The 52817-nt window shown below is 36.8% G+C and overlaps 3 protein-coding genes and 1 long non-coding RNA gene across 8 annotated transcripts; 1 reads left to right on the forward strand and 3 right to left on the reverse strand.

Moving 5' to 3' along the window:
* Positions 1–3163: 3163 nt before the first annotated feature.
* On the reverse strand, positions 3164–10341 carry LOC145327182 (15-hydroxyprostaglandin dehydrogenase [NAD(+)]-like). Its single transcript, XM_080170753.1, has 11 exons — positions 10245–10341; positions 9669–9747; positions 9155–9257; positions 8333–8402; positions 7191–7269; positions 6241–6299; positions 5873–5941; positions 5384–5491; positions 4669–4739; positions 4302–4369; positions 3164–3347 (listed from the first exon to the last, which is right to left on the reverse strand). The coding sequence occupies exons 1-11, from the start codon at positions 10288–10290 to the stop codon at positions 3206–3208; spliced, it is 894 nt and encodes a 297-aa protein (XP_080026879.1). The 5' UTR covers positions 10291–10341; the 3' UTR covers positions 3164–3205.
* Positions 10342–12066: 1725 nt separating this feature from the next.
* On the reverse strand, positions 12067–21220 carry LOC145327184 (15-hydroxyprostaglandin dehydrogenase [NAD(+)]-like). Of its 3 annotated transcripts, none has more exons than XM_080170754.1 (12): positions 21179–21220; positions 20831–20864; positions 20084–20163; positions 18505–18606; positions 18339–18408; positions 18101–18179; positions 17626–17684; positions 16692–16760; positions 15046–15153; positions 14492–14561; positions 14047–14115; positions 12067–13329 (listed from the first exon to the last, which is right to left on the reverse strand). In XM_080170754.1, the coding sequence occupies exons 1-12, from the start codon at positions 21188–21190 to the stop codon at positions 13188–13190; spliced, it is 894 nt and encodes a 297-aa protein (XP_080026880.1). In that variant the 5' UTR covers positions 21191–21220; the 3' UTR covers positions 12067–13187. The 3 variants fall into 3 exon arrangements, with proteins under 3 accessions (XP_080026880.1, XP_080026881.1, XP_080026882.1); XM_080170755.1 differs by lacking the exon at positions 16692–16760 and adding an exon at positions 16092–16158 and having other exon boundaries at positions 17624–17684; XM_080170756.1 differs by lacking the exon at positions 15046–15153.
* A 5321-nt stretch (positions 21221–26541) lies between these two features.
* LOC145327185 (uncharacterized) lies at positions 26542–28192 on the reverse strand. The gene is made up of 3 exons (XR_013882103.1): positions 28146–28192; positions 27365–27424; positions 26542–26604 (listed from the first exon to the last, which is right to left on the reverse strand). It is a non-coding gene; the product is annotated as an uncharacterized LOC145327185 (long non-coding RNA).
* Positions 28193–44475: 16283 nt separating this feature from the next.
* Positions 44476–52365, forward strand: LOC145325680 (15-hydroxyprostaglandin dehydrogenase [NAD(+)]-like). 3 transcript variants are annotated; one of them, XM_080168632.1, is made up of 7 exons: positions 44477–44528; positions 45849–45962; positions 46586–46689; positions 47963–48032; positions 50443–50521; positions 51418–51476; positions 52236–52361. In XM_080168632.1, exons 1-7 carry the CDS (start codon positions 44519–44521, stop codon positions 52322–52324), a joined length of 525 nt encoding a protein of 174 aa, XP_080024758.1. In that variant the 5' UTR covers positions 44477–44518; the 3' UTR covers positions 52325–52361. The 3 variants fall into 3 exon arrangements, with proteins under 3 accessions (XP_080024759.1, XP_080024758.1, XP_080024760.1); XM_080168633.1 differs by lacking the exon at positions 50443–50521 and having other exon boundaries at positions 44476–44528; positions 51423–51476; positions 52236–52365; XM_080168634.1 differs by lacking the exon at positions 51418–51476 and having other exon boundaries at positions 52236–52300.
* The last annotated feature ends 452 nt before the right edge of the window (positions 52366–52817 follow it).

Here is a 52817-nt window from a genome sequence, read left to right on the forward strand (position 1 = left end):
TATCCATAAAAGCGAAGCACTGAAACGGTAGGACAAACGGACATTTGTATAGTGTCAGAACTTAATAATCAGAATATAAATGTATAAGATTTGAAGCAAAATTGTAAGTAAATTTGTTGAAAAACTGCTTGATACAGGATAATGTTTATGGACATACTTACATTTTTAGGACTTGATTATAGAGTTGCTTCGCTTATAACAGTATACTTTGTTGTTCCAGGAGTCAATATGCAAAAAATCTGATAAATCGGATAATTAGATCTCATTAAATTTTGTTGTTAAAAAATTTTAAAAATCAACATGTTTAAAATGGACGTACGGACATTCTGGTAATAATTATAGTGTTGTACGCTTTCTAAATCATACCAAACTACTAAAGGAATCCCCATGCAAAGTTTAAAATTGATAGGACAATTCTAACATGCCTAAATTAAAGAAAAAAGCTATCCGTTACGGACGGACGGACCGACCCTAATTATAGAAAAGCTTCGTTTTTAAAAATATTAAGCCCAAACAATTTCCTTTATATTGTAGAATTTCGAACTTTTAACGTCAAGATGAATAGTTTTGGATCATTTTAATAAAAATAAAGTATATAGATTTTAATAAAAGTGTCCCTTTATAAAAATGACTAAACCAATTAATAACATACCAATAAAAAGAAGGTAAAAGAAAGAAAGAAAATCAATGCTAAGAATAAATCCTCAGAGAGAGAGAGAGAAAGAGAAAGAAAGAGAGAGAGAGAGAGAGAGAGAGAGAGAGAGAGAGAGAGAGAGAAATAAAGAGGATAGAGAGAGAGAAGCGGGTGGGGGAAGAAAGGGATATTTAAATTGCCAAAAAATAATAATGGAAAAAAAGTAGAATAAGGTTGTCCCGTTTTAGTTTAATTGAATGCAATATGGCAATATTATTTTTTTTAAGTTCTCTTTTTATCAACTGCAGATAACCAACTCTTTGATTGCACACCTTTTATCTAGAGTCTTTGCCCTGACCTTTGCCAAAATATAACTGTTTTCATTTGAAGTTTTCACTTTCAATCTACAGTCATGGGAGATCTAAATAAAAATTGAACAATGATGACAACATCCTAAATAGAGAAGAACAAAAAGTCATGTTTAAAAGGCCAAAGTGAATTATAGAGCAGATGTTTAGTGATCATTATATGGGGAGGGAAAAAAAAGAGGAAGGATAGACTGCCAGACTAATTATCCTTTAAAGGGGAATCTTCATAAAAAAAATCAGCAGTCTAACATATAAAGCTACCTCGAAAATTAAACTTCCCCATAACCGGACCAAGTGTCCCAATAATCAGTCATGTGACATCATAAAAATGAGAGAAATAAGTGGAGAAGTGAGAAAGAAAACCCATAGAAAATAGATGGATAATTTTTATGACGTCACATGGCTGATATTTTATACATTTTGTCCTGTTACTACTTCCCCTATTCCCCTATGGATAAATTATAAATTAGCTTTGATACTAAAAATCCTGTCTCAAATTGTCTATTGACCTATCACTATTTCCCTGAAAGAAAGTATAAAGACACAACAATGGATATAGAATATGTGGATATATTGACAGGGAAAATTTGTCGTCCTCATTTATTGGACAGTTTGTCCATCCAGTAGGAGGGCAGGGGATGGGGTAAAAGTGGATTAGGAATATCGTTATTTTAGCCTGCTTTGAGCATCACTTTATTAGAGAACAGGAACCCTGGTGCAACATCCAAGTAATAATATCCATTAAGAATTAACATACATTCATATGGAATTAATCCTTGAAAAAGTGGTGCAACATCCAAGTAATAATATATCCATTGACACACAACATACATACATATGGAATTTATCCTTGAAAAACTGGTGCAACATCCAAGTAATAATATATCCATTAAGTCACAACATACATACATATGGAACTAATCCTTGAAAAATCAATGTAAAACTCGATGCGGTGTAAAGAGAACTTGACAGGAAAACAGAACAACTACCACAATGTTAATTTACATACGTGTTAGGCAGGGATCTGAAGGGATAAGACAATAGCCGATAAATTGATGTATATCAATAATGATGATACACAAAATTACCCCTTTTGTAGATTACTATTAGTGGTGAAAAAATGAAGACCCTCAACCAATAAAAATTCATAAAGCTCCAAAAAGTTGTCAAGCCAACGAATAAAACACGTTATTATAAAACTTTGGGGACTAGTGTAATAAATAGCCCAATGTCCCCTCCTTTTTTGACTTTTGAACAGTATTAATAATCTATTATTACAAAGTTAGCTACTTATAATAATTGCGGCTGCGTTCCGGCAGAATTGCAGAAAATAGCCTAAATCCGTTCTAGAACTTAAATCTATAAATAAAATAGCATTAAACCATCCCAGGACTTATTTGGAGCTTTCCTATAGAAAACATAATCGACTCACAAATCTTACGTTACAAACAAAGAAAACCTTACTACTTTGGAAGTATTTTGTTACTTGTTAATTTAGTATGTTCGTCTGTTTGTATGCAAATATATGGGGAAAAATGATTTTCTCGGCTGCTATTCAAGTTAGGTTGTTGACTTTTCTGTACTGATAAGCATCCAATTTAAAATTTACTTTGTCCATAGTTCTGTCTGTCTTGCTACAAAAGATCAATTTATAAGAATAGTAAGTTAATGCATAGTATCATAGACTGGTTTCCACGGATATAAAAATAAGAAATTATAAGATAATAAACCAGTTTTGTTAGCTTCGAGGAGCCGAAGGCCCATGCTAACAAAACTGGCAGATATTTATCGTTGCGAAGCCAAACTGAAAAAATAATAAGAAATGGTTATATAGGGAGCTGTACTATGTTTACTAATATGTGTAGTATATAAATTAGAAATCCATGACTTAGCAGCCGCCCATCGAGAAAAAAAATTATGTTTAAATTTGAATTTTATGTGCGGCTGCCGAGCTACGATACAATCTACATTAAAATATAATGTATAAAAGTAGATGAACAATCAAGAAACTCGCCAGCAGAAAACCACATGAAGTCTTGAGGTGAATAGGTCAACTCCAAAGTAGAACCATATTGGTTCAGCGGTTAGCGAGATCCTTTGGTACAGACAGACACACAAATATCCTGTTACTTTATCAGAATGATATAAATAATCACTTAGAAATGAATATTATTAATTATCTTTAATGTATATAGAATCTAAATTAAAATATGATGTATAAAAGTAGATGAACAGCTAGGAAAATTGCCAATAGGAATACCATCTGAAGTCTTGGGGTGAAGATTTCCACTCCAAAAGCAGAATTAAAGAGTTTAGCCCCTGCAGCCAGTACCATTGTCCACTCTCTACATAAAATAGATAACAAGGATGACAATATCCATAAAGGCAAAGCTTTGAAACAGTAGGACAAACGAACATTAATACTTGTTATAACCGAATATGCAGAATATGCAGTCTAAACAAAATTGTAAGTAAAACTGATTGAATAGAGGATACAATTTAAGGACATGCTTACATTTTTAAAACTTAATATTATAGATGATTTGCTTATAACACTGGACCGCGTTGTAATAGGAACAAGGATGACAACATCCATAAAAGCGAAGCACTGAAACGGTAGGACAAACGGACATTAACACTTGTATAGTGTTAGAACTTAATTATCATAATATAAATGTATAAATTGTAAGTAAATTTGATGTAAAACTGCTTGATACAGGATAATTTTTATGAACATACTTACATTTTTAGGGCTTGATTATAGAGTTGCTTCGCTTATTACATTATACTTTGTTGTCCCCGGAATCAATATACAAAAAATCAGATCAATCCGATGATTTGATCACATAAAAATTTGTTGTTAAAAAAGTAAAAAAATCAACATGTTTAAAATGGACGTACGGACATTTTGGTAATTATTATAGAGTTGCTACGCTTTCTAAATCGTACCTAACTACTAAAGGAATCGCCATGCAAAATTTGAAATCGATAGGACAATTCTAACATGCCTAAATTAACGGAAAAAGCTATACGTTACGGACGTACATACGGACGTACGGACGGACGGACGTACGGACGGACCGACCCTAATTATAGAAAAGCTTCGCTTTTAATAAATATTCACAAAATCAGATAAATTGTTAAGTTAAATCATACAAAAACTTGTGGTCAAGAAATTGAAAAAAATATGCATGTTTAAAACAGACGTGTGGGCTTTCTGTTCATGATTATAGAATTGCTACGCTTTCTAAATCGTACCTAACTACTACAAAAATCACAATAAATGGTTTAAATCCTACCTTGAATAATCTTGATAAATGAATGGAGGAACATCATTGAGCACAACTATAGCATCTCCTGTTTTACACCTGGCCAATGTTCACAATTTAATCAATAAACTTTGATAATGGATATATTATTACTTGGATTTTCATGTACTCTAATAAACCTCCATACACCCCCTTTATCCCATATCCTATCTTCCAACCATAAGTAGCAAAGCACAAAAAACGGATTTAAAAAAGTGAACCAAGTAAATGTTCTGTGGTCATAAACATTGATAGCAAAAAAGGAACATTAGAATACAAGATTTTAAGATTCATAGATTTTAATAAAAAAATAAATTTACAACTTCGAATGACTAGGGGTGTTTATGAATAAAAGTTTCCTTGTAACAAGCTTGATGAATGCATCAGCCACATATTCAGGCGTCATCACTCCAAATTTCTTCACCACAGCTAACAAAATACTGTTCAGTCGAGGGTTTTGGAATATATCTGCTTCAAGGGATAAAGGGTGTTCCAAATAACCTTCTAGCTAGGTCCCGAGCTATAGCGCTCTGGAGAGTTGGGTAGATTCAAAGTTCAATATGTTTCTAATTGAAATTGCTTGAGCATGAGCTAGATAATTTTTATAGTTTTTGAGCAAGACTGTAAGGTTTATATTTAAAAAAATGAAGTAAATGTTTTTTTACACTCTTTAATCCTTGAAGGAGATATATTCAAACTTTCCAAGATAAAAAAGGGCACAGAAATAATCTTGTGTAAAATTGGATTGGGTATGGTATCTTCCGTTATAGCAATTGATTTTTTAAGGCAAATAACAGCGCTGTACAATTAATTTTAGTCTTATAATTTTCAAGATAGCAGGGAGAGGGGCATTAAATTCTGCCTTGTATCCCCCCCCCCCCCGGAGTCCTCTTCAAAAAAGAGGAATGGTATGCCAGTTGATTTCTCTTTACTTACCTTATAAATATCCAAAAATCTTTATTTTAATGTTGTAAGCTTGTATTGCTGCGCTAATCATGGATAGATAAAAATGGGTGAGGATACAGATGCCCCTGCTTCAGGTAACCAGTAAAATATATATATATATATATCACCTGAAAAGGCGCTGTATTGATCAATATTTTGAATGATGGCTGTCTGAGCAAAGGCAGGACAGATACATTGAACCTTCACACCTGTCTCACGCAAATAGTTATCTGTTCCTAAAACATTTTTAATTAAGGGCAGGTCTGTTTGTACGTCGTATGTTAATTTTGATTTCAAACTTTGCATCACAATTCCCATAACAGTTAGGTACAATCTAGGAAGAGTAGCAACTCTAAAAACATTACCAGAAAACTTGTACATCGATTTAAAACATACTCAGTTTTTTGACAACAACTTTTTGTATGACATAATTATCCTTCCTATTTATATTTAAATGATGGCTGTCTGATGAAATGTAGGACAGATACACTTAACCCTCACACCTGTCTCATACAGATAAATAGCTGTTCTTGAAACATTTCTTTAGTACTGAAGATGCTCTATAATCCACTTTTTCTGTTCATCAGTCCATCATTCTGACATAGTTCTCTGCTTACCTAAAGTTCTAGTGAGGGCAACAACTCCATGTTTAGCTACAAAGTAGCTGGCAGCTTCTCTGCTAACACCTAAACAAAAATAGTGTTGTCTTCTTTCAGGTATTTTCAGTGGCCTACAAAGGGTTTTGACACACATCTTCACTACACTTTTATGTTTTTTTGACACATTCCTTGATAAAAATCAAGAGGGTGTGATCTTTAGATGGGTGCATTATAAGCAACAAGAGGGGTGGAGATTTAATGACAGGAGGTGGATACATCCACTTTGCAAAACATGTATTATATATTTCTAGGAAACTTAAATCAATAAGTCATTAAACAGGGAATTCATATGCGTTAGAGAAAAACTGTGGACTTTTAATCATCACCTGGTCCAATCCCTGCAAGAGAAGCAGTGTTTACAATGAGTCCTCCTTTTCCACCCTTGCTGAAATATCATAGAATATTATTAGGTAATTCAAACTTTAACAAGGCTGACAAAATTTATAAAGCAAAACTCTAAAATCAAGAGGAAAGACAAATGAACAATAACTCTTAACCAAATTGAACATAAATTTGTTGCCAAATTGCGTAAATACAGAATTCAGTAAATGGACATACTCTTATTTTCAGGATTCGCTTTTAAGAGTTAACCCCATTTATTTTTTTAACTTAATACAACAAAAAAAGGATAATTAGATGCAATTCTTTTGGGAGGGTTAAACAGTTATCCAAAAATATCTATAATACAAAATAGTACGTTGGATGTCTGTCTGAAGCTTAAGATCTCAGTAACCACTGAACGGATTGGACTCTACTCTTCAGGGAATATACCTACTGGTCCTGTGATGGTTTAAAGCTATTTTTTTGGGGGTGGCACACCTCCAACCCCCCAAAAAAATTCTTTTTTAAACAAAAATTAAAAAAAGGGGGGTCGACTATCCCCCCCAAAATAATTTTTTTTTCTTTTTAAATTTAAATAACACAAAAATAGGTTGATCAACTCAATCTAGCAACCCATTAGCTTTTACTGTATTACTTTAGCATCTAGGGCCCGAAGAGGTTGATCAAACTAATTTTTCGTATTTTAGATTTAAAATTTTTTTTTTAAATCTTTGGGGGGGAATTTTTTTTCAGGGGAGGGGTTAGTCAACCCCACTATTTTAATTTTAGTTTTTAAAAAATTTGGGGGGGGAAGATTTTTCATTTTTTGGGGGGGGTTGGCTTGGGGGTGTCCCACCCCCCAAGAAAATAGCTTAAAACCACCACAGGACCAGTAGGTAAACTCTCTGAAGAGTAGAACCCATTCGGTAATAATATATCCATTTATAAATCTAACCTCATGTCCATTTTATCAAGAACATATTCAGTGCATTCCATGACAGCCATTATGTCAATATCCATACACAACTTCCAACCTTAACATTGAAATATAGTTATACATTGCATTGTATTATTGATGATTTTCTACAAATATTATCATTAAAGGTTTGAAACAGTTTTGTTAGCCACAAGAGGCTGCAGGCCCGGGTTGACAAAACCATCATTATTTCTAAAGTTTTTCATATTAATGTTCATGAGAAATTGTCTGTAATACAATGCTGTATTGAATATGTTGTGTTTGCGGAAAAACTTGATTTTTTTATTTTTCAACTCAGGAAAGTTTGTTAGAAAAGATTTTTTTCCTTTCTGAAAATGAAAGTGTCGTCTGCATATTGTGTGTGCATATTTGCATGGCAATAATCTTGAAACATAAAAGGATTTTGTTAAGGAATAAGGTTTTTATTTTCTTAAAATCAAATTTATTAAATTAAACTGTAATTATGCTTCATATTTAATTAATTTCTTTATTCTTTTTTAGATGTTGCTCCCAATGATTTTATGATGTTAATAAATCACATGAACACACATCTACATAAACATGCAGATATCAAAGGGTTTTGAAGCCATAATGTAAAAATTTTATATATAGATAATAGAGCTGTACACGTAGCATCTATGGTTCTGAATCAAAATGGGGATAATGAACTAGAAAAATAGCCTTAACCTATCTCAAGATTTAGATATGAAAATACAATAGCAAAAAAAACATTTTGAAACCTATTTGAAGCTTCCCTAAAAGAAAAACTCAATCGGTTCAGTATTTATTAGAATCTTAAGCTTGGGACAAAAAAAAACTTGCTAAGTTATTTAATAGCATTAAACACACAAAGTTTGTTCTATAACACTCAGCTTGAAACATCAGTTAGTTTCATGTTTCACTAAATAAATACTAATGCATAAAATATTTTTTTGGGAATTATTTTTTCTGGGGGTTGGGAGGGTTGGTTACCCACTCCCAACATAGTTATTAACCTTCGCATGACCTATGAGAAGCTACATTGGAAAGGAGAACCATATCAGTTCAGCAGCTAGCAAGATTCTTTGGTATTACAAATAGACACACAGATAGACATCCTGTTACTTTTTTAAACAACTAACCTGGTGTATGATTAATTCCTGCATTGTTGCAAAATATGTCCACCGTTTTTCCAAAAATTTTTTCACAGTCCTTAAAAAAAAGACTTTTGATCTGGGCTCGGCAGCCGCACAATAGTCGCGAATAAGCCTCAAATTTAAATCCGTTAGGATGCTTCATTTATTTTTAAAAAGAGTGATTGGCGTCTGACGCGCAGTTGCTGAGCCCTGAAATTTGGGTCTTGGCATCGCAGCCAAAAAAAACAATTTTGGAGAGGCAACGATGCAGCAACTTATTTTTTTTTTAAAGCCTAGTTCACAAAAGACCTCTGAAATTTTTAGGTCGACCTTTCAAAGCTTTAGGTTGACCTATTTCAGAAAGGTATTTCTTGGTTGTACTTGTATAGGTTGACCTAAAGAGAAAATCAGACGAGCTCTAAAAGTTATTTGTGAACTGGGCATAAGAATTCACCAATGCTGTTTATGTATTTAGAATAACATTACATTTTCTAAATCTTTTAAAGAAGGAAATCAAGTATAATCAAAGCATGATGTGTTATGCTTTAAGAGTTGCTTTGCTGCTAAGGTAACAATAAATCACAAAAATTATAAAGGTTTTAGAACAAACGCAGGAGTGACAAACGTCAGAGTGTTAAAAATATTTAGTTAATTAAATATTTCTATACAAATTTAGTTAGGGTAAGCTATGAATATACAAATAAGCTGGGGCTATGCATTTAAAAACCTATAAGATTAAATAGAATAGGTCAGGTTAGTTTAAGTGTACACTCCGACGTTTGTCTCTCCTGCATTTGACCTGGGACTATAAAAAGGAATTAATCGTACCTCGTAAAGACTGACAATATCATCCTTGTTAAGAACATCACACTTTATGAAAAAGACCTTTTCTTTGCCGAACCTTTCCCCAAGTTCATTCATTGACTTTTCGCCTATTTAATTTTTGTAATGGCTGTTTTTTTTCTATTTAGAGATTGATTCTTTTAAATAGATAGAATAGTTATTTATCGCATCGTATTGTATTTTTAAAAATAATAAACTATAAGATTAAGATCAGGTTTGTTAATTATTCTCGAGGGGCCAAAGGTCCGAGCTAACAAAACAGGTACAAATTGTGATTTTCATTTCAATAGTCGTGAAAAATTGTCTGTAATACGATGATATGCATGGTATGGCTGAGAACTGGTTCTAATGCAGCGGATATTAATCGGCTTCAAAGCCATACTGGAAAGATGGTTTTATAGGGAATCTTTTAGTAATAGACCGACGGACAGACGTTAGGATGTATCATCATAGCTTTAAAGCAGAGGCGCTGCCAAGAATTATTTAAACAGCACAATTTCCTATTTCCGAATTGACATCAGAAAGACAGACGTAAGCACCAGCCTTCAAAAGTTCCACAGCAAACGCCTTGCCTAAGCCTAAAATGATAAACATTTGGATTACGACATTTTAGAACCAATATTAAATTAAATTATATGGATATAAAGTATACCTGAATATGTTGACAGGGGAAATTAGACGTCAATGTTGCTAACATTTACCTCATTTATAAGTCAGGTCGTTCATTCAGTAGGATTGGAGGAAATGAGGTTAAAAGCGTGGATTGGGATACCGATATTTTAGCCAGCTGCGAGTATAACTTTATTAGAGCACATCAAAATCTGGCGCAACATCCACGTAATGATATAGCGATTTATCTCAATAATGAAATCCTAAAAATGAAAGTATGTCCCTCTACTGTATCCTGTATTTACGTAATTTTGCAACAATCTTATGTAAATTTCGTTTAAACTTACAAATTAATGTTCTGCTTATTGAGTTAAGCTACTCTACAAGAGTTATTGCTCGTCTGTCCTTCCTTCTGATTTTAGAGCTTCGCTTTAATGGATGTTGTCATCCTTGTTTTAAATTTTACCTTGCGCGGAGCCAGTTATTATGGCAAGTTTATCCTGTACGTTCATTTTCACTTAATTTGTAATCTAAAATAGAAGTAACTAAAAAGTCAAACTTTAATATTATTTTTGTTATCTTAATAATGAAAAGATAAGAGGAATGATTTTTTATAACTAAATGCAATGCAATGGATGTAGAATATATGTGGATATTATGACAAGGGAAAAATTGTACACAAATTAGTTGTAAAATTAAGCAGATACAGGATATGTTTAATATTTTTAGAACTTGATTACAGAGATGCTTTGCTATTAACATTGCACTTTGTTGTCCTAAGAATCCGTATTCCAAAAATCATATGAATAGGATGATTATATCTAACAAACAAAATTGTCAAAAAAAAGTTCAAATTCACTATGTTTTAAATGGACGTACGGACTTTCTGGTAATGTTTATAGAGTCGACTTTAAGTATTGAATCTACAATAAAAAAAATAAATAAGTTATGTTTAATTATAAATAACAATTAAACGAATGACTTTATACAGTTAGGGAGTTGAATCCATTTTTATAAAAGCAGAAATATAATCTATGATTATGGTTTGGACCCTCTAAAACTGTAATCTACCTTTCCACTTTCCCCTCTCTTGGTGAAGATATCTTCAACGCCGATACGATTTTTGAAATGTAAGATTCTACTTTCCCCTCTCTTGGTGAAGATATCTTCAACGCCGATACGATTTTTGAAATGTAAGATTCCTTTTTCCCCTCTCTTGGTGAAGATATCTTCAACGCCGATACGATTTTTGAAATATAAGATTCCACTTTTGTCTCTCTTGTTGAAGATATCTTCACCAAGAGAGGCAAAAGTGGAATCTTAAATTTCAAAAATCGTATCGGCGTTGAAGATATCTTCACCAAGAGAGGGGAAAGTGGAAAGGTAGATTACAGTTTTAGAGGGTCCAAACCATAATCATAGATTATATTTCTGCTTCTATAAAAATGGATTCAACTCCCTAACTGTTATAACAATAACTTTTTGTTGACTAATCTAAAATTCATTTATATATATTTATACAAGTTTGTGAACAAATTTTGCGTTTACATTAACCTCAAAGTGTTCATTATTTTTGCACCTCAAATGTTTATTTATATCTATCATACAAAACAATAAGGGGTTAAAAGTTTTTTTTTGCAAATAAGGACAATTTTTCTGCTCCTAACATTTCAATGTCAGACCTTTGTTTTTATGTCCTTTTTATTTGAAAATGTTTAGCAAATTTAATTTTCATATTTTTGAAGGTGGATGAATAGTCGGCGGGAAAACGATGGCGGATTTTCATATAATAATAACCATAGGAATCACTTTATACCAGGTTTGCTGGCATCCTGTGCCCTCCGGGATTGAGATATTCAAAAAATTTCATTTCTCAGTTATGTGTGATACCCATCTTTCACACACAGAAAATAAGTTAGATATCGCAGTTAGCCTTTAAAGAAATGCACCATCCAAATCGCCGATACAATTTTACAAGAATCATTAAACAGATATTGTAGCAAGTCAAATATACCAACGATCTTAGTAAAATACAAAATGGATGTAGTCCCTGTCAAAAGAAAATCTATAAATAAAATCAGTCGTCTGTCTTGAATAGCTTCCGAGAAATTCGCATTTTTTCCATAGCGTTACTGACTAACGGGCTTATGGACAGACAGACAAAGTGAATCACAGTGTAGCGTCGTTACTAAATATATAACTAGCTGCTAAATAAATGCTACTTTACACAAAGTTCTTTATTTAACAAAAATATACATACATAAGTAAAATTGGTACTACGTCAAACATTAGATACGTCAAACAGTAGATGCGACAAACGCTAGACAGACAAACAGTAGATGCGTCAAACGCTAGACAGACAAACAATAGATGCGTCAAACACTAGACTACGACAAACAGTAGAATTTTCAATTTCGCGACATACAGTAGAATTTTTAAAGTGCGACAAACACTAGAAGCTACATACGCTAGAATTTAGACTTAAAAAATATTCAAAGATTTTTTCGTTTATAAATACTAAATTTATATTACTATCAATGCAGGGATCTAAAGGGATAAGATATTGGCCGAAAATGTACATCCCTTATAGCATAAAATTAACGGTTAAAACGTTTAAACACTCAACTTATTAAACCAACCAATCAAATTCATTAAAGTACCAAAAGTTGGTTAGCCAACGAATAAGAAAACTTTCTTATAAAATTTTTGACCCCCCCCCCCTCAACCTCATTTTTTATTTTAGTATATTTTAAAGTATTTTTTTTTTGGGGGGGGGGAGAGTAATTTTTTTTAGGGGCGAAATATCTGGGGAGGGTGGTGGTACCCTCAACCAAAATTGTTATAATCCTTCCCATGACCTAAGAGAATCTACCCTGTTAAGGAGAATTCGATCGGTTCAGCATTTAGCGAGATTCTGCAGTATAGACAAACAAACATCCTTTTACTTTTTTATAAGGATTAATTCTAGCGTTTGTCGTATCTATTGTTTGTCGCCTTTAGAAAAAATCTAGCCTTTGTCATATTCTAGTCTTTGTCGCATTCTAGCGTTTGTCGTATCTAGCGTACGTCGTGTCTAGGGTTTGTCTGTCTACTGTTTGTCTGTCTAGCGTTTGTCGCATCTACTGTTTGACGTATCTAGGGTTTGACGTAGTACCGTAAAATTATCCAGAGGTCTAAAGGGATAAGACAATGGCAGAAAAAATTTTATGTATCCCCAATGATGAAACACAAAATTACTGATTCTAAATATTACAATTTCTGGTGAAACGTTTGGACACTAAAAAACCCACCAATCAAAATTCAATAAGAATCCCCAAAGTTGATGTGCTAACGACTAAAAATCGTTATTACAAAACTTTGGGGACTAGAGTAATAAACAGCCCTATGTCCCCTCCCTCCCTGATAATTATCAAAATAATAAACACAATACAAAATGAATAACAATAAAAACTACAAATAAAAACAACATTTGAAGTTTAGGGGTGAATAAATCTACACCAAATACAGAATGAGCTAGCTTCGAACCTGCAGACAGAACAAATGTCCACTCTCTAAAATCAGGCATAATTAATAGTTATTTATCGCATCGTATTATAGACAGCTTTCCGGGGATATTAAAACGAAAATTTTGTTAACTGAAGGATCGGGTTAACCAAACTAGTATAATTTTTTTTATTATTTAGAAAATTGTCTGTAATACGATGCTGTTAAAGACTTTTCAGAATGGCTGAGAACTAGTTATAATCCAGCGGAAACTAATCGGCTTCGAAGCCATACTGGAAATAGATTACTAGCATAGATAAAAAGGACAAAGGGAGTTATAGGGCAGAATTTCTATGGCTATAAAGATGAATTAATGTAAAGAAGCATATGATAAGAAAATAGAAAACAGAGACAAACAGATATGCTCATACACATCCTATTACTTTTACATAAGGATATATTTCCCAATAGTAGCCGAGAGAATATTATAATATTAAAGACTTGCGGACAGACAGACAGACAGACAGACGAACAAACAGACAGATAGACGGACAGACAGACGGACAGACATACGGACAGACAGACAGACAGACAGACGGACAGACAGACAGACGGACAGACAGACAGACGGACAGACAAACGGACAGACAAACGGACAGACAGGCGTATAGACAGATGGACAGACAGACGGACGGACAGACGGACGGACAGACACACAGACAGATAGACAGATAAACAAACAGACAGACAGACAGGCAGACGGACAGACAAAGTGAAAAGTTTACCTGGAGTAATCCGTATAGATAAATGGTGGTACATCCTTGAGAACTATCATGGCATCTCCTGTACCACATCTATAAATCGATATAATATTACATGTATGTTGCACCAGATTTTCATGTACTCTGATAAAGTGATGCTCGCAGCTGGCTAAAATCGATACCCCTCATCCCCTCCCCTCCTACTGGATAAACGAACTGAACATTAAACGAGTTCCATGTTAGCAAGCTAAATTGACGACAAATTTTTTCATGTCATAATATCCACATATATTTTACTTCTATTACAATTATATATTTTATAACAACTAGATGTTCATTTTCAATGTTTCAATATTTTCAAAAACAAAAAAAAATCTTCGAACTAATAAAAGAAATCCTCCAATGAAAATATTCACTAATGTTAACCATAATCATTACAGTGCTCCGTGTAAAAATGACTAATTCTTACCTAGTGACAAGTTTGAAGAAAGCTTGCGCCACATACTCTGGTGTCATTACTCCAAATTTCTTCACTGCAACTGAAATAGGTTAAATTTTTAACAGAAATTTACTTTACTCCGCGTAAATTATCGCTCGTCGTTGGGAAGGTAATAGGTTCGAATCTCGGCTTAACTTCGCCTTAACTAAAGTCGTTAAGAATGGTTCCTAATTTCTGCTAAGTATTTTAAAAAATAGAGTAAGGTAAATGCTTTGGCCCAAAATAGGCACAACTCATTACCATGCACAATTGAAACTTCCGGGACAAGGGTCGTAGAATCGAAACGTTGGTTGTCTGTTATATGTTATTTAACCAAATTCACTGAGTGTTTTGGGACTTTTCTTAAATTTTGATAGATTGGTTCTCAACTGGAAGTGTTCAAAATTTTCAACCAATAATTTTAATTTACAGAAGGGCAAATTAAAACTTTGTGTATCTTCGTTGGGAATTTTATACGTACATCAATTTATCGGTCATTGTCTTATCCCTTTAGATCCCTTGACACCTTTCTGACTAATTTTTACCTTCGAACTCTTTATTTGGATTGTCCACTTTCATGATATCAGTATCATCAAAGGATGGACAGATGCACTGAACCTTCACCCCAGTCTCTCTCATCATGGTGACTGTACCTAAAATGTATAACACTTACAACTTAGCTCCTAGATGCCTCTATCGGCAAGTAAAATATTTTCTTTTAACTCTATGTTAGGATCAGCTGTTTCCTAAGAATATCTAAAAGGCTGCGCTTGTTTCGTAGAATTTGATTTCTCTTTGTAGGGTGATGGTACATTATACACATAATGGGTTAGCTGTAAATAGTCCCATTTCCTAGGATAAACTTATCTTTCTAGATGTTATTTTAACAACATTTTTGTCGCTTTTATTGATAATTGAATGGATTTGACGGATTTTGGGGCCAATTTGACCATCTAGTAAAATATCTACTTATCTTTTCGCGACTAATTATAATTTTTTCTTGCAAAAATGAGCAAAATCTGATAGTTTTATATTTATCCATACCATTTGGTTTACATGCATAATAATTGTTGAAAACACGAGGGATCTAAATGGATAAGGCAATACATGATATATTGATGTACTTTTCCAATCATGAAAAACAAAATGACCCCATTTGCAGATTACCTAAAGTTCTGGTAAGAGTTACAACTCCATGCTTTGCCATATAATAGCTGTAGGATTTTCTACTTAAACAGACAGACACACAGACATATTTACATTCATATTTACCTAATGTTCTGGTAAGAGTTACAACTCCATGATTTGCTACAATATAACTGTAGGATTTTTTACTTAAACAGACAGACAGACACTCAGACATACTTACATTCATATTTACCTAAAGTTCTGGTAAGAGATACAACTCCATGCTTTGCCACATAACAACTGTAGGAGTCTCTGCTTAAACAGACAGACAGACACACAGACATACTTAGATTCATATTTACCTAAAGTTCTGGTAAGAGTTACAACTCCATGCTTTGCCATATAATAACTGTAGGAGTCTCTGCTTAAACAGACAGACAGACATACTTACATTCATATTTACCTAAAGTTCTGGTAAGAGTTACAACTCCATGCTTTGCTACATAATAACTGTAGGATTCTCTGCTTAAACAGACAGACAGACACACAGACATACTTACATTCATATTTACCTAAAGTTCTGGTAAGAGATACAACTCCATGCTTTGCCACATAATAACTGTAGGAGTCTCTGCTTAAACAGACAGACAGACGGACAGACAGACGGACAGACAGACAGACACACAGACATATTTGCATTCATATTTACCTAAAGTTCTGGTAAGAGATACAACTCCATGCTTTGCCACATAATAACTGTAGGAGTCTCTGCTTAACAGACAGACAGACGGACAGACAGACGGACAGACAGACAGACACACAGACATACTTAGATTCATATTTACCTAAAGTTCTGGTAAGAGTTACAACTCCATGCTTTGCTACATAATAACTGTAGGAGTCTCTGCTTAAACAGACAGACAGACGGACAGACAGACGGACAGACACACAGACATACTTAGATTCATATTTACCTAAAGTTCTGGTAAGAGTTACAACTCCATGCTTTGCTACATAATAACTGTAGGAGTCTCTGCTTAAACAGACAGGCAGACATACTTACCTAATGTTCTGGTAAGAGTTACAACTCCATGCTTAGCCACATAATAACTGTAGGAGTCTCTGCTTAAACCTGAATACATTTTAAATAAAGATGAAAATATCCATAAAATACAGGCTGTAGTAAAAGGGCATACTTTCATTTCTCGTATTCATTCGAATCCGGTGGATAGGAACCGGTTCTCATCCATACGAAAAAACTATGTCTAGCATCGTATTATATCCAGTTTTCTATGAATATAGAAATGCACAATCATAAGATTAAAACCAGTTTTTTTAGCCGGTGCCTCCGGCACCTCGGGTCTAAAAAAACTAATTTTAATCTTATAATTGTACATTCTATATCCGCGGAAAGCCGTTTATAATACGATGCGAGAAATAACTATTATAGGATTTAATTATAGAGATGCCCTATGGTATTGTACTTTGTTGTCCTATTAATAATTATTCCAAAAATCAGATGAATATGATAATTACATAAATCTAAAATTCTTGTCAAAAAAGTTAAAAAATCTGAATTTTCAGTTCTGACAATCAAAATATGTCAACATTCGTTTATCCTACCATTTCAGAGCTTTGGTTTTATGGATGTTGTCATCTTTGTAATAAATTAATAATCCTATTCCTCTGCTTTTTAGAACAATGATTTCTATGACAATGAGGTGAAATATTTTAAGAAAATCATCTATATAAACAAGTCCCCAAAAAGTATGTAGAGTATTTATAATACAACAAATTTATATACAATTTTGATAAGACTTATTATTTTAATCTCTACACTGTAAAAACTAATTCCTATAACTTCTATGTTTTGCTTACTAATTGATGTAGAATATACGTGGATATTAAGACAGAGGAAAAATTTTCTTCAATTTAGGTTGTAACTCGTTCATTGGTCAGACCATTCTCCCAGTAGGTGGGGAGGGGATGGTGTTTACCTGGACAAATCCCAGCAAGAGAGGCTGTGTTTACAATTAGACCTCCTTTTCCACCTTTCCTAAATCATCACAGTGAAGCTTTAAAACAATATGTAAAGTACTATAAGGACAATTGGATTTTCGCATAAAATATTTGTCTGATTGTAAAACTGATTATTATTATTATTCCATTAGAATTCAGCCCACTCAGGATTCAACCCGTGGAATTTATTCCAATGAGATTCAACCAAATGGAATTCAGTTCAACGGGACTCAACCTATAGAATGTAGTCCATACAGAATTCAATGGAATTAAGCCCACACAGGGTTCAACCCATTGAATTAAGCCCACACAGGGTTTAACCCAAGGAATCCAGCCCACATGGGACTTAACCCAAGAAATTCAGCCCAAATGGGATTCAACCCACAGAATTCAGCCCACACATTAATTTTCACTGATTTTTTTCCCAACTTATAAACATAATTTAAAGCCCACCTCATGTCCATTTTATCAAGAACATATTCTGTACACTCCATGACAGCCATTATGTCAATATCCATACACAATCTCCACCCTAAACAAACCACTTGATAATATGAATTCTTACACAACCAAAACTATTGTAGCTAAGAAAACTTGTATTAATTGTCAGTAAAATGATGCTATACATGCTGAGAAATTTTTCTAATATAGTCGTTAGTCGGTTTCAAAGCCCTACTGGAAAAAGTTCTACCTTTTGTGTGGTTAATTCCAGCATTATTACAAAAAATATCAACTGATTTGTCAAAATGGTTTTCACATTCCTAGACAAAATTCAGATTATATTGGTAAAAAATAGATAAAAGTTTTTAATAACTTATCTAAAGAATACATTTTCTAGATGTAAAATATAATTTTACCTCATAAAGTTTGTTGATATCTTCTGTTTTCAAAACATTACATTCAACAAAATGGACTTTGTCATCACCAAATCTTTCTTTCAATTCTGACAAAGCCTTTTCTCCTATTTTAAAGTGACTGTTATGTGATTCCATAAAAATGTTAATGTTATGTTATCTTTAAATTGCAGAATAGTTAGTTATCACATACTATTACAGACGACTTTCCACCATAATGAAGAAAAAATTTTAGGATAAATTCAATTTTTTTAGCCCGGAATGACAAAAGATCCAGGCTAGGAAAACAGGTATTAATTTTATGATTTTATTTTATTATTTGTACAAAATTGTCTAAAATATGATACCTTACATGACTTTTTTGTATGGCTTAAAACTGGTTCTAATCCAGCAAATACAGGGTGTTTCAAAATAAACTGCGTTTTCCGGTTTTGGGAAACAACCAGTAGGAGTATGAAAAAAAAATTATATATTCTTATTCTCTATAAAAATATGGATCAATTTTATAAAAGGTGTTTTTTGATATCTCTTAAAACAATAGCGCTTTTTAGAACTTAAAGAATTCAAAATGTGTGTGTGTTGCTTTATTCATGTAGAATTTAAGACTATAACGTTCAAATAAATTATTCTTTTTACTTGAAAACGACATTTTAGCATGCTCAACGAAATATTTTAATAATTACATTTAAAATCTAATTTAAGATGCCTTTTTTAAAACAAAAAAAATCAATATTCTTTTTGCTTGGATTTTAGTTCTAAGTATTAAAATTCTTCATATTCGTTCCTCGCCCCTCCCCCTTTAATCTCCTAATCTCTTAATTTTGATTGACAGATTATAAGAGATAATCTCATAAAACATGAGTAATTTAAGAAAACGCACTTTTTACTGACAAATTTAAACCATGATAACTTGCTTTTTTTTTAAAGATATTGAAATGAAATAAAAAGTGACTTGTTTTATTTGTCAATGCACACAGTATTAATAGAGATTTTTTTCTAAAAATGACTTTGCCATAGAGAAAAAGAAAAACTAAATTCTTAAGAACCTAAAAAGGTCTTTGCATGGAGCCAAAAATAGAAAATATGTAAAAAATATCATAGGGGGACATTGATTCAACCTTTTAATACTTTGATATTGAACTTTTGAAACAATATGTTGCAAAATATACAAGTTATTTCAATCTAATTGATATCTCATATTCAACATCAAGCATTTTCCCCCTACATGTACCTATCAGTACAGCCGCATTTTTAGAGATATTAAAAAACACCTGAAGTAAATCCGATGTACATTTTTACATAGAATATGGACCTATAATCCTTTTTTTCATATTCCTTCTGGTTGGATCTAAAAACCGGAAAACGCAGTTATTTTGAAACACCGTGTATATATATAGGTTTAAAGCCATAATGAAAAAAAATCACACAGATGTGTGAAAATATATCTGAAAAACCATATTAATTTTACTATAATTTACATAAAAAAAGCAATTAAACAGACGCAATTATTATTATGGATGAACTGGCAAGATTAGATAAATAGAAGCTGTGCTATTTATAGATAAATACTAAAGAGTCAATTTCCTATTTGTGTGTTGACATCAGATAAGCAAACAAAGGCCCCTCCTTTCAATAGTTCCACTGCAAAAGCTTTTCCTAAACCTTTAAACACAATTACATATCTAAATGTATTTTAAAACTAGCAGCTAAGCCTCGAGAGCCTCAGGTGACTCTTTGAAAAATATTTTTTTGGTATAAAAATTTCACTTAGATTGGTTGTAAAGAAAACCATAAAGGTTCATCGAGATCCTTTGGTATAGACAAACACAGATCCTGTCACTTTTTTAGGATTAAGCTTTTGTTCTTCATTGAGTTTTTGAAAAGGGTAAAATTTTAACTTTTAGAATTTATGCAATATAGAAAGAATTACATAAAAAGCAGAAAACTACAGTAGTTTAAAGCTAGAACTATGTTAGAATAAAGTGAATCATGGATCGCATTTTCAAAGAAGCTCTATTTTCATTATTCTAGGTTTAGTTAGGTTAGGTAAATGTAAATTATTGCCCCCACAAGGTTAGGAAATTGGCATTGCAGGGTTACAGCCCCCCACAGGTGCTAGAAAAAAAGGAGAAAAGCTACTGTGAAAATACAATAGAAACCACTACTAGTTTTTTTTCTTCGTGATCCTAACATATTGTTTAAAAATATTGTTTTTAAGGACACCTTATTTCACCCCAAAAGTTGCTCACTTAAGAGGAATATAAAAAATTGTAATAAAAGTTATTATCCCTGGAATATTTTTTTATGAGTGTAGCAAAAAATAATTTACCTTGACTAGACCCAGTAATGATGGCAAGCTTATTCTAAACAACATTAAAATTATAATAGTTATTTATCACATCGTTTTATAGACAGCTTTCCGCGGATATCAAAATGAAAAAATATAAGATTAAACTATTTTTATGATTTTTATTTTATTGTACGTCGAAAATTGTCTGTAATACAACGTTATACATGATTCAGTATGGCTGAGAACTTATCTAAAGAAACGATATGAAGAGGTTTCGAAGCAATACTAAAATTTTTGTTGAGGGTACGTTCAATGTTACATTTTTTTTTTTTTTTACTTTAAACCTATTTAATCCTATATGAACTTGAAAACTTATAAATTGAATACCTTAACATCCATTCTTATTGCTTCCTAAGTCTTTAGAAAACTAAAAAACAAAATATTATAATTTTTCTTATCTCTAATACAAAGAAAAACAATTTATAAATAGATTTGTAATTGTTTCTATGTCTTGGATAATAAAAATTAAAGATTACAATAAAAGTATTTCCATCCAGGAATTTAAAGGGATAAGACAATGGCCGATAAATTAATTTTTTCATTCTATTTAACTGAAAAGAAGGAATAAAATTGTCTGTAATTTGATGGTATCCATGATTTTTAAAATCAGTTTCAAAGTCATGCTGGAAAGAATTAGAAAACATTTTAGTAGCTACTAGCATGGCTACTCTAAAACTCACCATGTGTCTCCGTCTATGTAATTTTCTTGTAATAATTCTGTTAAAAAAATGAGCTTTACTCTTTAACTTTCTTGAACCGTCAGTCTGTTTTTAATGCACTAGGGGACATTAAAACAATCTATAGGAAAATGAAAATTGGTAATGCTCAATATACATATCTTTAAAATAACTATGTGCTTTCTTTGAAGCCAAAGGATATTTTGTAAAGTTATAAGCAAATCATCTCAATAATCAAGTCAGCTGGCATTTTTTCAGTGTTAATCTTTGTTTTTAGATTTTCTGATTTATCAAGCTTTGCTTTAATTGAAGTTGTCATCCTTGTTTAAAAGAAAACAGTACAGATATTACTTAGTGACAATGATAAATCAGAGAGAGAGAGAGGACAATGGGCTGTTTATAACACTAGTCCCCAAAATTCTTGATAACGTTTTCTTAACAACTTTGGGGACTTTTACTGAACTTTGATTGGTTGGTTTATTAAGTTGAGAGTTCAAACGTTTCAACTACTTATTTTAATCTACAGAAGGGGTAATTTTGTTTGTCATCATTGGAGATGTACATCAATTTATTAGACATTGTCTTATCCCTTTAGATCCCTGAAAATAAATGATGGATGTATATAGTAGCTTCGCAACTAGCAAAATTTCCGGACATGTGATAAGAACGGATATATAATATGTGGATATATTGACAGGGGAACATTTGTCGTCAATCTAGGTTTCTCATATGGACCTCATTTATTGGTCAGTTTGTTCATCCAATAGGAGAGCATGTAATCGAGTAAAGGGGGTGGATTGGGAGTATGTTATTTGAGTCAACTGCAAGTATCACTTTATTAGGGTATATGAAAATCTGATTATCCAAATAATAATATATCGATTGTGATATAAGTTTAAGTAATTTTACGCAATTGATTGAAATAAACCGTCCCTACACAATGTGGTATTCACCATCCAAGTTTATGTATCCCCATCCCTGTCCACATTCCTATACTTCTCTGGCTGAGTCAGACCTCCACTTGTAACCGCCACTATACTCCATCCTGCTGTGTTGAGAGCTAGTTGATTGTTGCAGGCCAAAGAGTGAATACTTCTCTCCCGTCTGCATTCGGTTAGATACAAGCCTATAAGTCTAGGCTGGCGGTATCTATATTTCCCACGTGTTCAAGTACGTCGTTTCTTACCTAACTAAGAAACAGGACGTCCAAGCCTTTAATTGATATCATATTAAATATATCCTATAATAATAATCCCATTAATCTGCCTATTTCTAACCAGTTTTAATTGTTTAATAAATGTTGTATTTTTTAGAAATACCTTGTTATATTATTGATATTTAATTGTATCGAAGCTACTCTATACTCGTATTCCAGTCTGTCTGTACATCCCCTCATACGTCATTTTGGCGCAGTCTTGTCTACCACTCAATTTTTGAGGGGGGAAGGTATAGATAATTAGCGTACAGACAAAATTAAATTGTAAAGTAGCTTCGATTGCAAAGTGAAATTAATATTTTCCTGATAACTAAGTTTATTCACGGAAACAGTTTATAGTAACAATTTGTTACAGAATATTTCTAATAATTATTTCGTGGCAAACTGCCAAATAAAGATAAAAAGGAACCCGCCTTTTATTTTCACACTAGTATTTAATTTCACACATTTCCATATTTTCTCCTTAAAAACAGGAAGAAAGGGATATTCCCAAGTTCTTAAAAAAGTTTCGTGGTAGACAAAGCAGTGTTAACGAACACTACACTCCAGCACCATGACCGATAATGCCAAGAAAGGGGATAATGATAAAACCAAAAATCCGCCGCCTCCGCCGGCTCCGGCCGTCCCTGGTACCTCGCAGCAGCAGCAGGCTGACCCGCTTTCCCCTGAAAAAATCAAAGAACTCATATCGGAAGCGTTAAATGTTAAGTTAAACGAATACTCGTCACATTATAGAGATTTAATAAAACAAGAATCCGAGATTATGCAGCTCGAAATAGAAACAAAATGGGCAGGGTTTAAGGACACGGAATCACATCGCAGATTATTAGCCGACACCGACATCTTAGATCTAAAACGTAGAGTATCAAAACTCCCAGCGGACGGAAATCTTGGCCCATTGTTTGCGGAAAAAACGTTAAACGAAAGTCTTAACATGACTCATTTTAACACCATAGGTGATGATTCAATTAATGCCACTTTTTATGACCGGATATCGGTCCAGCAAAAGATAAACGTGGTTGAATGGGTCGCCAAGGATAGGATGACAGCCCCAGGTTGTATGGCCTATTCAATTGTAGGCTTTATAGGTCCGGCGGATAATGACAATTGGATGAATGTAAGAGAAACTTCTCTAACGGAATATGAAAAAACCTTATTAGAAAGGATTCCCTTTATCCCTGATAGGATTAAGTCGTTAGAACCCCTCCGTAGACCTACAAGGTCTGCACCCAATGTAGCAACAAGACCCTCTACAAGAAATACGCCAAACACAGGCACAGCCGCAACGGCAACAACTAGCGCCGCCGACGATGACTTTATTAAAGAATGCTTTATTAAGGGACAAAAATGGGATTCCGATTTGGCCTGGCCTCATACCTAAAAAGAAGTGGAAAGAATTCTATCTTAACGTTAGCAAAAATCTGCTGTATACCAACCTTGCCATGGACATGGCCAATTACGTTGAGAGTATGCAATTTTTGGACGATTACAACGCTTACTTAAATAAACTTATTAACCTCGGACAAAGATACGTTAATTGGGATGGGTCTGGCCATATTAGCAAGGAAAACCTTTCGGCTTGCTATTCTCAAGCCATGGAAATGTTCCTACCTAAAAATTCTGCGGAAACGAAAAAACAACCCATAATCAGCATTATCGAAGATAATATCCCCACTAACACGGCAATGTATAAGGAAAACTTAACCGAAGAACCTGACGAGGTTCCCTCTTGGGTAGATCATGAGGATGATCCTATTGCTTGGGATCAAATCGAGGGCGTTATAGGAGCCTTTAATGGAAGGAGTAAAAATATTAAATGCTGGCATTGTAATATCCCTGGCCATGTAGTGCAGAATTGCAACAAAAAGAAAGCTGGGGAGCCCCCAAATCCTGAGTCCCGCTTTGGTAAAACACGGAGTAAATTCACGCCTAGAAAAGCTCCAACTAATAGTAATAAAATACCTGAGCAGTATGCGCGTAAAACTATCAACCAAATGGATCAGGAAGCCAGCGAGGAATCTGAAATAGATAAATATGTACAAACGATTGTTAAAAATCACGTCCACTAGATGTAAAAGTGGATTTATGCGATATTAATTGTCCCTATCCCAGAAAATAAAAATTTGCTGAATGAATTTCATATTTTGATATGAAAGATAAACAAAATATCCCATGCCAAGCTAAGCTTGCAAATTCCTTAATATCAAATATCCCTTGCCAAGCAATGCTTTGGCGCGAAAAAATAAAACAAATTATTATTATTAAGTCTGACTAAGCAACACAAAATAAACTCCTCCCCCTCCTTTCCCTATCCAAATGTAGCTGATACAGGAAATTGGGGGAAATAGGGAAGTAACCTGAGGAGCATTTCACATGCACTTAATATTTCCATTTTTTAAAAATCTAATAGTCTTTATCAAGAAGCTAACAAGTGAATACCTATTTTCTATTTAGTAGTATTTATTTTTAATATCGCATGACCTATCTAAAATGTAAATATCGTATATTTTGAATGTATATATATTAGAATCTAAAACATTCTAGTTCAATTTTTAACCGCTAGGGGAACTTAAGCGAATTATCTGTATATAAACAATGATTCTTGAGTTGAATCCTCAGTATCAATTTTATCTGAGAGTTGCTCACTCTTAGCCTCTGATTTTTGTAGCTGAAATATCTCAGCAATTATGTATAATAACTTATTCATATGGATAAATATTATTGCATTTTGTACAGTGACAATAATAGAACTATATTTAATTTATTATGTATCCGAAAGATGTCGCCTAGAATGCTACCGCGGTCCGTATAAGTAAATAATAAGATTAAGAAGGGGGGGGGTCTACTGGAAAATCTGTATAAATACAAGCAAATTTCCAAATCTAATTCAGTTGTTCTTAAGTTCTTTGTTGTTATCATTTACTCTCTGATTTTTGAGCTGCAATCAAGCAGCATTTAAAAATTAAAAACTTTAATCACTTAAGATGTGATTAATAAAATCTTAAAACATTTTGATTAAATTATTTTCCGCTAGGATTACTAGCAGAATGAAATAAAGTTAGTTCTATTAGCTTCCGCTAGGATTACCAGTGGAATGAAAAGCCTATATAAAAGTGAATGCACATTATTAATCAAGGCCAGTTACTATCAAAGCAGTTACTACAAACCACATCCTATTTTTTTAAGCTGATTTCAGCATTAATTATACTCTAGTAAATGTATAAACTTGTTCTACCCCATAGGTGGAAAAATTAAGTATAAATACTAACAATATCAGAATAATAAACCAGTCATCATTGACCCTCTTTATTATATTAGCCATATCTAATAATTTTTGAGCTATAATTTAGCGCTAACTTTATATTATTTGTATCGTGAATCAGATACTAACTAATGACACTATATTTTGTATAAATACAGATATAAGTCAAAAAATAAGTCAGTCTGGTTTTTAATGTCTTGTTAGTTGCAAGCTGAACACTTATTTTTAAGCTACTTTGTAGCCCTTCAATCTTTCGAAAACTTTTTAGTTCAGTTTTATTCCGATAGGTTTCTATCATATATCCAAGTATATAAATAAGGACCCGTATTAAAGTTAAGTAGTTTCTTTAGAACTATCAACATTCTCATGCTTATTGAGAAATTTCTGGAGCTGAAAAGCACTTGAAAAAAAAAACTTAATGAAACCCAGAAAGCTATATAAAATTATTTTAACAATTAACCATATTGTTAAAACATTTCATTATTTAAAAAATTTCGACAGACAACTATACCTAGAACACAGGAAGTCTCTGTGTGAGGATTACCATCGTCTAACCGCTGAGGTGGGGATCTTGGAAAATATGCATCTTAGGCTTCGACTAAAAATATAATTTATTTTATAATGCCTATCTGTGCAAAACTAAAAGTTCTTAATCCCGTGGGGGGGGAATTCCTGCAACACGCTTTAGTGGATACAGGAAACAACTTTAGGTCCCTTATTTCTAAAGAAATCTTAGATGATAATAAAATCACATTCACCCCTGTCAATCTTAGCGCTCTGTCTGTAGATTTAAAACCAGTAAATATCATAGGACACATGAGTTTAAAATTCAGCTTTGATGGGTCAGATAAAATATTCGAAGAAACGTTTTACATCCCTGAAACGACGTCTAAAATTATAAATCTAGGATATGAATTTCTCAAAGTTAATCGAATTAATTTGTTACTAGATAAGTTCTCCTTTGAGCTCCCCACTGGCGAGCAAATCCCCATAGAAAATTCAACAATTAATATAGTTGAAGAAAGTAAAAACATACCCTTAATTCCTACAAATAATGTTCATACGGAACAAAACTCCCTTATCCCAGGAATAAATTGGAGTAACCAGGGGGGGACTGGGACATTAAAACAAAATAAAACATGCGTAAAATTAGCAAAGAAAACAACATTCCTGCCGGGGGGGAATACAACGGTGATAACAATACCTATTCATCAGAAAAATAGGAAGCTGTATATATCCCCAAATAATTCTAAAATGACAAGCCATAACGGCTTAATGCTTATGGAAGGTATTTATAATGTAAATGAGAAGGGAGAATGTTGGGTAAATTTTGTCAATTTAGCAGGAAAAAATATTACCTTATTGGATAACGTTAAAGTTGGATATTGCTTTGAATTCGAATCAGATTCCCCAAATTCCTGCAATAAAAGTATTAATCAAATAAATGAATTGTCAGGAACTACACTTCTTAAAAGAATTAAATTCATTAAAGAAAAATTAGACTTAGAAAATAGTGATTTTATCAAAAATAACCCAGGGATGAAGGAAAAGGTAGTAAAATTATGCCTTGATCATTTCGATATATTTTCGGTTGACGATGCCGATATCGGTAACTGTGATCTCTTACAGTATAAAATAGACTTGATCCCCGGGGCTAAACCTATTAAGGCTAGAAACATTCAATTAAACCCATTATACGAAGCCAAATTAAAAGAACAAATTGAAAATTGGCTAAGGGGGGGCGTCATTGAGGAGGGCTACAGCGAGTGGTCCTCCCCAATCTTTGCGGTAAAGAAAAAACCAACGGCTGGGGGGGAAGGCAAGCTTAGGTTCGTTATCGATTTTCGTGCGCTTAATAGTGTAACACGAAAAATTAATTGGCCCCTTCCCCTGATTTCTAGTAATTTAGAAAAATTAGGCACTGGCAATGTATTTACCACCCTCGACTTGACTAGCGCATTCCATGCGCTAGCCATTTCGGAGGAAAGTAAACACTTGACAGCGTTCACAGCCCTTAACAGGCAGTATCTTTTCAAGAAACTGCCGTTCGGACTGTGTAACGCGCCAAGTGTTTTCTGCCATTTGATGGACAGAGTCCTAACCCTTATCCCTGGCTTATACGAATTTATAATTTCTTACCTTGATGATCTTATTATATTCTCAAAGAATGTTGAGGAACATCTGAAGAATCTCAGAAAACTCTTCGGAGTCCTAAAAATAGCAAAACTTAAGTTAAATCTAGCCAAATGTAAATTCTTCACATCCGAATGTACATATTTAGGTCATATAGTCAGTTCCCAAGGACTTAAAATGAACCCCGCATATTTAGAACAAATTAAAAATTGGAGCAGGCCCAGGACAGGCAAGGAACTCCAGCGTTTCCTGGGCTTCTCCAATTATTATAGGGCCTATTTCCCATCCTATGCGAAAAATTCTTGTACCCTAGACGAACACAGAAACGATAAAGTTATCGAATGGACCAATTCCCTATCAAAAGATTGGGAAAATTTCATAAATATGTTCTCAAATTCTATAAGTAAAGGCTATCCCCAGTGGGATAATCCTAACCCCTTTATAGTAGACGTAGATTTTTCTACGAGTTATTTCGCTGGAATTCTCAGCCAAAACCAGGGGGGGGAAGAAAGAATTATTGGAATATGTTCCAAAAAATGTAACGGGGCAGAGAAAAATTATCCAAGTTATAAAGGCGAATTAGCATGTCTAGTATTTGTTCTTAAAACCTTTCTTCATTATTTAAGATTTAGAAACTTTATTGTGCGTACAGATTCGATTTCCTTAGTTCATTACAAAAAATGGCAAAAAGGAACAATAAATGGTGTAACTCTGAGATGGATTTTCTTTATCCAAAGTTTTGACTTTACAGTAATTCATCGGAAGGGTAGGGACCATTGCAATGCCGACAATCTATCTAGAGGGCAATTTTTATGCAAAGAACATAAGGAAACCGATTGTGAAAAATGTACTAGCTCATTTACCTTGGATCCTTATGAACAGGATTGCCCATACCAAGACCAGATTTTTGAGTTACATTCGGCTTCGGAAGTCGGTGTGCACAATGTTTGGCAATCTGAAACACAAAAAGATCAAGTATTATCTGAAATTCGTAGGTGGATATTCGAAAAAAAGAAGTTGTCGAGTTTTGAAAAGGCTGAACTAACCGGCCGGAAAGAGGTCCTTTTTAAATTAATAGAACATCTATACGTTATGGAAGGACTTCTAATATTTAGACAACCTCTTAGCAATGGAACATTCATTGAAAGACCCGTCGTACCCATTGGATTATATAATAAAGTTTTTGAATTGGCACATAATAATAGTATAGGTCACAAGGGGGTTAACGAAACAACACGCAAGATAAATGAAAGATTCTTCCTTATAGGAATTAATAAGTTTGTCGAATCACGCATCAAAAATTGTATTACCTGCCTAAGAAAAATAGGGCAGGTACCTAAACACAAACAACCTATCACCCATTCAGCCATTAGTCACGAGATTTTTGGCCAGGTATCAGTAGACCTTATCGGTCCTTTAACCCCTAACTATTTTCAAGGACAACATGTCCGTTACATATTTATCCTAGTTGACCTATTCTCTAGGTACATTATCGCTCACCCCATCAAGGACGCCACCGTGGAAAGCACGGTGAAGGTCATCCTTGAACAGGTGGTACCCACCTACGGCTTATTTCGGTCATTGAGGAGTGACAGGGGAACAAATTTTACTGGGGAAGTTTTCAAAAAAGTTATGGATGAACTAGGTATCGAAACTAAACTAATTCCCCCAAGAAACCCTAATAGTAACCCATGTGAAAGGCATAATCAAAGCATTTATGCAGGTCTAAGATCCGATGACCGATTCGAAAGTAAAGACTGGGCAAGAAAATTAGCTTTGACCACTTTTGTAATTAACTCTAGTACGTCTAGAAGAACGGGGTATACGCCATATTACCTTATGTTCGGCAGACAACCAACTCTCAATCTCGATTTCTTTTCTCCAATCTTGCAGAAAAAGCAGGACATTGACTGCAGGTCTTACTTAAACTACCTAAAAAATTTGGAAGAAATTATTGCACAGGTTTCCAAAAAATCTAAGATCTATTTAGAGTTTCAAAATAAATCTAGGAAGGCTTCATCTCCCCTTTTCGTTAACGACGTGGTCTTTGCATTTTTTAACCTAGTCAAGATAGGGGTCAGTAAAAAATTGCAATCTTTCTATGGGGGTCCTTTTATTGTAACAAAAAAATTCTCAGAGGCCCTTTTTGAACTCAGTCCCTTTGGATCAAATCCAATAAAAACTAACCAAGTTGTTAGTAGAGATAAAATACGAAAAATAGATTCTAAAATAGAATTATTGGGGGAAACACTTTCCTTTAACGTCTTTCCAATTGAGGAAATCGTCCCGTCTGAGGAAATAACCTTGACAATAGATAATACCGGGCAAACCGAAATAAACGATAATAAAGGTATGGAAAATGACGATTTTACCTACCTAGATAACGATGGTGACGATTTTATAGAAGGAAACCCTGAAACTAGTCAGGACTTACCCCAGGGGGAGGTGGATTGTGATGGGGGAGGGGATATAATGGAAAAAAACTCACCATTCGAGTCACAGCCCAAAGACCAAGAACCCCCTGGCGCAGATCGGTCATCCGGTCCTCACATCCACGTCGAAAATAGTTTCTTGGAAGAAACCGTCCCGTCCGAGGCTTCTTTCTTCGCACAAAGACCCAAACAATCCAGCCCTGAAAAGGTTATTAATGTTAACAAACAAAGCATAGTACCCAAGTATATATTAGAAGAAGAAAGAAAAACTAGGTCACAAGGGGGGGATAACCGCATACATGTCCAAATCGGACTGCATAATCCAATTAAAAGGAAGAAATAAAATGTATATAAAATGTATAATTATATAAAACCAAGGTGGCAAATGTATATAGCTTAATCTACGTATGTATAATAACGAAAATAAACAAAAAAAAAAAAAAAATATATGTTAAAACTAACTAATTAACATATTTCAGAGAAAAACGAGAAGCATAAAAATAAAATGCAGCATCATTTGGCAAAGGCACCAGGAGCTCGAGGTAAATTTATTTTGGGATTCTTGGGGCTTTTTATTATTTTGGCAAAATCAAATGCGTCCGAAATAATACAAATAGATGCGACTCAATGTGTAGCAAACGAAAATCCGCGTTTGAAAATCTCTGAATGCGCTGCGTTTCTTAATATTACCAATATTGAACAAAAACAATTTCACCTGCTGCAAAAGGTTGAAAGAAAAATTATACCTGGAATTCGTTGTCACCTCCGAACCAGTACTCATTACTGGTATTGTGGCAGATATAGCCACATACACCTCGCTGCTCCAGCACTCGTGGAGATACCGAACCTCGTAACTTATGAAGACTGTTACACCATGTCCAAAACTAAAATATTTAACTTTGAAGGAAAATCAGTCTCAGTGTATGAACACCAGATGTCATACACGCGTTTCCTGATAAACGGGACACTTACTTACCCCAACGACCTCCTTAACGGCATCGACCCCGCCTGCGAGGGAAACGGCGTAACCATTAACGGCATTTTTATCCCTGGGACATTTGAGGAAAAACAAATAGGGGTCCAGGCTGAGCCTGTTGAATTATTACAAACAAAAGCGGGCTGTTACCTGGGCAGTCACTGGGTGGGAAACAATTGTTTAGATCACAATCTGAGAATAGGCTACGATAGAATTATCTCAGATGATAAAACTGATAGCGCACAGAAATTCACTTCTCCTTGGCGAACAGTAGACATCTTTAATATTTCATTGTTTACATTTGAAGGAGAACAGGGTGCCCAAAAATATCTAGTGATCGATCCCCAAATTACGCTAGCGCTAGAACTTAAAGATAAGAAACATTTTGAAAACCTAATTCCCGAATTATTTTATTACGAAACTAATATTGATAACTTAATGGTATGGTTCACAAATTCTATAAAACCATATTTCCCACTCTTAAACGCTAAAGAAAAAGATGACATGTTACCACTAGAGATTTTCTATTCCTACCAACAATATAATAAATTAATTGTCCCCGAAACTCGCTGTTTACAGAACCATTTTCTGTCTAAAAGCAGTATTCAGACTCATCGTAAAAAACTAGTTAGGGCGCTCGGTGAGCTGGATTTAGTAATACAGTGCGATAATCTTAAAATCAATGTTTCTTTGGGAGAAAATTTACCCTGTTTTGTAGATCATTTCTCGGTTTCAATCAATAATAAGACTATGGGAATATCACCATTTTCACGCAGATTGGTTAACACCACCCATTTAACTCCGACTAAATGTTCCGAAAATCCAATTTTCTTACACTTGTACCAAGGAAAATTCCTTGGGAATCAAGGGCAGGGTATGCAAATACTAAATGTAAACCAATATCTTATGGATAAACCGATTAGCCTATTCCTATATCATTCTTGGCAAAGCCTAGAAAAAACTAATTTCTCAGAAAGTGCCGAGGAATTATACCTCAGCCAACTTGCCGCAGACTCCAATAATTTTGAAGTGAAAATAACTGACTCCTGGTTTATTCAAACGTATCATAAGGTGGTTGATTTTCTATCTAGTACTTGGTATCATATAGTGCTTGTAGTAGCAGCCATCTTTACAGGAATAGGGTCGTTATTATGCGTCGCTTTTATCATTTACATATTAGCCTGCACCAAAATTCACGCGTACAAAGAAGGAGGTACGAGTGAAACACACGAATTGCGGGATTTTACAAATAATGGGGAAAACTAATCCCCAAACACGGACGACCTGTATCAGACATATATACCTATAAGATTGTCGTCCCTAAAGGTCGTCTTTGTAAAAATATTTCCTTATTCGGTATAAGGAATTAATGACCCTTAATTTTAAGTTTATTATTTTTGTTTTAGGATATCCCAGGCGGAATTTTTCAAGGGGTTTTCACCACTCCCATGGGGCCGGTCACTCTTCATACCGTCGAGAATATGAAGAGGCACCCTTTTACAATGAAGAGGACTATTATTATGACAGCAATCATGGCTATCCCCAGGGCGGCCCTGAGGAAGCCTACTATGAACCTGACGAGAACAGGTATCAGCCGCGAGTAAAACCGCCGCGCAACCCTGAAAACCTCAGTGAACTTCAATGTGTCTCAAGATCGATCCACGTTTACCGCACCGCGAGAAAAGATGTTCCAAAGGAACTTCTTGACTTACAAGAAAAATTGCGGCAGGCTAAAAATTTAGAGGCCAACGAATATTCCGATAAAGCCAGGCCTAGGGCCAGGCCTCTAATGGAACAAAATAGGGGAGGGGAACCGCAAAAAAATCGGGTGGAATCGCCACCAAAACGTAGTGCCTCACCTGAATTGGAGGTAGTCGCCGTAAAATCTGCCCCAAAAGCGGTAGAAAAACGTCCGCCAACACCAACAGGCAGCGGCGGCCCAGTAGCCAAGAAGGCTAAGGTGGAAATTCAACCGCCTCCATTACCCCCTAAAAAGAAAGAGACATTAGCAGAAAGCAAAATTGAGCCTAAGGCTTTTTGGGTGACTGCTGAGGAATGGAAAAAAGTCCTATCCTCCACTGTAAAAGAAGCAATGGAGGAAGCTCTTCTCCCCTTCCAGAGAAGTCTGGAATCTAAAATTGCTAGCAATGCTTCATTTGTTGAGAAAGCATATATACAACATGGCAAGCGCCTTATTGAAATTTCCGCAGAATTACTGCGGAACCGCAAAACTTTGCGCGAAAAAATTCGCACTGTCTCTGAGGACTCGACCGTTGAGTTAAAATCACGAATGACCACGGTCATTGAGGCCACTAGTCGACTGTTGGACCAAAACTCTGACAGGGTAATTAAATATATTAATACTCGTTGTAATATTATGAATGTACCTGGGCAGAATGTGGCGACCATAGAGGCATCTCTTCCCGCTGGGGACGTACCCCGGCCAGATGATGATGGAGTTGAGCTGATTTCTCATTATGGCGGTTCTGAGTGCTCTGATGAGTACAGGCCCACCGATAGAGAAGGCAATCCAGAGGTCCTGGATCCTGCAGAGGAAAACAGTGACACAGAGCTCGATGCTCAAATCAGTGAGCTCTTTCCATCTGGAATTGATCTACCTGTTAATCCGCAGGCTGGCGCTGCCTCTGAAGATCCAGTAGCCACGGCTCCCTGTGAGGGCGTGTTGGCCCTCCAGAATGTTGTTGCTCCAGAGCCTCCAGCAGCTCCAGAAGATCCTACTTCCTCAGAACCCAATCCTGTTGATATCGTAGAGAGGGCTATGGCCGCAATCGAAGAACCTGCGAGTACAACATCAACCCGCAGAAGCAGGCGTGCAGGTCAACTGTGAGGGAATATTTCATATTCCCTCAGAGGGGGCAAGTGTGGTATTCACCATCCAAGTTTATGTATCCCCATCCCTGTCCACATTCCTATACTTCTCTGGCTGAGTCAGACCTCCACTTGTAACCGCCACTATACTCCATCCTGCTGTGTTGAGAGCTAGTTGATTGTTGCAGGCCAAAGAGTGAATACTTCTCTCCCGTCTGCATTCGGTTAGATACAAGCCTATAAGTCTAGGCTGGCGGTATCTATATTTCCCACGTGTTCAAGTACGTCGTTTCTTACCTAACTAAGAAACAGGACGTCCAAGCCTTTAATTGATATCATATTAAATATATCCTATAATAATAATCCCATTAATCTGCCTATTTCTAACCAGTTTTAATTGTTTAATAAATGTTGTATTTTTTAGAAATACCTTGTTATATTATTGATATTTAATTGTATCGAAGCTACTCTATACTCGTATTCCAGTCTGTCTGTACATCCCCTCATACGTCAACAACAAGCCGTTAATATTATTTACGGGCTTGAACAGGTCACTAGTGGTTTTGCCTAAAGAGGCCTCTAGGGGTACTTGGAGAAGGGGGCTTGGGGGGAGTAGTCGACCCCCCTAAAAAAGCTTCCCTAGAAATATGAAAAGCGTCACTATAAAGGAGAACCTCTTTTGCTACAAACACACAATAACAAGGGTTTTTTCTTAAGTATGAATTAATAGGAAACTATAGATAAGGCACGTTTAAGAACATTTCAAAATTTATATACAATAGATAGATAAGATTGTAATTGGATAAAAAAAAATAACTGCTAGAGATATGACAATGGCCGATAAGTGGATGTACATCCCCAATAACGTTACACAAAATTGCTACTTCTGTAGATTATAATTAGTGGTTTAAACGTTTAGACACTTAACTTTATGAGCCAACCTATCGATTATTATTGAAAGTCCCCAAAGTTTTTAAGCCAATGAATAAGAAAATGTTATTATAAAACTTTAGGTACTAGTGTAATAAACAGCCCAATGTCCCCTCCCTCCCTAAATAACTGCATCTTTTGAATCTGTGAGCATTTTCGATATGTGTAATTCAAAGCTGGTGACTAAGACAAATTGCAAACGCGGTGCGGCGACTGTTTAACATTTTAAGATGGATATAGAATATACGTGGATATTATGACAGGGGAATATTTTTCGTAAATTTAAATTGCTAACATTGATATCATCGTTATTTTAGCCAGCTACAAGTTTTACTTTATTAGAATAAATGATAATCTGATGTAAACTCCAAGTAATAATAAATCTATTGCACCAATTAAAAGAGAAACTGTATTAAATTAAAGAGTAGATTCGCTACTAAAAAAAATGGACGTTTTCAATCTTTTATCTAAAAAATAAGAATTTAAAATATAAGATTTTAACTAAATTTTATTAACTTATTAACAGTAGAAGGGATATATAAATTTAGGATAAATAATTTTTCTCTTTTTCGTTTTCTTGCGAAAAAAAAGGTATGCCGTTAAAACTTAGGTTGCTCTATCAAAATCCCTGCAGTCTTATCATTATTTGGCAAATCATTCCAATACAAACCACGGATCTTAAGGGATAGGACAATAGATGATAAATTGTCTTCAATTGTATTAACAAAATTACCCCTTATTTATATTAAGATCATTGAAGGATAAATTTGAACACTTTGACTTTGGATAACCAAACCGTGGAATAGTCCTTTTCGTGGCAACGCCCTTAACGCGCGATTCGTTGTATTTTTGAAATGGCTTTTTATAGGTTATTTTAGGTTAGGTTAGGTTATATCGGGTTAGGTGATTGCCCCACAGGGTTAGGCAATTGGCCCCGCAGGTGCTAGAAATAGGAGAAAAGCTACTGTGAAAAATACGAAGAATCGCCCCTTAAGGTACGTTGCCATGAAAGGGACTATACCCCCAAACCGATATACAATATTAACCCCCAAAGTTTTAAGTAAACGAATGGAATATTGTGTTTACAAACAATATATTGTACCTACCAATCTCTCTATTACGGGATAAAACAACGGACGAAAAATCACCCCTGTTCTACATTATAATTAACTAGTGGCTTCACCCATAGCCTCTAGTGGCTTTTTCCCCGTCCAAGAGGAAATTTTAAAAAAATAAAGTATTTCTGGTGCTGCAATTTTTTGTGAAGTAGTTTCCCCAGAATTTTTTTTTTTTGGGGGGGTAGGGGGGGTTAATTTTTCTTTTTTTGCGGGGGTGGGGGGTGTACACCCCCACAGAAAATAGCTTAAAACCACCCCAGGACAAGTAGGTATATTCCCTGAAGAGTAGAGCCCAATCGGTTCAGTGGTTAGAGAGATCCTTCGCTACAAACAAACAGACAAAAAACAGACAGACAGACAGACATCGTTCTACTTTGTATTATAGATAGCTTAAAAGTTTGAACACTAATGAATCACTAGAAGTACCCAAAGTAATTGAGCCAGTTTATACAATAACGTGAAAATAAAACTTCATTTGTCAGTTAGATTTATTATTCAATGTCCACTCCATTCCTGTAATATGCACAATCAAAATGGATGTATTATTACTTGGATCCTACACCATATCTTTTATGTTATCTAATAAACTCGCAGCGGGCTAAAATAACGGAAAAAATACCATACCCTCCCCCCTCTTACAAGATGAACGAACTGACCAATAAGAGAGTTTTAAGTTAGCAACCTAATTAAGTTAGCAACACTGTCATAATATCCACGTATCTTGTATATTCATTACACTGAACAACGACGCACCCAGCAACATACATAGAGATTAAATACCAGTTTCAATACAATGTGGTAAGCCGAACGTTTCAGCTCACAGGGTTGCGAGTTCGAGTCCAACGAGCCTTAGCCTTGAATTATTCTACCAAAACAAACTAGCAGGATTTAGTCATACAGAAATTATACATTTAACTGAATAATATTTACAATGAATGTTTACTATATATATACAACAGATTATAACAATGGTTAGGTTTGAAGGGGGTGTGGGACACAAGGGCTTAGCTCCCGGCGGTAGACAGGCTGTGGGGGCAGCTGTGGTAAAAGGGGAGGCAGCGCCTCCCGGTTGTATAATTGCGTGAGGGGTGCGTGATAGCTGCGTGTTTGTGCCCCTCCCCACATTTAGGCAGGCCAGTTTGACCGCTGGATAGCGGGGTCACCGTCGGTCATGAGATAAATGGTGATATAATGGGATTAGTGCAGAGGGCTTGTTATGATAAGTCACAGCGTAGCAATTCTGTAAACTGCCCGTCCGTCTGGTTGTCGTATTACCACAACCTCCCCTTCAAGGGTTGCGGGGCTCTCGAGCCACCAGGCCTTGAACCTGGGGATACGACAACCTATGTCTGCGCAGGACCGGCTCTTCCTGGGGCACAGCTCGGTGGAGGACAGCTCTGGCTATACAGGCTCCGCGGGACACTCGCTGCTCTGTCTGGCTGTGATTGGATATCAGCATTGTCAACTCCCGGTTGGCTTCCAGCCGTGGGTTAGCGACGGCCAAGCCCCGTCGTTGGAAATTTTGCCTCGTCTGCAGAACTAACTCTGTCTCGGCGGGTAACTGGACACGGAGGCCGAGGCTAACTCTGGAGGCTCCCAAGGGGGGAATAACGATGGAGGAAGGCGCATAAAATTCCATGGGGGCGCCTGCTTGGTCCAGGTTACTGGGCCTCCTAGCTCCTACTCGGATGGGGATGGCTGTCATCAACAGGGGGCACATTGCTTCAGCTTCGTCCTCTGGGGCCGCCTCTTCCATCGCAGTGGCCGCCTCTCCTCCTGCAGGCTCGCTGCTGGCCGGCAGGTTCTCCATGTCAGTATCAGGGTTCCAGATGGCATCTCTGGGTGGCTCTGGAGCTGGCGGCGGCGGCGGTGGTTCGTTGGGTTGATGCTGCAGGTTCTCTTCTAACGGGTCACGATCCTGGCCGCTAGGCTGTGGGGCGGCTGCGGCTGGCTGGTACACTGGGAACTGTCCTGGGTCACTAACTGGCGGCGCCGCAGCTCCGGCCGGCAGCTCGGTGGCATCCTCGTCGCCGTCCAGGTCGCCTTGAATGTCTGTTGGAATCTGATGGGCAGTTACATCTCCAGTGTATTTGCGCAGTCGGCCTACATGCGCGGTGACTTCCGAGATCCTGGCTGTTGGAGAGGCAGGTTTGATGACATAATGGACGTCTGTAGCTTGCCGCACTATCTTCCAGGGGCCAGTCCATCTCTTGGTAATCTTGGCTGCCTTCCCTGGCACCAGGCGGGGGGCCAGGTACCAGACCAAGTCTCCAACCTCGTACTTGGCCGTGCCTTCGTAGGCGGCCGCGCTCCTCCAGATGGTTCCCTCCTCTCGCTGCTGGATGGCGTCATAAACTGCATGGTAGCGTTGCAGGAGAGCTTGGACGTTGGCTGGAACCGAGGCATACTCTGTGTCTGGCAGCCGGAGCACCATGTCCACCGGAAGTTTGGCCTCTCTCCCAAAGTAGGCCAGGAACGGGGTCACGCCCGTGGATCTGCAGGCCTTGGTGTTGTAGGCGAAGGCAATGGCAGGCAAGTGTGGCTCCCAGTTGTTGTCGTCTCTGTCTAGGAACAGACGCATGCCCGTGTTGAGCATCCGATGGAACCTCTCCACTCGGTTGGACTGCGGGTTGTAGGGCGGTGGATGTGTCAGGCCAATCTCAAGCTTGGAGGCCAGCTCCTTGAATACCTGGCCGGTAAACTCCATCCCGTTGTCGGAGTGGATCTTCAGGGGGCATCCGAACGTGGCCAGGTGGCGGTGCAGCAGGGCTTCAGCCACCGTGAGGGTGCGCTTGTTGGGGATGGCGTAGAGGCTGACAAACCGGCTGAACCCATCTTGACAGGTGAGGATATAGCGGTTTCCAGCTGGGGTCTCTGGCAGCGGCCCCACCAGGTCAATAAACAGGACTTGCTGTGGATACCCCTGGCGGGAGGGCACATGTATTCCTAGCTTCAACCTTTCCTTGGTAACCTTCTGGACGCACTCAGGACAAGTCTGAACCATCAGGCGGACGTCACGGGACAGGTTGGGCCACCAGAAATGCATGGCGACGCGGGCAATAGTAGCGTCCATTCCAAAGTGCCCGGCCATGGGGGTCCCATGTGCTAAAAAGAACGCGTCCTGCTGGAGGGCCGAAGGCAGCAGGTATCTTGTTCTTTCTCCTGTCAGGGTCTGCTCAGTGGTGGTGAGGCAGCCATGCTCGTCAAGTCCCAGGGCTGCGAAGCGGCTGGCGTACTGCTGCTCGTCTCGTTCCTTGCCGCGCAGCTCAGCCTTAGTTGGGGCTTTGCCATCGGCCACCCACTGGCGGACACGGAGCAGGAGAGGGTCCTGTGTCTGGGCTTCTAACACTCAGGGCCGGCTAGTTGCGGACTCCCCTAGCTGGCAGAGGGTGTGGATGTACTCAGCTTGCTCTGCTAATTCTTCAGCGGTAGCTGTCGGCATGTTGTCGTCCTCCCGGCGGCTGAGGGCGTCGGCGTTGGTGTTCTGGGTGCCAGGACGGTGGCAGACAGTGAAATCTAGGGCCGCTAGCTCCTCCTGCCAGCGAGCCACCATCCCTGTGGATGTGTTCAGCGACTTCATCTGTAGCAAGGCTGAGGAATCAGTGTTGATCTGGAAGCTGCGGTAGGACAAGATGCCGTGAAATTTCCGAATTCCATACATAATGGCGGCCATCTCTCCCTTCCAGGACGGGTAGCGAGTCTCGGGGTCGGTTGTCTTGCGCCCCACGGCGGCAATCAGCCTCTCCTTGCCGTCCTGGCATTGACTCAGGATGGCAGAGATGGCGCGGCTGCTGAAGTCTGTGGTGAGCTGGAACACCGCTGGCAAGTCAAACCTAGGCGGCGCTCGGATGGGGGCTTGGCGGAACTTGTCCTTGAGCTGTAGCAGCTGGGCTTCCATCTCAGGCGTCCAGGCCAGGGTCTTGGCCGTTTTCTGCCGATTCATCTCGTAGGTGAGGTCGGCATACTCTGGGATGAACAGGCGGTAGTATCCAAAGAACCCCAGGAGCGCCAGCAAATCCTTGGGGGTGCTGGGGGCCGGCCAGTCCAGGATACGGTCAATATAATCCTCTTGCATGGCTATCCCCTCACGGCTGAGGGTGTGGCCCAGATAATCCACCTTGGCTCGAAACAGCTTGGTCTTGGCTGGCTTGAGGCGGATTCCTCCCCTGCGGTGGGCTTCCAAGACTTCCCGGAGCCTAGCCAGGTGGGCCCAGGTATCCTGGTGAAAGGTCAGGACGTCGTCAAGATATGACTGGAGGTTGGCCGTACCTAATGGGTTTAGGACCCCTGCAATAAATCTGGAGTAGACAGACGGTGCTGTAGCAAGGCCAAAGGGCATCCTTTTCCATTGGTACAAGCCCCTGGGGGTGGTGAAGGCGGTGCAGGGCCGGCTGTCGTCGGACACACGGATGGTGTAGTACGCGGCCACCGCGTCTAAGGCACTATAGACGCGGTGTCCTCCCGCTCGTTCTACCAACTGCTGGATCCTGGGCTTCTTGATGGGCACCAGGGGGCTACTCCAGGCGGAGTCTGAAGGCTCTATGACTCCCTCTTGTAGCCAGGTGTCCAGTTGCTTCTCCAGCTCAGCCTCCTGCCGCGGGTTCAGATCCCTAAATCTCTGGCGGATCGGCTGGGTCCCTGGCTTGAGGCGCAGCTGCAGCTCTACTACGTCAGTGCAACCGGGGGTAGAGTTGGAGAAGACGTCCCTGTACTCTGATAACATGGTCCAGACCTCCTTCTTGAGCAGGGGGTCCTTGCGCAGGAACTCGTTCTCTTCCATCTCAAGGGCCTCCCACAGCTCCTGCATATCTGGGGGCTCAACAGGCTCTTGGAACGAGTGGATACGAGGGGGAGGCTTATCAGAAACCTCTAAAATGTCAGGCTTGACCAGCTCTCCAGCCACGGGGAGGCCAGCGTCCAGCAGGAGGGGCGTCTCCCCTTCATTTACCACCAGCACTCGAAACACGCTGGCGGAGCCAGGCCTGTGGGCATACAGGCCTTCTGGGATGACAAGATCCTCCCCAAACCTCTGTTCTGGGGCAGCTAGTTGGATGGCATCCTTAGTACGGTGCCCCACTAATTCAACAGGGACAGCCATGACGCCGCGGCCAGGCAAGACCACCCGCTTGGCCGTGCGGAGTTGGGGTGGTTGGCCATCAGTGGGAGTGACAGCGCTTAGCCTATACGTGGCTGGCGCGGGGTCAGCTTCGGCTCCGGGACCCACCGGCCGCGACTTGACGGGCTCGGCCTCGGGAGGGGCTAGCGTGTCGGAGCCAGGTGTGGCTCCGAGGGCGTCCGGCCATGATTGGACGGGCTCGGCGCTGGGAGAGGCCGGGGCGCTGGGACCAGCCTGGGCTCCATGGGCGTCCGGCCGCGACTTGACGGGCTCGGCGCTAGGAGAGGCTGAGGCAGCGGAGCCATGCGTGGCTCCGGAGGCGGCCGGCCACGACTTGACGGGCACGGCGCCGGGAGAGGCTGATTCCTGGGAGTTGAGTGTGGCTCCGGGTGCATCAGACCGCGACTTGACGGGTCTGGACTCGGACTCGGCTGGCTGAATGACTGGGGGTCCCAGGTAGAGGGGGCCAGGTGGACACGGCTGGCTGTTGATGAAGGTGTCGGCGGAGAAGATCGGTTCTGGAGGGCTGGCAATCTCAGGAAACGTCGTTGGCAGGTTCTCCAGCGGCACCTTGGGCACTGGGGGCAACCCCATGGCTAGCAGGTTGGTCCCCCTATGGGCGTTGAGTGCAGTGTCCACCCAGTGCGTGCCTTTCTCGACCACACGCGGCTGCTCTGGCAGTGGGCCTGGCAGAGGCCCCTCGTAACTCAACTCTCTCTCGGCGGTCTCCCGGTCGATGGGGACGCCACGGAGTGGGATGAACTCCCCACGCACCCACAAGCAGGGGGGTTGCATGTCGAAACAGAGCCTAGTTCCGAACTCCTTGAGAAAATACCCTCCTAGGTTCAGAGGGTGTGAGAGATTCCGTACCACAGTCACGTGGTACAGATGGAGTATAAGTGTGTGTGAGACTGCCATATATAATTCTTTCAATTTTCCTATTACCTGGAGGGGCTGGCCTTCCTCGTTAGCAGTCAGGATTTGGGTGTTGTCTGGAATCAACATGTGTTGCACGCCCATTGCGTGCATGAGGTGTTCAGAAATTACAGCAGACCCTGGTACACGGTTGCCAGAATCGACCATGGCATCAACCTGTACGTGCTGGGCAGGGTCAGGAGTGGGAAACCTCACCCTGATATGGCAGGGGAAGTGGAGGTCCTGCCCTTGAGACAAGGGGGCCTCCCGTTCGGCTGGGGTTGGCAGAAACTTCGGTGGTGGCCGAACCGCAGCTATGGTGGTATCGCTCACCATGGTGGCTTAGACTGTAGCTTCGAATCACTAGAGCTTATCAATTATCACTGGGTCAACAATTTTATATTTCTTTTTATCACTTGGTTGACATTTATACACACTTATGTGTTGTTATCACTAGGAGCTCTAGGTGTGATTTTGGAAGCACTGGCAGCAGGGAATGTCCGTCCTGCAAGTTTCAGAGGGGTGACGGCGGCAGGGAATGTCCCGTCCTGCAGCGCCGCTGGTTCGAATCCCGAAAGATGGCGGCAGGGAATGGCCCGTCCTACAGCGCCTCGGGTTCGAATCCTGGAAGGCAGCGGCAGGGAATGTCCCGTCCTGCCGTGCCTGTGGCTCAAATTCTGCTATCCGTCGCAGTGGTAGGCCTTACTTGTGTGCTGAAGCTTCGCAGCCACACATTGCTTTCTCAGGGAGACCAGCACCTAGCTGTCCGTCTCGTAGGTTTGGCCTGGGTGTCCTGGGGCTTGTCCCAGCTACACTTGCCAATTTAGACTCAGTTCTGTAGCCGTTTGAGCTAAATTATCCGATTACCGTGGCTGCGCACCTAGCGCTACTCCTACACGGTACGGAAAAAGCGTCTTAACTGGCGCTTTTAGCAGGCTAAATCTGCTTGCCGTAGGCCAAAGGCCCACATATTGCGTTCAAAATGATGGAAATTCGACCTAAAAAGGCCGTCTCACGGGTCAGTTGGCTTCTCAGTTGGCGGCTGATTGTCCCCTTACTTGCCAAAGGGTCCAATCAGAGGTAGAATAGGCTAATTTCTGTAAGGCTCGATTGAAACACGCTGACACCAAGATGTGGTAAGCCGAACGTTTCAGCTCACAGGGTTGCGAGTTCGAGTCCAACGAGCCTTAGCCTTGAATTATTCTACCAAAACAAACTAGCTGGATTTAGTCATACAGAAATTATATATTTAACTGAATAATATTTACAATGAATGTTTACTATATATATACAACAGATTATAACAATGGTTAGGTTTGAAGGGGGTGTGGGACACAAGGGCTTAGCTCCCGGCGGTAGACAGGCTGTGGGGGCAGCTGTGGTAAAAGGGGAGGCAGCGCCTCCCGGTTGTATAATTGCGTGAGGGGTGCGTGATAGCTGCGTGTTTGTGCCCCTCCCCACATTTAGCCAGGCCAGTTTGACCGCTGGATAGCGGGGTCACCGTCGGTTATGAGATAAATGGTGATATAATGGGATTAGTGCAGAGGGCTTGTTATGATAAGTCACAGCGTAGCAATTCTGTAAACTGCCCGTCCGTCTGGTTGTCGTATTACCACAACAACATTATCATTATTCGTAGTGAAATTTATAAAGTTGTCTGCTAGCTCAGTTGTATCTTAGTTGAGAAAACATTTAAGCATTGTGTTTTGTGTATTGGTTTAAAAATAGAAAATGTATAATTTCATATTATAACAAATACACTAAAAAACTAATCTATTAAAAGTTTTAATAGTTTTTTTTCTCGTATTCATTCAAAACCGATTAATATCCGTTGGATGAGATCCGGTTCTCATCCATACGAACTGGCAGTTATCTTATAGTACTTATTTCATTATTCGTGGACAATTGTCTGTAATACGATGCTATACATGATTTTTCAGTTTGGCTGAGAATTGGTTCTAATCCAACGGATATTAATCGGTTTCAAAGCCATACTAAAATATTTATTACCATTTGATTTATTATTTTTTTTGTCTTATTTTAGATTATAAAACTTTGTAAATATGGATGTTAAGGAAACTATTTCTTTTTTTGTTTTTGATAAAACTTTCTTAACATGTAAAATATTTTTTTGTGATGTAAAATTTTCTTATTAATTTAATTTTTGGATTATCAGGACAACAAGGTTTAATATCAAAGCATCTCAATAATTAAGTCCTGAGAATGTAAGTATGCCCTTTAACAGTATCCTGTATTTAAGATATTTGGCAACAAATTCAGACACAATTATAATTAAACTTAAAAATTAATATTCTGCTAATTAAGTTCTACACTCTATAATCGTTACCAGAATGTCCGTACGTCAATTTTAAACATGTTGATTTTTAACTTGTTTATCATTATATTTCTATGTGTTATAATCACTCGATTGATCTGATTTTTGGAATACTGATTCTTAGGACAACAAAGTACAATGTTATAAGCGTAGCATCTCTATAATCAAGTCCCAAAAATGAAAGTATTTCCTTTAACATTATCTTGTATTTAAGCAGTTTTAACAATTTACTTAATGTTTTTACTTCTATACATTTATATTCTGATTATTCAGTTCTGACACTCTACGAGTATTAATGTTTGTTTGTCCTACCGTTTCAGTGCATTGCTTTTATGGATGTTATCATCCTTGTTTAATAAAAAGTTTTTAGTCTTCTTTTTAGGTTAGGTAAGGTTGAGTGAAGGTTAAAAGAGTCCTACTGCTTTATTACAAAATTAAACAAAAGCAAAGGAGGGGAGGAGGGTTTGATGGTCCCAAATATTTTTTAAAAATTAAGAGAGGGGGAAGTTTGACACATTTGCGTAAACAGTGAATATAGGCTTTATCTTTGGACTGAAAGGATAGGAACAATCATTCTTATATGATGAATTTTTCTCAAGTTTTAAGATTTTTGGATAGGCCTCCAGGTTAGGGAGCTCCAGGCCTCCAGGTTCAGGAGCTGCAGTCCTCCAGTTGGTCTCTGGACAGGTAAAAATATTTTTTTTTAAAGTGATAGAGGTCATCTTTTAAACAAAATATGCATCTTTTTTCTTCAAGTATGTAAAAAAGATTTAAAATATGCACATTTTGTTATATAAAATGACCTCTAACTCTTTTAAAAAAAATTTATTTTGGTGTTTACCTGTTCAGAGACCACCTGGAGACTTGCAGCTCCTGAACATGGACTCGTATCTAAAAAATCTTAAAACTTGGGGAAATTTATCATATAAGAATGATTTTATCCCTAATAACCTATCCTCTCAGTCAAAAGATAAAGTCTATACTCACTGTTTAGTGTTTACGCAAATGTGTCAAAACTCATTCTTATTGCCGCTAACAACGAAAAGAGAAAATCGTACAGGGTAAACTGGCGATTATAACAGGATCAGGTATGGGTCTGGGCAAGGCATTTGCCACCAAGCTTCTGGAGGCCGGAGCTATGGTCTGTATCTCAGATCTGGATGAAACTACAGGTAAACATTTGTGATTTAGAACCTCTATTTATGTAGCTTTGTAGAATATCATAATTTTCTCAAACATCAAATCTATAAATTTACGAAGTTTAGATTTAAAATAATTCCGAAAAAAATGTATGAATACAGATATTTCTTGACAATACCTGTCTAAATTAAAATATATTTTCTTATGATTTATCTCCTATTTACCAAGGGATGGTTCAAATCAAGTAAAATAGCCAATCACTATGAAATTTTTTACTATTACTTTATTCACAACATGTTACTGTATAATAATGCTGGCGGCTACGCCTCTAGGGGCACTTGAAGAAGAAGAGGGTTTGATTTAGACAACCCCCCCTTTTTTTATATAAAATTAAGATATTAAAAGAAAAAGTAAAAAAAAAATATGGGAGGGACTTTTTTGGGGGGAGGGGGGTTATTTCTTAATTTTGGTTTTAAAAAATGTAGGGGTGGGGTTTCTAGGGGCGATTTCTCTTGGTAGGGTGTTGGTGCCCTCCCCCCAAAATTGTATAAAACTTTCCCAGGACTTATGAGAAGGTACTCTGTAAAGGAGAACCATATCGGTACAGTACAGACAAACAGATAAAATATGTAACTTGATATTTTAATTATTTCAGGCCTGCAAACTACAACAGAGTTCTCAGAGAAGTTTGGAAAAGATAAAGTTCATTTTATCAAGTGCAATGTTCTCCAAAAAGATGATATTGTTAATTTGTATGAGGTAATGATATTTTTAAAAGCGAAGCTTTTCTATAATTAGGGTCGGTTCGTCCGTACGTCCATCCGTCCGTCACAGAGAGTTAGCTCTTTTCGTTAATTTAAACAGATTAGAATTATCCTATCGATTCCAAAATTTGCATGATGATTACTGTAGTAGTTAGGTAAAATTTAGAAAGCGTAGGAACTCTATAATCAATACCAGAATGTCCGTAGTCCATTTTAAACATGTCAATTTTTTTACATTTTTGACAACAAATTTTTGTATTTTAATTAAAACAGGTTAGAATTGTCCTATAGATTCCAAACTTTGCATGATAATTCTAGTAGTAGTTAGGTACAATTTAGAAAGCCTAGCAACTCTATAATCAATACCAGAATGCCCGTGCGTCCATTTTAAACATGTTGATTTTTCTACTCTTTTAACAACAAATTTTTATGTGATCTAATTATCCGATTGGTCTGATTTTTGGTATATTGATTCCTGGGACAACAATGTATTATATTGTAAGCGAAGCAACTCTAAAATCAAGTCCTAAAAATGTAAGTATGTCCATGAACATTATCCTGTATCAGGCAGTTTTTCAACAAATTTACTTACAATTTTGCTTCTACATTTATATTCTAACTATTCAGTTCTGACAATCTACATGTGTTAATGTTCGTTTATCCTTCCATTTCAGAGCTTCGCTTTTATGGATGTTCTCATCCTTGTTTTCTTTAAATGTTATCAAAATGTATTTTTGTTTTCCAAGGAAAAAAGACCATTATTCTGACAAACAACTTTTAGTCTTCAAGCCTACTTCCATTATTTCTCACTTTCATACCCACATTCCTTTGGTTACAAACCAAAACTATATTAAATTGCTCTGCTTTAATTTACAGTCCTTGATTGCTGCCAAAAACACCTTTCATAATTTGAACCTATAAAGATAGTTTGTTCATGTTTGTGTATATTCTGCCATTTAAACTAAACATTGAGATTAACAAAGGAAAAAATAATTGGCCTAAACTAATAATAAACTAAAACTGGACTAGTTTTTGAGTTAGGATTCTTAGCCTTACATTGTTGTAAAGTAATATGTATGCCTTTAGAAACCCTAACCTCTGAAAATCAAATGTAATAACGAGGTTTATGGTACATAGCATTTCTACAAATATTCTACTGCCACAAATACATCTAACACAGGCATTTATACATCCATAATTTTCAATTGTACATCTACTCTGGCAAAATTTCTGGTATGGATGAAAAAAAATATGATTTTGTTATTTAGAGTTGTGAAAAGCACTTTGGAAAGACAGTTGATATTTTCTGTAACAATGCTGGAATAAATCATGTTAGAGGTAGGTTAATCAGTTAATGGATACAATTTTACTTGGATATTACACCAGATTTTAATGTTATCTAATAAAGTGAAACTCGCAGCGAGCTAATGTAACGATACTCCCTGTCCACCACCTATATCCCATCCCCTCCACTCCTACTTGATGAACGAACTGACAATTAAATGAGTTTTATGATAGTAACCTAAATTGACGACAATTTTCCCCCCTGTCATAATATCAACGTTTATTCTATGAAATCCATATTATCAAAAAAAAGAGATTATTCACAGGAATATGACATTTAGCATGAGTGTATATCCTATTTCTCCCATGAAATTCTAGTATGACGGTTAGACAGATAAAAAGGAGCTATGTAGAAGATGCTTTTTTTGGAAGGAGATGTACCATTTCTTTTTAAACATAGCATAAAACCAACTAATTACGACATTTAAAAAAAAGACAGATAGATGGACGGACAAAGTGAGTTATGTAAAGGATTCTATTTTTTAAAGAAAAGGTGCTATTTCTTCTAGCAGATATAGCCTAAAACCACCCAAACTCTATGTTTTAAGACAAACAGATGGAAGGACAAAGTTAATTTTTTTTATCCCCCCCCCCAAAATAAAAAAAGCTTAAACGTCCCTGGCCTAAAACCACTTAAGTAAGACGTACAGACAGATATAATTTTACAGGATGGAGGTTGTGTATGGATATAAATATAATACATGTATTTTACAGGTTGGAGGTTGTGTAATGTGTATGGATATAGACATAATTTTACAGGATGGAGGTTGTGTATGGATAAAGATATAATTTTACAGGATGGAGGTTGTGTATGGATATAAATATAGTACATGTATTTTACAGGTTGGAGGTTGTGTATGGATATATACATAATTTTACAGGATGGAGGTTGTATATGGATATAGATATAATACAAATATTTTACAGGATGGAGGTTGTGTATGGATATAGATATAATACATGTATTTTACAGGATGGAGGTTGTGTATGGATATAGATATAATACATGTATTTTACAGGATGGAGGTTGTGTATGGATATAGATATAATACATGTATTTTACAGGATGGAGGTTGTGTATGGATATAGATATAATACATGTATTTTACAGGATGGAGGTTGTGTATGGATATAGATATAATACATGTATTTTACAGGATGGAGGTTGTGTATGGATATAGATATAATACATGTATTTTACATGATGGAGGTTGTGTATGGATATAGATATAATTTTACAGGATGGAGGTTGTGTATGGATATAGATATAATACATGTATTTTACAGGTTGGAGGTTGTGTATGGATATGGATATAATACATGTATTTTACAGGATGGAGGTTGTGTATAGATATACAGCATGACCCTCGAAAAAGTATTTTTAAGCATCTGCAGCCCTTATTTCTCAATGAATTATAAAAAAAATGCATATGTCCTTGTTCTCCATAGTATTCCACATAAGTAGATATAAAAATATTTTTTTTACCTCCATTAACACCGGAGATTTTTAGAGCTAAAGTTTTGAAAAAGTGACTGAGGAAAAAGTAACTTTTAACATGAAACGACTTTTTTAGCAAAATTAAGGTAGAAATCCTTTTATTTTTGTTACTAGCAGAAACTTTATACAAAAATGAAATAAAAAATTTAGTTTTTGAGTAAAAAGCATTTTTTACATATATTTTTTGAGTCTTTTTAGTTTAATGATATTTTGAAAAACTTACTTATTAGGCAAAATTGTTTAAGATTAAAAAACCAAATAAATCTTTATGAATATAGCAGGAAAATTGTTTTTGTTTCACAATCCTAACTTTAATAACAAAAAAGTTATAAAGAAAATAAAATTAAAACATAATGATTTTTTTGTCTAAAAAGCTTAATTAACCCCCTATTAAATTATTGAGATGTCAGAAAAGTAGGCGGAGCAACTGTCATAATTAATCCTTTTCTCAAATAAGGGTTAATAAATAACCTAAAATTTGCAAATAATCAATTCATTCAGTAGTATTTTTTGCCATTAAAAATTTATATTTTTTGGTGGAATAAAAAAGAAATAATTAGTTAACTTGTTTTTCTTTGTGTATCATTATTCAGTTGCCAGAAAAAACATAATATAACCATCCAAAAAATAAGAGAAACAAAAAAAATTCTTTTTCTCAGTCACTTTTTCAAAACTTTAGCTCTAAAAATCTCCGGTGTTAATGAAGGTAAAAAAAATATTTCTATATCTACTTATGTGGAATACTATGGAGAACAAGGACATAAGCATTTTTTTATAATTCATTGAGAAATAAGGGCTGCAGATGCTTAAAAATACTTTTTCGAGGGTCATGCTGTAGATATAATACATAAATTTTATAGGTTGGAGGTTGTGTATGGATATAGATATAATACATGTATTTTACAGGATGGAGGTTGTGTATGGATATAGATATAATGGCGGTAATGGAGTGTACCGAGTATGTCATGGACAAAATGGATAAATCGTAAGTTTTTGGTTTCATTACTATAAAGTAAAAGAATAAAAGGGGATAACTCTATGTTGACAGGTAGGTGGGGACCCTTTGCCGACTTTCAATTGGGTCTTTGAATATCCGAAAATAGCGTCGGAAATATTAACATAGCCAAGCCGTTATAAAATAAAGCATTTTACTGTAGCAGACAAAAGATGCCCCTAACAATGGAACCGGGTGGTACTTTTGTGTTGTTATCTTAACATTAATAGTTATTTCTCGCATCGTATTATAAACAGCTATCCGCGGATATAGAATGTACAATTATAAGATTAAAACCAGTTTTTAAGCCCCGAGGTGCCGAAGGCACGGGCTAAAAAAATTGGTTTTAATCTTATTATTGTACTGTTTTTATATTCGTAGATAGATATAATACGATGCTAGACATAGTTTTTTCGTATGGATGAGAACCAGTTTCTATCCATCGGATTCGAATGAATACGAGAAATAATCTAAAACCATCCTGAGATCTATGTGTGCGAAGCTTTACTTAAATCGTGATCTCAATCGATTCAGAGGCTACAGACAAATAAACTTACTTCTTTTTACAAAGTGCATCTAGTGGCACTTTAGATGTTTTTGTTTGTTAAAGTCTCTACGTTACTTCTGTTTGTTACGATACCTCTTTATGTTACGTTGAAGTCTCCCATATATTTTTAAAATTTTCGATTTTTTTGTCATTTCTCTTGGGAGGGTGGTTGTACCCTCCCCCCAAAATAGTTATAAACCTTCCCAGAACCCATGAGATTCTACACTGTTAAGGAGAACCCGATCAGTTCAGCGGTTAGCGAGATCCTTCGGTACAGACACACAAACACACAGACATCCTGTTACTTTAGTATAAGGATGATTTTATAATATTTATTTAGAAAAGGCGGGAAAGGAGGATTGATTGTCAACACTGCTTCTTTGGCTGGCATTTTATTTGGTAACATAAAATTTCATGCATTAATAGCTTGATATATTGCATTTTAATATACTAGTTTTGTTAAGTATGAGTAAAAAATCATAAAGCTATCCTACGACCTATGCTAAGCTTTTAAAAAATTGAGAACTCAATTATTTTTGATGATAATAGATTTCATAAAAACAAGACATCACACGATTTTATTATTACGCAAAAGTTAAACGAAATTATGAAATACACACTAAGAGATATAAGTTTTCCGGAATTTTAATGTAGGGAGTAGATTTGAAATCTGCATCAAATTTTAAGGATTTTTTATAAAATTCGTTTTTTGTATAATTCTTTATCTAAAAGCGGAAATACAAATTAAGTTAATTAATTTTGGCATCCGTGATTGGTGAATTTAAAAAATCTGCGCTCTAATTGGATGTCGTACATCATTCAACCAATTAGAGCGCAGATAGTTTAAAATCCACCTATCCTATTGGTCAAAATTAATTAACTTAAAATGTATTTCCGCTTTTAGATAAAGAATTTTACAAAAAACGAATTTTATAAAAAATCCTTAAAATTTGATGCAGATTTCAAATCTACTCCCTACATTAAAATTCCGGAAAACTTATATCTCTTAATACACACACACACACATTTAATACCTCAAATCTGATGAATTTATGTAAAAATCAGGGTTTGAACGCTATTTTTTACATTCTAGAGGTGTGAAAGAAACCAAGCTGTATAGAATAAGCTTTGCAAGTTGATATAATTTAATTTGTTTAGGGTTAGACAAGGAATCTGCCTGTTATGTTGTTGCTAAACATGGAGTAGTGGCACTTACCAGAACTCTGGGTATCATTTGTCCTTGTTAGTAGTGAAGCTACTCTATAATTGCAAATGTCAGTCCGTTATCTTCGATGCTACTATTCAAGAAAGACGACTGGAATTTCTGTATACCAATACATATTCTATGCACATGGTTTTGTGATTTTTTATATTTTATTTTTGAACTATTAATATCTGCCCTATAATTAACTTTGTCTGCCTGTTCCCCAGGTTCTACGAAATACCACAAAATTTCACCCTTTTTACCGGAAAAGTGGTAAAGCTGGTCAAGCTGGTAAAATTTACCAGTTTCGTGGTAAATTTTACCAGCAAAAATTTTAGCCAAAAAATTAGTAAAATTTTACCATTTTTTTTGTAAAATTTGACGAAACAAAAAACCCCGTTTTTTGTGTTTTAAATTAAAAACAGCTCTTCATAATCAGTTGTAGTACTTTAAAATAATGACTTCTATACAATGAAGCCTAAATTTAAAATTTTTTTTTTTTTTTAATTTTACCACATTTGGAAGTTTTACCAAAA

The sequence above is a fragment of the Acartia tonsa genome, chromosome 8 (assembly GCF_053477335.1).
Source record: "Acartia tonsa isolate MP-2025a chromosome 8, ASM5347733v1, whole genome shotgun sequence".
In the NCBI taxonomy this organism is placed as follows: domain Eukaryota; kingdom Metazoa; phylum Arthropoda; class Copepoda; order Calanoida; family Acartiidae; genus Acartia; species Acartia tonsa.

Excerpts from the sequence above, each read along its gene's own strand:
- LOC145327182 (XM_080170753.1), bottom strand. The coding sequence starts at position 10,290 with ATGAACGTACAGGATAAACTTGCCATAATAACTGGCTCCGCGCAAG. Across the intron at positions 8,403-9,154 it reads ATATTGTCAGTCTTTACGAG|GACTGTGAAAAAATTTTTGG; the intron begins GTACGATTAATT and ends CTTTTTTTTAAG. Across the intron at positions 6,300-7,190 it reads CTTGATAAAATGGACATGAG|CAAGGGTGGAAAAGGAGGAC; the intron begins GTTAGATTTATA and ends ATGATATTTCAG.
- LOC145327184 (XM_080170754.1), bottom strand. Across the intron at positions 18,607-20,083 it reads ATGTCAACACACAAATAGGA|GAAAAGGCTTTGTCAGAATT; the intron begins AATTGACTCTTT and ends TTTAAAATAGGA. Across the intron at positions 15,154-16,691 it reads AACTCTTACCAGAACATTAG|GTACAGTCACCATGATGAGA; the intron begins GTAAGTATGTCT and ends TATACATTTTAG.
- LOC145325680 (XM_080168632.1), top strand. Across the intron at positions 45,963-46,585 it reads AGATCTGGATGAAACTACAG|GCCTGCAAACTACAACAGAG; the intron begins GTAAACATTTGT and ends TAATTATTTCAG. Across the intron at positions 50,522-51,417 it reads ATGGACAAAATGGATAAATC|AAAAGGCGGGAAAGGAGGAT; the intron begins GTAAGTTTTTGG and ends ATATTTATTTAG.